This window comes from Rhipicephalus sanguineus, unplaced genomic scaffold (assembly GCF_013339695.2).
Source record: "Rhipicephalus sanguineus isolate Rsan-2018 unplaced genomic scaffold, BIME_Rsan_1.4 Seq197, whole genome shotgun sequence".
NCBI lineage: Eukaryota > Metazoa > Arthropoda > Arachnida > Ixodida > Ixodidae > Rhipicephalus > Rhipicephalus sanguineus.
This window is the reverse complement of record NW_023614741.1, coordinates 1589-73677: the sequence shown is the minus strand read 5'-3', so window position 1 is coordinate 73677 and position 72089 is coordinate 1589. Positions and strand designations below refer to the sequence as shown.

The window sequence follows — 72089 nt, the reverse complement described above, 5'->3', positions numbered from 1 at the left end:
CTCCGATACACCGCCTCGTAAGACGGCACTGGCAGACGACCCCGAAGCGCCGCCATTACCGGACGCCAGCATTGTTATCGGAGACACGCTGCGCCCGTGCCTCGGTCGGTCGTGAGAACGTGCCGACGATGCAGTTCTCAGCTGACGAGGCAAACTCGAACGGCTGCCACTCTCAACGGCAACCGGCGATGGTCAAAAGCACAGAAATATTCACGTTTTCGGCACTGCGCATGGCGAAGAAAACGGAACCACGCAACTACGAGCAGACGAGCTGTCGGTGAGACCGGAAGTGCTAATATTAATGTTTGTTCGGTGTTTTTAACGCGATAACATAATATAAACGTACATACTAACTACTTATTGAACTCAAAATTAACAACGAAAGTAATAATGAGGGTGTTATCGTGATTATAACGTCAGCCAATGATGGAACTGTCGACAATCGCGTCATATTTTGCGGACTAATACATCATTTGTCGAGAGAAGAGGGAGCGATCTTCAGCTGACTTTGAGAATTTATTGTAAATTCCAGGCCGTGCGCATCGCTATAATATTTGGCTCGCGTGTTCTCGAGAGCCTCGACTACCGATCGGCAGCGCTTTTTGAGCATGCTCGAAAAGTGTTGCAGGGCCCCTTTAAGGCACCGTAGAAGGATGCGACGTAGGAAGCTGAGCCACCGAAAATAGAACTATCCGCTGAAAAAATTGCTCAGAGACGACATCTATTCGATGTAATCGCACACTGAGATTTCATTTACCGAGTTCTCGTAAAATTTTCCGATTTTGGGTCAGTATCCCTTTAACCGTCGCGAAAACGTGTCTTGTAAACATTGCAAAGCATTGGTGATGTTTTTCGAGAAAGTTTTTTTCAATAAATTGTAGACAACATGAGTGCAGTTTTTCTAGAACGTTTTTGTATCTCGAGCATAGGCGTGCGCAGGGTTCCCCATCAGGGGGGGGGGCGAAAGTTCATCGCAGCGCCCCCCCCCCCACCCTACTATGTCAATGTATGGGGCAGATTTTGCGCCCCCCCCCCCTCGTAGGTGACTAGAACGGTCAATGTACGGGGCAGATTTTGCGCCTCCCTCTTAGGTAATTAGGGGGGGCGGCCGCCCCCCCCCCCCTGCCGCCCCTGTGCGCACGCCTATGATCTCGAGGAAGTACGCTTCTTTGTACACTATAAAGGCTTTTACAAACGTGTTGGGTTGTTCTTGATCTAGATCAGACGGCAGCTGCTAAAATTGTAGTAGTTTGTAAAAATAAAAATTACGCTGAAAACCCTCATTCGCTTAGAAACTATGCTTGGAAGTTAAGCGCAATGTAGACAACTCAAGTATTGTCACGGGGTCGTGACGTCGACGGAGGCAGCAGTCAGCAGGTCCGAGATGAAACTCTTTATTTGTCCGAACTTTAGTGGCCGGGAAACTGAAAGTCAAACTACAGCAATGCACTGATAGCGTCGAACAGAGCGTCGACCGTCGATCAACTGACAAGCGGTCTAGCGCGTCGGCTTTTATACAGGCGCTATCAAACTTTCCAGCGAGATCCCTGGTGGCGGCGTTATCTCTCGACAAAGCTGGAACATTCGCGTGCGGCGCGCAATTTTACCAAAACGATCTACTACAATCGCGAAGCTTCTCGAACACTGTTTCGCGGACAGCGTCGAGCGTTGATAACCGTCCTTGCTGGTCAAACCCGAATACATCAAAATAAAACAAGTGGGCGTGGCAATATAGACCGAACATCGATTCTTAGCCAATCAATGAAGAACACACGCGGGCCAATGCATACAGACGACCTTATGCATATACACCTAAGTATCCACCTAACTAGTACAATAAGAAAGTTGCCGCACAATTACCGCGAGCAACTGCGCGGCGGACCGCAGCGTTATGCCGTGGCAGCAGACGACGCGCCGATAGCGGCGCAAGACGGAACTGCAGCGCCGGTAGTTCTCGCGACCGCCGTTCGGACCACCCTCCTCCGCTGGCGGAGATACGGAGCTTTGAAACTGAGTTTGTTCTAGTAACGTTGGTTTACAGAACCCCTCGTCTTCTCTTCGCCGCAGCGGCCATGTGGTGTCGGGTTATAGCGAGCGAGTAAGACTTGTTGCTGGCCGAGTTCATTGATGTCAGAGGGATACATGCGCTTAGCCGTGTCTGAAGCACGGGAGACAAAAATTACCACCTTTTTCTCCTTCATGAACCACTATACAAAGAGATCCATATTAGTGCGAACAAAGAAACAAAGACTACAGAGAGAAGCGGGAGGAAGCAGAAAGGTTTCAGCGCCTGACCTGTCTGCTCCCTCCCAATTCCTTCTCGAGTGTTTGTTTTTTGCTTTGCGCTAATATGAATACCCTATAGCGAAAGAGGCACGCCCGGAGTTCGCACGACGGGAGGCCACCGTTACTCTCCTCGTGATTTACAGCCTGTGATTCGACCGGGACTCGCAAAACCATCCCTGTCTGGCGCCTTCCTATATATATATGTATATATATATATATATATATATATATATATATATATATATATATATATATATATGTATATATATGTATATATATATATATATATATATATATATATATATATATATATATATATATATATATATATATATATATATATATATAAGAAGGAGCAGAATAGAACAGCCGGCCTAGTGAACAGGCGTTATGTCTATGTCCGAATTGCCATTGTTAACATGAACGCGATGCGCATCTGTCGCTTTCATGTAAACGTGTTTTATGCACAACGATACCAACTATACTTTTTATAAACTTATCATTTTCAAAAACGCTTCTCTTCTTGTCTGGCTACTAGGCGCAAGTCCCAGTTCGGCTACGTTGGCTCGTCAGCCTTACGACTCACGCTACGAGTTTACGACCCGCTATCCTCAGACATCGCAAGTTCTCAGCACGGCAGACTTTCCAAAGACGTTGAGTTGTTAGCTCCTAACGTTTCTCCTTCAGGCGAAAGCAGCGGCAGATAAAGCACGAGCTGAGCAAAGAACACAGAGAGGAGGTGTTCGATCGCGTGTCACGAGCACAACAGCATGCACTGCGCAGATATCGAGGAATAGCTGTCGATTTCAGCCGCCAGTGCAGCAACACAAGCCTACAGGCACGCGCCTAAGATTCCCGGCCGGAGGCTATCAATCGAATGTCACAGTCTTCCGACGGCAAAGCTGTGTTGCGTGGAACGATGTCATACTTCGGGTTTCCAGCTCACCACATCAGCATTGGACGCAAATTCCCGCTACAGCAAGAATTGCTGCGTAGTCACCGATATGGTCTGCGCACAAGGATATACAGCAGCGAACGAACCGGGACCCCAAGCGTATCACGCATGCTGCCACGTTATACCTACAAACTTCTTAATCTCATCTACCCACCTAATTTTCTGTCTCCCCCTCACGCGTTTACCATCTCTTGGAATCCAGTCAATTACCCTTAACGACCACCGGTTATCCTGCCGACGTGCTACGTGCCCGGCCCATATCCATTTCCTCTTCTTGATCTCAACTATGATGTCCTTAACCCCCGTTTGTTGCCTGACCCACTCTGCTCTCTTCCTGTCTCTTAAGGTTACACCTATCATTTTCCTTTCCATCGCTCGCTGCGTCGTCCTCAATTTAAGTTGAACCCTCTTTGTAGTCTCCAGGTTTCTGCTCCATAGGTAAGTACCGGTAAGATGCAGCTGTTATATACCTTTCTCTTGAGGGATAGTGGTAGATTACTATTCATGATTTGAGAATGCTTGCCGAATGAGCCCCATCCCATCCTTATTCTTCTAGTTATTTCACTCTCATGGTTCGGCTCCGCGGTTACTACCTGTCCTAAGTAGACGTACTCCTTTACAACTTCCAGTGTCTCTCCACCTATCGCAAAGCGCTGTTCTCTGCAAGATTGTTCCACATTACTTAGTTTTATGCATATTGATTTTCAGACCTACTCTTCTACTTTCCGTATCCAGTTCAGTAATCATGAGCTGTAATTCGTCTCCCGCGTTACTCATCAATGGAATGCCATCAGCGAATCGCAGGTTACTGAGATACTCTCCATTAACTCTTATCCCTAATTCTTCCCAATCTAGGGCCCTGAAAACCTCTTGTAAACACGCGGTGAATAACATTGTTCATACGTGTGAACAATGTCGATCAAAAAGCAAGCATATCTGAGTCGCAACATCGATGCGTAAGTATAAGGTGTTGTGTTCCTTTACTAGAAAATACATAGATACGTAATTCTAAAGATGCTAGTGTTTCATAGGCTGCGCTGAAAATGCGAGGCGATGAGCCAGATGCGGCGCTTCAACATAGAGGAGGGGGACTCACGTAGTACGGTCGGCAGAAGACTATCGTCTTTCGACGATATTTTAAGTGAATCACGCAGATACGCGGCCAAATTTTTTATGTAGCGGCCGTGGTTAAACGAAGTAACGCTAGCAACTCACTTAATTAGCATGAGACGCTAGCATGAGACGCTAACGCTAGCAACTCACTTATTTAGCAAGGGAACATGGCTGCTGCAGCGAGCGAAGCGACGATCGGGTTATATGTGATTTGACAAACTTGGAGATGAGAACAGAGCACGTGTCAAGCCGTCTACCCTCAAACGATGCGCACACGCGATCGCGGGCGAACACTCCCGTCCCGACCGGTCAAAGTGCGCATTTCCTGCCGGGGCCAATCACCCCTCCGCCCCCCCCCCCCCTAGGTATGCCTCTTTCGAGCGACGGAGATTGCCGGCACGCGTCCTCTCTAAAGCCCATAGGGGCATTAGTCCTCTCTGCTTAAAGGCCAACTCCGGCGATTTTTCGTGGTCGATGGATCTCAATGAAATTCGCTGGGTACGTTCCTTGGAAAGTTTCCGTGATTTATGCCAAATTACAGGCTTGAGACACGCGCAGATTGTTTGCAAATGAGTTTTAAAGATTGTCTGCAAACGACCTCCCGGTTTCCCACAATTATTGGCAACATTGTGTCTGTGACGTCAATATTGTTAAGGCGACGGAAGTGGCGCACCGAGGGCACCGCTAACTGTCAGTAACAGACGCGACACTGTCAGTCGCAGACATTACAGCTGTGCGCGGCGTGCTCACCTCTCCACTGTGCGCCTGCTCGTCCCGGCTGTCACAATTTTCATACACTGCGCCGGCGTGACCGACATGCCTTGCACGACTTCCGGTTCGTAACAACTACTACGTCATACGTAGACAGTACATTCGGTTGGGTTTCGGTTTTGGTATTGCGCCTTTTTGCTTATTAAAAATTATTTTCAAATTTGCTGAGCATTTCTGCTATCGGGCGCGTGACAAGAGTGTCTCAGGAACATAAAAGCACCATTACCCTGACATGGTGAAAAAATCGCCGGAGTTGGCCTTGAAGCCGCCACGGTCGGCAGTCCTCGCAAGCATTCTCTCGCACATGAAGCGTACGACGCGCGGAGTGATATAATCAATTTGGACTTGATATGGAACATCACGGCGACGGCAATAATCGCTTGAAATGTGCATATAATTTCTGTCACAATAAATATCAAAATGCGGAAAATGTGCAGAACCTCCACAGAAAGTGTCATTGTATGCGCAAGAATTGACGCGCCGTTGAAGGTGGCGCCCTTAAGGCCCACATAAAACAAGGAAGGGTTTTTTTTCTTTTTTTTCTTCGAGCCTGGTGGTAGACATGTCACCGCCCCGTTATAAAGGGGACGCTCATAGCATCCATCCATCCATCCATCCACATGCATAGCTCTTGCCGGCGTTTTTCCGGCGTTTCGTACGTCGGCGTCACTCAGCGTTGGTGCTACCGGTGACGGTGGCCGAAACGTCCACCTCTGGACGTGCCAGACATAGGCAGCGTCGGCGTGGGCGTCGATGCCGGAAGTGGTTCGATAGACGGAGAACCAATCAGCGCCCGGTTGGCAGTGACGTCCGACGACGTAAGGACGTCTTCGCGGCTGCCAAAAAGGCTGCCGCCCGCCTCGCATCTATCAAGTCGTCGCCGTGAACTGTGTGGCCCGCAAGTTCGCAACTGATGCTTGTATTTGACTTAGCTTGGTCCTCAGAAGCTTCGACAGTAAAACGCTCGTGATGTCTTCGAACTGTCTCCGAGGGCCATACCCAAGTTCATCAATAGACTTAGCAGAAATTAGTGTATTGGCCGACAACACGGCGTCAAAGATGTGCGACAACTTCAAGCTCAGATGACATATGTTACGAGTTCGTGGTCCTTCTTAACTTGGTTAGCTGGCGCTACAAGTCAAATGAAGAAAAATAGCCCTTTCGGCGGCATTGTGATTGTTTCTCACACTACAAAACTGTTAATGAGACATAATACCTATAATCAGAAATATTTCTTGTTAGTTAATTGACGGTAACTGCACACTGCTTTGCGAGGTGTCAGGCTCATTCCCTTTGGTCACAACGTGCGACGCTGGGCTGGCGCTACCCTCAGCGCTTTTCATATGGTTGGCAGCCCTCTCTGGCGGCGTTCATTTGACGACGCCGAGAGACGCAACGCCAGAAAACGCCGGCAACGATGCTGCTTGTGTTCATCCCTTACACAGCCGCGTGGGCGGTGTCGTAAATGGGGCTACGTTTGACACGACCGCACGTGTGTAGCGCGCCGAATGACGGGCTCCTCTTGTTACCTCACACAAATTTTTAATCGACCGTCATTGAACTTTTGAAGTGGCCCCACTTTTCCAAATTTAACCTAGCCCACTTGTTTACACACACCCAATATTTCAGATTTATCCAAACCGTCAGTACAGTTAACCAACCACCAAGCAGGCACACGAGGCTGAGGGTTCCAGTTCCGACACACATTGTAAGTCTTAGGTTCGACAAGATATGCACTATAATATACCACGTGCCATGTGTCCTCTAATAAGCCCTGTGTAATCCTAACGGATGTGCGCTCCATTTCTTTACAGACACGAGCTTACAACCACATTTCAGCAGATGACCTGTAGATAACCAACATCCGTCGGCAAAAATAGGAGTTTGCGGTTTGGAAGAATTGCGCTGAGTTGCTTGTTTCGTCATGGACAAAAAGCTGTTGGCCCAACCAGCCAAAGACGCGTCAGCGGCTCGTGCTATAAAAATTCCTGCGATGTTACCCATTAAGCTTATATCGGCTCGATTGTAGTCTTCCGTATCTCTTGACGAGCAGCGGTTTTCGTTCTGTTTTTTTTTAATATCCGTTAATGGAGCAATTTGCGTAAATATTGGCGGTCTTGAATCCATAGCACATGCTATCCGCATAACTCTGGCTGGTTTATTGCGGGGTATATGCCCATCCAATTCCTAGATCCACGAAATGACCGTCCGACGAGATACAATATGAGTCTCAAATTTGCGTGTGGGACCCCATAAGGTTATGACCCCCGCTGAAACTGTATATCGGTTCATTGTCTTCGTCGTGTTCCCGTCATGCACGGCGACCATCTAACATCAATATCGCGATTCGGCCTCCTTTGCGCCGTGCCCGCCTTCCCTTCGTCGAGACCCCACGACGACGTGCATGGCACGCTTTGTGGTAGAAAAAAAGAAGCGGCTTGCCGGCCGTTGTTGTTGCGGCAATCGATGGCCCCGCGTGAGTCTCCCCGAGCAACCCTTCGAGCGCGCATGCCGGGAAGTGGCAGCTCGCCGTAGGACAGCCTCTCGCCACCAACCACCCTCAGTGATCGCCGTGCTCAACAGTTGTCGAGCTGTAGGACGAAACGATGAGGCGCACAGTGCAGTTGAGTGACTACCGGAGCCTTATCGACGTCGTCTCGCTGAATACCTGTGCCCAGAGTGGTGGTTGTGTGTGAGTGCGTATCGTGCCCAAGTTCCAGGCTCCCTCGTGTTACCGGCTTCTGCCTGCACTTCGACCGTTGTTCTTCATGAGTGTTCGTAACCTTACTTCCCGGAAACTCTCTCATAATTCAACGTTTTGTCTGATGGCCTGACGGCTCTTATCAAGAGTATGAGCGCCTCTTAAATGTGCTTCAATCTTACCGCAACATTTTCGTTCTACGCTCTTGTTTCTAAAAAGGATGAAAAAGGGCTGCTTCTGAAAATAAGCAAAATTTTTCTGGCCGAGGAGTTCTCGTCAGTTTTGAAGAGAAACTCAATATTCGCAGAAGGGAAAAGTCGCTTATCAGGCATCTTCAATTTTCATTTTCCGTGAGGCTGATTGCTGCGCATAGAGTACGAGATTCCCAGAGGAATTTCACGGAACAGATAAGCCCGGAATATATGCAATAGAAACGCACAGTGCCTAATTATGGCCTAGTTCTTGAAAAGAAACGCTAGTGATCTGCTCAAAGATCAAGCGTACTTCGGATCGAATGCTCCAACCTTGAAAGTACGGAAACAACATCAAATGGAAGAAATGAGCTTAGACAATTCCTTTTTTAACGCGAAATGATTTCTTCTAGCACGCAGGTACTTTGAGCATTTCTTTCAGACACAGGTGCAACAAATCTGCTTTCTTACTACTTTTTTTCCGAAGTATCAGGGAGCAATACTTCAAACTTCATAAATCAATATCAACCAATATACTAAAGTTATATAAACAGGCATTTAGGTTTCAGTGATCGCATAGCAAAATAAACAAAAGAAAACATGCACGTTACAATAACGCTATCACAACGGTACGCTGTTACCTGACGGAGTTTGTCTCAGTTACTATACCATTCAGAATTTCGTTCGCACCAAAGCGATGCTTGATTAGCTAAGGTTCGCGCATTTTTAACTTTTCTTTGAATAGCCCATTTCAGCAGAGAGCCCAGATTTAAATTGCTGTTTATATTCATTAAAGATGGCGCACCATAATGTCTTTACCATTCTTGATAACAGCACGTTGCGTTGCTATATGACATTTCTATCTTGGGGCAAGGGGCTTTCACGTCATTTCAGATTTTTCTAAAGTTTTCTGCGTTGGCCCTTTCTTCCGATGACATGTTCGGTGTTTTATTGTCATTCAGTTTTTGAACCGAAGCTAACTACTTCTTTGTGATGGAGGAAGAGCTTTTTTTATGTGAATGCATGGTGGTAGCAACCTTATCGTATTCAGTGAAATACTACGTTGTACTTACACTTGGAACGCGTCCATTATGTCCATCGCGCTGAACTATATCTAACTTCAGGAAAACCGCTCAATATTTGCTGCCGTGTGAGAAGTTTTGCTTCACCTTTTGCGTTAATACCTTCCTGAAAGGTCTCCCCATGATGGAGGAAATGGAAGATTGTTGCGTTGATGTTTGAGAAATTGTTAAAAATGGTCTTGACTTCAGCGACAGGCTCGTCTTGGTAATTAACGAAGAACAGCCTTCTAAAATTCTGTTAGTGCAGAACTCTCGCAACATGGAGTGAAAGCTCTTATTGAGTATGTGGAAGAAAAATAAAACCTTTCAGCTCTAAGTCTTTAGCATTTCTCACGCAAAGTTGTCAGAATACTAGCTCTTTCCGTCCTCTTGTTTTGAGCTGTAGATTTTATGACAGGGGAACTCAAATGTTTGTTCCTACAAGGTGCCTTCTCCCTTGCCCATTAGTTAGACATCGGTTGATCTATAAAGCATGGTTGGAGGCACATCCATGTGAGAAAATATCGTTTTTTGTTTTCTTCTAATGCTTTCGAAGCCGTCTCTCTCTATTTAAGACGCTTGCCTAAGGCACTCTCCGTTTCCTTTTGTCAAATGAGCGTAGCATGACTGTGCCTTCGATGGCTGGTAGCCTCCGGAATTCTTCACTCGTAGGTCCAACGACTTAGCGCTTCAGGATTGGTCGAATGGAAGCGTTGTCCATTTGCTTATGCGGCTCGTTTTCTGACACTCTGTGAAACGAAGTCCCATGACCGCGGCAGGCAAACTGTAGGAAAAGAATGCAAATTCTGCTCTCTTGCGGCATTGAAAATATAAAACACTTAAAGACCTCAAATCATGTTATTTGGAAACAGAATTCACATGATCTTGGTTGTTCACTGCTCAGTGTGCGCAAAAAAAAACAGAGTACTTGTTTTTCACACTGACGAAGCAAGAAGCAGGGTATAAAGCATGTCTCTTATCATCGTAAGGCTGTATGTTATAGTTTGTGAAGAATAAACATCACATCAGTGTCATCTCTTTTTGACGTCCAACCACTCAAAGATGAGGACATACTAGACTGCACTCTCCTGAACGCAACCTAATTGGATTGAGATCAGCAAACAGCCTTTTTATCACGGCTGCAGAAATCCTTTGCACACTATTGCCGCCACAGAGCGCCCGTAGTGGAAGTCAATTCAGTTATTTTATGATATCATGTTATGTTGGATGTATGTTGTCTCTAAACCCGAGAGTGTCACGATGTGACCGCTGTTTCGATGACCTTCATCGCTTGGATATTATTCTTCGCACTTTGCTGTAGAAGTAAAGGATTCCAGAAGCACCATAATATTTCGCCAGTGCGTACTCATTCAGAACAGCCCTTAGAATTTCATATGCTTAGCTTATGCATTGCTGAACGCCTGCATGATTGGTCTCTGTTCTGAGCTAATTGAAAATGCGCTCTTATTAATTAACAGAGAACTTCTACGATTAAGGCAAGTCGGCTATAAATTCTGACAAATGTCATTCTCAAGCGCATTCGGCAATCAGCAATAATTTAAACTGCATATTTATCCAGATTTATGCATTTGAAATTCTAAAAGATAGAAAACTGAACGTGGCAAATTCCGCTAACTGTTAGATTTGCCGCCTTAAGGAATACTAGGAGCAGCGCGCCTTTTACGTGCACACGGCAGATTATTGCTAGTACTCAAAACGCGTTGGTCATTAATGTAATGTAGGCGTAGAGAGCCTATTCGTTTAAGTTGTTTGAAATGCGTTTATTCTCCGATGCACTCAGTTAAACCAAGAGCGTGTGCCTGGACTCTTTAATTTAGCGGTCTCCCTGTTCACAAGCCACAACCCGTAAAAGAGAATGCTAACATGAGTATGATAGCAATGTAATTGTAGACAAGCGTGCCCTGTTTAATTATGGCTCATTTATATAACTTTTTGGTGCGCTTTCGAGACATACAGAGCATAACTTATCCAGATATTAAAAGGCAGACAATATATACTACAAACCGATTGTTTTGGAAAAAGCATATATGTATCGCGGAGGAGCTATAGTCACCAACATACGCCTGCATATGCTGTGACACCAGTCATGCGAGCGAAAAAACAGACGTTGTTTGATGGAACACAGCCTGGTCAGCGACCTCAAGCGCGCCTTCTTTAACACGCAAACGTTGTGCGGTTGACCTTCGGCGGCTACGGAGTGAGTGTTTGTGAGCTTCACTTAGTCAGTGCTGTGTGAACGCATGGCTTTCTACCTACCGAGCTGCAGTGCAACACCACACATCACAAGGCCTCGCTACAATGACGTCGAAGACTACGCCGGAATCGATGAAAGGTAAACTGCGTTCAGACCTTCCTATCCCTTCCTACTAGCTACGAAACTTCGGCGGGTTTATCACCCAACGAAGGAGAGCTGCCGCGGTGGTACAGTGGCTACGGTGCTAGGCTGCTGACCTGAAAGATGCGAGCCCGGTCGCAGTGGTCGCATTTCGACGTAGGCGAAATGATGCGTGCCTTTGTACTGTGCAATGTCGGTGCAGGCTAAGTGGTTGGAATTTTCGCAACCGTCCACTATGATGTGCCTTAATCGAGTATTTTGATACAGATACAAGATACTACCGCAATTATTGTATCCGACACGATACTTCCCAATTGTATATTAAGATACTTCTATACATTTGCAAATTTGTTATTGTTGATCTATATAATAAAGCAGCAAACGCCTACGTACAAAAAGGTTTGTTTAAAAATTTCGGAACTGCGAACAACCTTGTCTAAATTTAGTAACACATCTGCTAGTACCGTGAAAGCTCTGTCTTGCTATAAGGATATTAGTTTCGTTTCGAAACAACTTATTAGAATTGTTTTCGCTGCTTAACATGAAAGCTCTATATGCGCAACACTGTCAGTGTTATTAGCTTGTCATATTTTGTTTGTAATTGACGGGTGTCACTGCTCGCCGACCACCTAGCAGGTTGCCATCGACTTACAAGGACGTCAATGAGAAACCTTGGAACTATGGCACAAATACCGCTGGCAATCATACCTTGTCCGTAAGGGTGTATCCACACGACGGACCGAATCCGTCTTTTCCGCCGCGGACGGCGCATCACGTGACCCCGCGTCACGGATTTGCGCCATCCGTGCCACGTCCGCGGACGTCGCGGACGGAAAATGCCAAACTCTTTTTCGCATTCGGATTCGCGCGGAATAACGCAACAGATTTAGCCGAGGGTGTCATTATAAGTATGGCAACAAGCGCTACTTTTTCTTTTTCTTGTATGGTTTCGTAAATTTAGCTCATGAAGATTTGTTTTATTATTGCCAGATATCTATCTATTCAAGACCTTGCACGCGTTTTCCAACACACAACGTAATGCCTGCTCTAAAAGCGAGGCTCTCCAAGTCTGCGCGTAGGTTAAACTGAACAGTCTCGGACGCAACAAATAGGAGCAATGTTTCGAGTAGAAATGCACAGACGTGCAACACTTGCCAGAAGCAAGGTACCGTAGCGTGACCTGCGGCCTTGTTTCCGCTGATATGGCTCGCCGCATCACGGGGTCCTGTCATTCTATGCGAGGTCCCACGAGCGACAGCAAATGAACAAACTGCTCTCTTGACACTCGCAGCAGCCTCCTGTATTCTTCGGTGTCGCTAACCAAAAGCTCACCGCACAGTTGGTGTTGCATACCCAGATGCTTGTTAGCGATGTAGTCCTTTTGCCAACATGATCTTTTTGCAGGAAAGAAGAGCGCTTCACCGTCTAATTCTGATAATGCAACAGCCATTGCAGCTAATCGTCGCTTTCTTTCGAACTCCATCTTCTACTTAAAAGAAACTCTGCGCTATAGACAGAAACATAAAAACCTTCAATACTTTTGCTAGCGATGAATGTGTTTTCGACTTTCAGACTGCTCGCGCCATCTAGAGAAAAAAGGAACAAGCAAGCATTCGCACATTATTAGGACCTCTGAGATTTGGTAGCTATCGCAGATCACCGAGCTCATGTTCTGCCAATAGAGGTACTCACTAAGCCTACAGCTCTCAGAAAACGAATACGGCGCTTGGAAACAGTACAGAATTGTCATGAATGCGTTGCCGGCGAAGCTTGAGGACACAAACGTAAAGCCGACACAATCGTCCGTTTGGGACTAGCAGCCCACGCAATGCGCGCCGAAGAGCTTAAAGATTCGAAGCGGGCAGCTCTCGCTTCGGACAGTGCCGCCATGTTTTTTTGCTGCGGCGCGTCTGTCTACTCGCTTCGTCCGTCGTCTGGATGTGCTTTCCAGCCGGACGGGCAGCGGAACGATCGTCCGCGGAAGAGATTTCCGCGGAGAAGTCCGTCGTGTGGATACACGCTTGCGTGTATCCACACGCAAGCGTGTATCCACACGACGGACTTCTCCGCGGAAATCTCTTCCGCGGACGATCGTTCCGCTGCCCGTCCGGCTGGAAAGCACATCCAGACGACGGACGAAGCGAGTAGACAGACGCGCCGCAGCAAAAAAACATGGCGGCACTGTCCGAAGCGAGAGCTGCCCGCTTCGAATCTTTAAGCTCTTCGGCGCGCATTGCGTGGGCTGCTAGTCCCAAACGGACGATTGTGTCGGCTTTACGTTTGTGTCCTCAAGCTTCGCCGGCAACGCATTCATGACAATTCTGTACTGTTTCCAAGCGCCGTATTCGTTTTCTGAGAGCTGTAGGCTTAGTGAGTACCTCTATTGGCAGAACATGAGCTCGGTGATCTGCGATAGCTACCAAATCTCAGAGGTCCTAATAATGTGCGAATGCTTGCTTGTTCCTTTTTTCTCTAGATGGCGCGAGCAGTCTGAAAGTCGAAAACACATTCATCGCTAGCAAAAGTATTGAAGGTTTTTATGTTTCTGTCTATAGCGCAGAGTTTCTTTTAAGTAGAAGATGGAGTTCGAAAGAAAGCGACGATTAGCTGCAATGGCTGTTGCATTATCAGAATTAGACGGTGAAGCGCTCTTCTTTCCTGCAAAAAGATCATGTTGGCAAAAGGACTACATCGCTAACAAGCATCTGGGTATGCAACACCAACTGTGCGGTGAGCTTTTGGTTAGCGACACCGAAGAATACAGGAGGCTGCTGCGAGTGTCAAGAGAGCAGTTTGTTCATTTGCTGTCGCTCGTGGGACCTCGCATAGAATGACAGGACCCCGTGATGCGGCGAGCCATATCAGCGGAAACAAGGCCGCAGGTCACGCTACGGTACCTTGCTTCTGGCAAGTGTTGCACGTCTGTGCATTTCTACTCGAAACATTGCTCCTATTTGTTGCGTCCGAGACTGTTCAGTTTAACCTACGCGCAGACTTGGAGAGCCTCGCTTTTAGAGCAGGCATTACGTTGTGTGTTGGAAAACGCGTGCAAGGTCTTGAATAGATAGATATCTGGCAATAATAAAACAAATCTTCATGAGCTAAATTTACGAAACCATACAAGAAAAAGAAAAAGTAGCGCTTGTTGCCATACTTATAATGACACCCTCGGCTAAATCTGTTGCGTTATTCCGCGCGAATCCGAATGCGAAAAAGAGTTTGGCATTTTCCGTCCGCGACGTCCGCGGACGTGGCACGGATGGCGCAAATCCGTGACGCGGGGTCACGTGATGCGCCGTCCGCGGCGGAAAAGACGGATTCGGTCCGTCGTGTGGATACACCCTAAACGCATCACCGTTTTAGCAACACCGGATCTCCCGACACGTACACACCAGCAGAACGCACGTAGCATTATATTTTGTGACGCATCGCGCATACATAGAAGTAATAAAATTGTAGGGGAAACAGCGCAAAGACCAGGACGGGAAAGGCACATATACAACCACACGTAGCGCTTACTGGCAACTGAAGTTTATTCCGGCGAACAACGTAAATAAATACATATCCACGTATCAGCCATTGTCAAACAAATCAAGAACACACAAAAGAAAGAATAGAAGAATAACGTAAAAAGAAAACAAGTGTACTCCGATCCAAAAAGGCTTTGAGCGCATGACCAGCATGCGCTCAACATGATTCGCCAGCAGAAAGATACAAAATTTCCTTGTCAATTAATAAAACAGGAGTGCTTACACATCTATCCTTTAACATGGCACTTTTGTGGGCCTCGATTATTTCATGCATTAGTTGATTCCGGTTGGTGGCTAACACTTTACATTTGCTGAATTCGGGATTGCAGCCGCACTTTTTACAGTGGATTCCAAGATGGCCGCTGATGGCCCCTGTCACGTTATACTGGTGTTCACGGAGCCTCTAATTCAAACAGCGGCCAGTCTGGCTCACGTTCTCTTTTCCGCAAGTTAATAATATTCTATATACAACATTTGCCACACAATTAACAAACTGGGACTTCTGTGTCTTGTGGCACGGAACACCGTCATAGGAGCGGTTGTTTACTTTACTACACAGCCTGGACGGCTTGTTAGGTGCTGTTAACGCCACTCCTATATCCGCACGTTGGCCTATTCGCCTCAAATTACCGGATACTTTGTGTATATACGGTATTGCCGTGCCCTCCTGGGGCCGCTTTTGATCCTCATTCCGGGTTCTTCTTTGTGACAGAGCCATACAAGACAATCTATTTCAAGATCTTCCGAGCGACTGACACAAGCACCTTGCGGGGATAACTGGCCTTATTCAACCTTGACACCTGCCCTTGAAATCTGACACTTTTGCAATGATTACAAGACTTCTTGAGCGCATTGGACAGACACAAATTCGCGACTTCTCAATTCACCAACTTCGAATGCGCACTGGTATATGCTAAGATTGGTTTCTGAATGCGCGGTTCATACTGCCAACACACGCCATTCTGATCCCATTTTATACATAGGTCAAGAAACCTGATTGAATTATCTCTAGGATACTCGCTAGTCAACTCAAGGGGCTTCGCGCATCTACGAAACACTGCCAACACCTGTCCTGCAGATGCTTCAAAAGAAGCCGGTTCACATTTTAAACGCATAAAAAATCGTCAAAAAACCGAAAAACATTCGAGACACAAGAATTCGCTACACTTAAAACAATTTTTTTATCTACACCTGCCAGAAAAATATCGCTAAAAGATACTCATATACATGCATGGAGGAAGGAAAAATAAGGAGGGGCCCCGACGTCACATTCGTGAAGCCTCCACATCGCAAACACCCGCATCGCCTCCTAGCAAAGGAGCCTCGAAACATTACGCGATTTCCGCCGTCTCGTTTGCAAGCGCATGCGCGATTCGAGCCTTTTTTTTTTTTTTTCGCCGTGCAAGCGGCGCCGCGGCGCAGTTGATTCACGCGTGCTGCTCCTTGTGTGTGTTCTTTAGGAAAGCTACGCAATGCCCAGCTGTTGCGTATGGTTGTGTATACCCGGTGCAAATCGCGTGCACTGCGGAAAGTACCGGGTGTCACTTTTCATGTGTACGTACACGTTCGCTTCATTGCTGGTCACTAATGCATGGTATTTGCATGCGAAGCTCTCGGGTGTGCGCTCTGTTGCTTCTTACTCATTGTGTCAACTCAAAACACTCGTGAACTTTTGTTTTTGGCGTCTGACGCGCCGTACATAACATGCGCAGAAGACATCGTACATTTTTAGAGGCTGTGTCGTTCAACGAAAGGGCAATAAACTTATGTTGTTATCGGACTACGTGATGTATGTATTGTGCGGTGTGCGGTCGCTGCATGCTTGTTGTTGTGTGCGTACTGGAATTACAAACTTTACGTGCACGATCGCGTATACAATACAGCGGTGCCCTCTTTTCGACGTGGAGTTACGTCAACTATAGGTTGGCGTTGCGCCAAACAGCTACTACGCTCACTCCATATACACGAACAAAGAACCGCTAATCCGGCAACAGATCGGGAAATCGGGCTACGAGAAAGGGAAGGCCTAACGCCCAGCAGAACGCGTAAGTCACTGCTAGGTGAGTTCGAATACGATGATGCAGGGGCTGAACGTTTTTGTTCACGGCACGTAGCGGTATTCTGTACTGTTGCACAAAAACGCTCCACGAAGAATTTCAGCCCGCAGCGCTCGGGCCTGCCACGCACGAACAGCCTGGTAAACGTCTGCTTGCAACATTTTACTGCGTGCGAACCGCACAATACGCGCTAAGTTTACGCCGGGACTACAAATCTGCGCAGAAGCTAACCGCCGCGCAGAGCACGCCGCGGGGTGTCTGCTGTTTTGTTTGCCCCATACCGGTTTGTTGCCCCATAAATCTGACGTCACTTCCGCCACACTTTTCGCAATGCATTGAAATGCGATAGGGCCTCTCCTTAGTATTCCTTCCTCCATGTATACATGACCCAATACTATTTCGTTGTACGTGTGCTGTTTAATGGTTGTATGTGTTTGGTAGTAGTATTTGGTGTATGTGTACTATTTGGTGGTCGTATGTGTGCCTTTTCTGTCCTGGTCTTTGCGCTGTTTCCCCTATGATACGATCAACCAACTAGCCGATAAGTTCACCCTTTCAATAATAAAATTGCAATAACTTTTCACATTCCACTTGTCTGCTGGCGTAAAGCGTTCGTTAGCAATATGTTCAAAAACGTGCAATCTTTTAACATTTCTTCTCCGAGAGAACTTGTGCCACCCATAAACATCTGAGATGTATTGTAGTGACACAAAGCGTCGCAGGATACTACTGCTAATCACACTATTGCCACTTATAGCTGCGATTACCTCGTGATTTGTTACAGTATATAAACTTTACGGTGACCCAAACTAGGAAAAGGAATATATCTGAGTAAAATAGCAAGACGCTTCCGTATCAAACAATCAGAGGGACTAGTATACAAGATGTTTCACGTAACTAGACCGATGTATTAAAGAAGGAGTGGATCCACGGTTGAATGAAACCCATGGCATATGTTTTACCGTCATGTGGCTCTGTTATGCTAATTTTATATTGAGCTTAATTGGTTACTTAACTAAGGTCAATTATGAAAATATTTATTATTCACTTGAGGGCCAAACGCGCTTCGTCATGTCGTAGAGGGCATTCCAAAACGACCGATCCGAATTTTTGTGACGGCGTACATGCTGCGTGATGTTTGTTTCCGGCTCTTGAAGAAAACCCGCGAAATATGAAACAAAACCACGTGACTACGCTCATGCGCTACCGCACTGCAGCGCTTTCTTTACAACCCGGAAAAAAACCCCACGTGGCAAGTAATACGTTGCCACAAAAAAAATTGGATCGGTTGTTTGGAATGCCACCTACAACGTAACAAAACGCACTTGGCCCTGAAATGAATATAAACATTTTTGCTTAGTTGACCTTAGTTCCTTTACCAATTCGGAGGAATGCAAAAACGCCCTAACGAGCGCCACATGACGTCAAGCCATATGACGTCCAGATAGAACAGTCGAACAATGATACAGCACTCCAAGATTTTCCGCACACTCTTCTTTTTGTCATTTTTATGTAAGCCGCGCCCTAATGTCGGGGAACCTTCCAGATTATCTAAGCATCTTCTTATAGGCTTGAGCGCGCAAACGCGAACAGTTGAGGTTATTCTCTAACTAACACGGCCACCAGCAATTGGGCTCTAGTGTTCGATGCCGCATCTATAAAATGCAGGCGCGCCTTGCCGCAGTTCAGTTTTATCGACGGCCGACGCTCTGTTCGCGGCTGTCAGTGTACGGTGTGTATTGCTGTAGTTTTCCTTTCCGTTTCCCGGCCTCAAGCTCGGTCAAATAAAAAAAGTCACAGTTTCGCCGAAGAGCGAAGCAATGAATGCGATAGCAAGAAACTAATGCTAGTGGCTTTGTGTTTGTATAATTATGTAAGAGTGTATGTACATATATATGTGTGTTTATGTGTGATATTGTCTTACTGCCAAATACAAAGGGTTGTAGGCTAGTCAAGCTGTCCGGGGACAGCTTTTTTTCTACAATCCCCCCATCTGTATTTCACAAAGATGGCAAATAAACTTATTATTATTATTATTATTATTATTATTATTAATATTATTATTATTATTATTATTATTATTATTATTATTATTCTCTTTGTCTACGTGTTTTTGCTCTTTTTATTTCTGAAGACTGTCTGTATTGTATTGTTTATTTTTATTGATTTTTTTTTTGCGTGCGCCTGCACAAAGACTTCGCGGTTGTTCCTGGGCACGTTAAATAAATGATTGATTGATTGATTCTTATTATTACTATATTATTATTATTATTATTATTATTATTATTATTATATTATATTATATTATTATTATTATTATTATTATTATTATTATTATTATTATTGTAAAGAGGTTTATTGGGCGAGCCGAACGAACGGGTGGTAGCTCGGAAAAGTACGCAGGTAGAACAAGATGGTGGTGTTCCAACGCCGATTCGTGCCTTTCTCTCGCGATGATGATAGCTGAGCCCGTGTCTTCAACGTCTTCCTTTCTTCATTATAATTTCCCCCGTCGAGAAAGATGAAGCCACCTTGGCGATCTAACAGGTGGGAACAAGCGGGTCGAAGCACGGCTTGAGGCGTTCTACGTGAACGATATCACGTCCACGCCGACGACGGTCGCTGGGCGGCGTAAGAGGTTCAATGGCGTAGTTGACGGGTGAAGTACGCTCGACCACGCGGTAGGGACCATGATAATTTGAGAGTAGTTTGGGAGACAAACCAGGAGCGGACGGCGGTACATGCAGCCACACAAGTGCTCCAGGAGCGAACGTTGCGGCAGGAGGATGATTGTCATCGCGGGTCTCTTTCTGGCGCTGTTGGTCGGCCGTAGTAAACTGTTTGGCTAGTCTGCGGCACTCTTCAGCGTAACGGGCGGCGTCCGACACGGGTGTGCACTCGGAGGCGTCTGGTGAGTATGGCAGCAAAGTGTCGATAGTGTGTGACGGCTGGCGACCGTACAGAAGGAAGAATGGGGAAAACCCAGTTGTGACTTGCGTAGCGGTGTTATACGCGTATGTCGCAAATGGAAGAACGAGGTCCCAGTTTGTTCGATCAGATGCAACATGCGTCGCAAGCATGTCACCCAGAGTCCGATTAAACCGCTCAGTCAAGCCATTTGTCTGAGGGTGGTAGGCTGTACTCGTCCGGTGTACAATGTGGCACTGGTGGAGAAGTGCTTGGATTACATCGGAGAGAAATACCCGCCCACGGTCACTCAGGAGTTCGCGAGGAGGACCGTGACGAAGCACAAATCGATTGAGAATAAAAGATGCGACGTCCTGTGCTGTCGCTGTGGGAAGAGCAGCGGTTTCGGCGTACCGTGTAAGGTGGTCCACGGCAACGATAGCCCATCGGTTGCCTGCCATTGTCAATGGCAATGGTCCATAAAGGTCAATTCCAACGCGGTCAAATGGACGGTCTGGGCACGGAAGTGGCTGTAATGAACCTGCTGCAGGATGTGGTGGTTTTTCCGCCGCTGACACTCGTGGCAGCCGCGAACGAACTGGCGGACGAAGCTGAACATTCCGCGCCAGTAGTACCTTTTCCGTAGACGTTCGTAGGTCTTGAAGACGCCGGCGTGAGCACATTGCGGGTCGGAATGAAAGGACGCGCAGATTGTAGAGCGCAGCGTTCGGGGAATAACTAGGAGCCACTTCCTACCATCGGGTGAGTAGTTACGCCGGTACAAAAGGCCATCCCGAATGCTGAAGTGTGGTGCCTGGCGTCGCAGTGTTCGAGTGGTCCGAAGCGTGGGTGCCTCACATAAAACGTCAAGAAGCGAAGCTATCCATGGGTCTTTGCGTTGTGCAGAAGACACATGTCCACGTCAAGAGCTCACAACGAGGGGTCTATAGTGGAAATGGATGAAGACTCTGTGGACAATGGGGACCGCGACAGTGCATCAGCGTCGGCGTGCTTGCGGCCGGAACGGTATATAACGCGGATGTCATATTCTTGAAGCCGAAGAGCCCAACGGGCAAGACGACCTGATGGATCCTTTAGCGAAGACAACCAGCATAACGCGTGGTGGTCCGTAACGACATCAAACGTACGGCCATAAAGGTATGGGCGGAACTTGACAAGCGCCCAAACTATCGCCAAGCATTCTTTCTCGGTGACGCTATAGTTCGACTCAGCCTTGGTGAGAGCTCTGCTGGCGTATGCGACGACATACTCGGCGAACCCATGCTTCCGTTGTGCGAGAACCGCACCGAGGCCGACACCGCTGGCGTCAGTGTGAACCTCAGTGGCCGCTGTAGGATCGTAGTGCCGCAGTATAGGTGGTGATGTGAGGAGGCGACGGAGTGTGGAGAATGCATGGTCACACTCGGAAGACCATGACGAAATATCGGTGGCGCTGCTTAAAAGTTGGGTCAGAGGCGCAATAATAGAGGCGAAGTTGCGCACAAACCGGCGAAAGTAGGAGCATAACCCGACGAAGCTCCGTAACTGCTTCACAGTCGTCGGTTTGGGAAAGTCGGCGACAGCACGTAGTTTGGCCGGGTCTGGAAGTATACCGTCCTTTGATACGACGTGACCGAGAATCGTAAGTTCCCGTGCAGCGAAGCGGCACTTCTTGAGATTGAGTTGGAGCTGCGCATTCTTCAGACACGTCAGGACGTGTTTCAAGCGTTCGAGATGTGTTGCGAAATCTGGCGCAAAGACAACAATATCGTCGAGGTAGCAGAGACAGATCTGTCACTTCAAACCCCGTAAAACCGAGTCCATCATGCGCTCGAAGGTGGCAGGCGCATTGCAGAGGCCGAAGGGCATGACATTAAATTCATATAGACCGTCGGGTGTCACAAAGCCTGTCTTTGGACGATCAGCATCTGCTAGGGGCACCTGCCAATATCCCAGAACGCAAATCTAACGATGAAAAAACTCGGCGCCTTGTAAACTATCAAGGGCATCGTCAATCCTGGGCAAAGGGTACACGTCTTTTCGAGTGATCTTGTTTAGGCGCCGGTAATCCACGCAGAAGCGAATCGAACCATCCTTTTTTTTAACTAGAACGACAGGTGATGCCCATGGACTTTGTGATGGTCGAATAACGTCGCGTTGAAGCATATCGTCAACCTGTTCGCTAATAACTTGGCGTTCCGCCGCGGAAACACGGTAGTGGTCTTTGTCGCACAGGCGTGTGGGAGCCGGTGTCGATGTAATGAAGAATGGTAGAAGTTCGGCCAAGGGCAGGTTGAGCAACATCGAAAGAATCGCGGAATCGGTGCAGTAGCTGGAGAAGATCAGATCGTTGAGATGGCGACAGTCCATCTGCGATCGACGAATCGAATAGTTCGGAAGCTGGTACATCACAGGTGTTAAGGGCACTGATGGCGTCGAGGTCGCTCCGAGATGAATCATGCTGCACAGTAAAAATTTCTTCCTTATCAATGGGCTGCACGCATCCAAGAGATTCACCCTTAAACAGGTTGATGGGATACGGAAGGGGATTAGTGAGGCAGAGAACACTGGTTCCATTCGAAATTGAAATTGTCGAATAAGGCAGAAGAAGTGGTTTCCGACTAAGCAAGAGGCTCGATGGTTCAAAGAATGCAGCTCCATCACACACGCCGTTGCAAAACACAGGGAGCAAAACAGCTGCTGTCGGGGGAATTTCGGCGTCTTCTTGGACGACTAGCTTGTGTGCGGCTTGATCATTGTGGCCGTAGGGCTGGTCGTACAACGGGAAGAGTTCAAGTGCGGATCTGGCACAATCGATAACAGCCTGATTGCGCGATAGAAAATCCCAGCCAAGTATGATGTCGTGAGAGCAGGAGGAAAGGACGATAAACTCAACAATGTAGGGGTCCTCCGCGATGATGAGTCGGGCAGTGCAGGCGGCTATAGGCCGAACAGGTTCTCCATTCGCGGTACGTAAGGACATCGCATCAAGAGGCGTGGTCACTTTTCGAAGCTTGCGACATAGTTTAGCGTCTATAACGGAAACGGCAGCACCGGTATCGACAAGAGCATATGTATGGGCGCCTTCTACAAAAACTTCAACAATATTCGACGGCAAAGTTCGAGGACTTGAGCATTTCGACAGCGCAATTCTTGCCTCCTGAACTGCGGCGGCTAGTTTCCCTCACTTTCAGGTGCTGGTCGACGACGCATGGGCGACACGGAGCGGCGACGGGGTGAAGGTGCGCGACGAGACGTAGGTTCCAGGTATTCACGTGAAGACGTGCTTGAGTGAGCATCCGAACTGTCAAAGCAAGAGCGGGGACGATCCATGTAGTTGTTCTGTGAACGGGTGTCTGTGTATCCCGGCACTCGACGTCGGCAGTGTCGGGCGACATGGCCAGGGCCACCGCATGCAAAACAGATCGGCCGGTTATCGCGCGTTCGCCAGGGATTTGTAGCGATAGGAGCACCCCATGTGACAGGTGGAGGAGTCGAGGCTACGGCTTGTGGCACTCCATGGAATGGTGGGGGCTGTTTCTGTGGTAGATGCTGCCGCTTTACTGCCTCAGCATAAGTAAGAGGTGTGGCGACAGGGTGCTGCTGAATGGGTACCGGCAGGGCCTCCGAAATCTGTTCTTGAATGACGTGTCGGAGCACGGGAGCCAACGGGGTCGGTTGCCGCAGTTGCTGCTGCTGTGGGAACTCTTGGCGCTGAGCAAACGGCAGGAGTGAAAGCTGACGTGCCACCTCCTCACGCACAAAGTCTTTCATTTGTGCGAGAAGGTATGAGTGGTCAGGGACGACGTCCAGTGCAGCGAGCGGTTGATTAGCCTGAGATGAACGTCGGGTGAGAGCTCGTTGCCTTCTCAATTCGTCGTAGCTCTGGCACAAAGTTACCACTTCGGACACCGTACCAGGAGACTTCGCAAGGAGCATTTGAAAGACATCGTCGTCGACACCCTTCATAATGTGCTGTATCTTCGCACTTTCGCTCATTGAGGCATCGACGCGCCTGCAGAGATCGATTATGTCTTCGATGTAGGCGGTAAACGTTTCACCTGGTTCTTGTGCCCGAGTACGCAGCCGTTGTTCTGCGCGTAACTTCCGCACGGCAGGGCGACCGAAAACTGCGGATATTGCATCCTTGAAAGCGGACCAGTTCTCGAACTCGGACTCGTGGTTAGTATACCATAGCTTCGCCACGTTAGCCAGGTAAAAGTTCACGATGCCTAATTTAGCAGCGTCATCCCACCTGTTGGGTCCACTAACTTTTTCGAAGGACGACAGCCAGTCCTCGACGTCCTGATCTTCCGTTCCCGCAAATATCGGGGGGTCTCGCTGGCGAACCGAGCCGGGGCAAACGGTGGCCGCGAGAGGTGGTGCCTGTTGGGAAGCGTCGACTTGCATGGTCGGCTGCAATGTGCGGGATCGTAGTTCCAGGGTGCAGGCGATGTGGGTACCCCGCACGATCCACCAAATGTAAAGAGGTTTATTGGGCGAGCCGAACGAACGGGTGGTAGCTCGGAAAAGTACGCAGGTAGAACCAGATGGTGGTGTTCCAACGCCGATCTCGTGCCTTTCTCTCGCGATGATGATAGCTGAGCCCGTGTCTTCAACGTCTTCCTTTCTTCATTATATTATTATTATTTCTTTAAATAAAACGGTACATGTGATTAGGCCTGCCACAGCCACCACTTAGTTTAGTGACAGCCCCGCCACGGTGGTCTAGTGGTTATGGCGCTCGGCTCCTGATCCGTAGGTCGCGGGATCAAATCCCGGCCGCGGCGGCAGCATTTTCGATGGAAGCGAAAACGTTTGAGGCCCGTGTACTGAGATTTAGGTGCACGTTAAAGAACCCCAGGTGGTCGAAATTTCCGGAGCCCCTTCACGACGGCGTCTCTCATAATCATATCGTGGTTTTGGAACGTTAAACTTCAGATATTATTATTATTGGTTTTGTGACAGAGCCTGGTGGGCAGCAAAAAAAAACCGAACGCGTGACATTAGTAGTGAAATAAGGTGTAGAAAAGATGGCATGGCAAAAAAAAAAAAAAACACACACAGGCCAGATTAGCAGTGACAAGGCATACGAAAGAAAGTTATGAACATTATACAATATTTCTGAAAAATATCACTCTCCATAAAATGTGCAGAAACACAGTGACGTTTACTAAACAGATTACCACGTACTAGATGAGCGTACACCAGTAGGCTATGACATGGTTGCATATGTGCGAACATAAGACATAAGTCTTGAAGATAAGTACACCGTGCGAGTTTTTATATTATTATTTGTATCTTGTTTTTTATGCGGAACATGCTTGGAGATATTTTATTGAAGTAAGTTGAAACGTTATCGGCTCTTATTGCAAACAACTGTTTCCATTAACAGATTATTGAAATTAGTCATAGACAGTATTTTGAAACGTTCTCTATCAGCATTTAGGTTCAAACATATGAAATTTATTTTTCATGTGTTCTGTTTTTTCTTATCAACGGCCTTTTTTTTTTCGAAACACAGTGCACCATAGAGGAGCACATTCACGCGAGCGTAAACCCTTCGTCACCGTGCGCATTCCAGAATGACAGTTTAAACACTTAATTTGTATACCCCATTGAGGTGGATTGGAAATGAAAGAAAATAAACGGAAAATTGCGAAATACAATTCCTGCCTTAATAAAGCATATAGGTTACGTAATGCGTACTGGATATGCAATATTATCGGGGTGTCAGGTCACTGAAAATTTGTTTCTTTTTGATGCAGTGAAAAAAATTTTCTCAAACGCACGAGGCAGAATCCGTGTGCATGTGAAATGACTGTGTTAGCCGATCTGTTTCGCGGGCATCAAAAAGAAACGGAAATATTTAGTTGCCCGGTTTGCCGGTGCTTCAGCATACCTGGTACGCACCACGTGACCTAAATGTGTATTACGACGTGCTAACGCAATAAACCTTCAGGTTTTAGTCAGAGCTCGTGTGGTCCACTTCTTGGTTGCTCGTCCTTACTACGCCGCACATATACGCCAAACAATGCTGACTTACAAACTCGCCCAGCATCCGAGGGGCGTTCATAACGTTCGAATTATGGGCATGAAGAAAGAGAAATGAAAAGACGAGATTCTAGTTGCAGTTTATTCTTCTTCTACATAGTCTTCTCCCAAAGTCACGCACTTCTGCATACGATGCACGAGCTGCCGCATGCCATTGCAAGTTGAACTCTTCATTTCGAAAGTTAAAGGTGAGTTTTTTTTTATTTGAGTGATGAGTTCGTCATCGCCCCAAAAATGTTTCCCGCGTAGTGAGCTCTTCCTGTGAGGGAAGAGGATGAAGTTTATTTGGTGTTGATCGCTCTTTATCTTCGCGTTTTCTTTTTCTACTTTAGTAATAGGGAGGTAAAAATTAATGTAGTTATCATCTATAGGCTACAATAATTTTTCTTGGCCACATCCCCAGGGTGGGTATGTGCCAATATTGATAGGCTTCAATCAATCAATCAATCAAAGCGAGGTCAGGTGAATATGGTGGGTGAGACAAAATTTCGCACCCTATATATAAGGAGGCTGCATGTGTTACCGTCGCCTGCGTAGAGTGAGCCGGACTTTATCAATCGGTGCTGCAAATTTTGTTTCAGCGCGGTATTATATAGAGCAGAAGTTTCATATTGCGCTAAAACTAGACAGACGCACACTCATTTTGATGCCTATCGTATGCGCCTTTCATACATCTATCACACTGATAATACCAACTTTATGAACGCCATTTCGTGATGTGTTGTTTCTTAGCGGCTTCCCCTAATTACAGAGTTCTGTCGCTGTGTGGCAATGCTAGACGGGGCGTGAGGTAACAAATGACCACGTGGGTAGTTCCGAAAGGACACGATGTGGCGGGCGGCCGCTCCTTTGCGACGAACACCCACACGAGAAGACCTTGACGATGTCACGGTGAAGGTGGCTCCGAGCGAGCGATTTCGAGTGCGCACTTTCACTACACTCGCGACACCACGAGATAAACAAAAGCGTCAACTTGTCCTCCCACGGCGTTGTGCACGCCGTGCGCGTCAATGTGCTTCCGCATCGTGCGCGTGCTACCGCTGTACGGCGGGACGCCGTCTATACGACCGTTGCGATAGAGCGTCGCTGAGCCCACACGTATGCGCATCCCACCCAGCTAAGAAAGTCGGCCGCACGCGCTGAAACAGTAACCACATATTCGCAGGACCGCGCCGCGGATACACAGACGTTCCATTCGGTGGACATATAAAGGGTCAGAGATGGGAAAATTACTCCTAAAAAGGGAATATATTACGTTACTAATTACTTTTCTAAAAAAAAATAAATGTAACTAAGTCACATTACAAATCGAGCGGCGACGAAAGTAATGGCCGAATGTAATGACATTAAGTTGCAGTTGTTTTTGAAAAGGAGTGAAATGACCTTGAAATTGCTTAGAAATTGCAGGATAGCGTCGTTATGTGCGAGCATTACCATGTTGCTTCGTATATTCTAACGAGCATGCCTCGGACCACTTTTGTGACGTTACTTACTGGTTAAAGCTTGCAACATTATTTTTTTCCACTTTTTTTCCACCTGGAGCGCAGCACCGAAAGCCAGGAAACGTAGTACGTACTAAATAATATCTATAATAATCGTGAGACTCCGTTAATGGGTAAATATTATTTGCAAGAAGTACTGATGAGTGAATAGATAAATTCTCAGTTATATCGAGATTGCTAAAGTAAAGCAAGAACCGCCTTCGATGTTGTGACAGCTTCGGTGCCAAAGTTTCCTCTATGCCATCCCACGCGCATAAAAATACAGACAGGGCGTAGAAAAGAAAACCGCGCCCGCAGAACAGACTGGGTGTCATCGTTGGCTCCGGCCCCGCATCCGTCACCTCTTGGACTTCGACAGAGACGGCCGCATTTACCGTGCTATTAGAACGCCCGCCCTCCTTTCAGTCTCGGAACTCTCGTTTCTTCCTGGCGTGCGCCCTCGCACATGCACTGTATGCTTCGATAGTTCCGTGCACTATACGACCCAGCAGACGGGCGTTAAAACACCATTCGGAAATGAAACAGTGCGTTCCCCTCAAGCTTTATTTTGTGAAGCATGCATTATATACGGGAAGTGAAGTGCGTTTTCAAAATCAACCATTTGATCGGCAATAAATTGATGTCTGAGAGATAAAAAAAAAAAAAAACTCACAGGGTCCCTTGTGGATTCGTCTAAGACAACTTATTCGAAGGCGAAAGCCATCTTCTTTTTCTTCTCAGTCGTTGTATTGATCCTGCCCCGCTTTCTGCACCTAGTGTGGTTTTTCACTGCCTCCAGGATCGGAGGCACCTGGTTTTGCACTGCCTCCGTGATCGGCCCACCTTTTCCCAAGCTGCGATGTCATGTGATGGCGGCACCACGTGACGTCACGTCAGAGTTTTTGACGTCATGATGACTTAACTATTTGTCACAGATCTAAAAAAAATCGCGAAGAAAACAAAAATTAACATCGACCAATCTGTAGCACAAGGCTACAAGGAAATCCATACAGATTTCTCAGAACGAAAATATTCTTAGTAGAAAAATTCGTCCTGGTCCGAAGTTCAAACCCGCAACCAACGCCTATCCTGGGCGGTTGTTCTGCGAATTCAGCTGACCATGAGGCTAGCAGTTGGCAGAGTGAAGGTGGTTCCATGAACTCCGAAAGCTTGTGTAGAAAGAGAAATATGATATAGAAAATAAACTATATATCAAAACGAAGTTTGTTTGAAAAATAGAATACGGTGTGAGCCACGATGACGGCACAGTACCTGGGCAGTAATAAGTACAAATGACAGAGCAATGTAATCTACACGGAATAGCTTCATAGACTGCAGTAAAGTAGAAAGATGGCTGACTTGGAATCGATGCATGTATGCATGGACACTGTACCGTGTCCTTGTTTCCTCTGTGCACCATTGTTGTCGCGCTGCTTTTTTTTTCTTTCTTAGATATGCTTCACAGACTGTCCGACTTCGCACAATTTTGCCGACATGTTACTGTTGATCAACACCAAGACACAATTACCAAACGATCGAATAGTCCGATTACTTAATGAAGTGCAATGTATACAAGTATATCAACGTTAAGAAAAATGATATGGAAGAAGCAATCTGCATAATTAAGTGTGTATGTACTTGTTGCATATGGATGTACACGTACAGAAAATTATTTGCAAACATAGACGCGGCATATGTTCAAGAAATGCCTTGAAACATGTTTACAAAAAATATATTCCTAAGTAGGACTATGCTGGCATTAACGACAACTATTACGGCTAAATAACAAAATAACATTATTAGGAAGAGCTAACATATAAGTATAGCGGAGCACTTAGAAGTGGCGTGCACATTTTCACGTATATATATATATATATATATATATATATATATATATATATATATATATATATATATATATATATATATATATTGAATGAACTTGCAGGTAGCACGTTTTGAAAAGGAAAAAATGCCTTTACTAACGTTTCGGCCGTGGCACGGCCTTCGTCAGAGTTGTTTTACTCTGACGAAGGCCGTGCCACGGCCGAAACGTTAGTAAAGGCATTTTTTCCTTTTCAAAACGTGATACCTGCAAGTTCATTCAATATAGAAAATACCCGGACCTGTCGTGCCCTCCCTTGATATATATATATATATATATATATATATATATATATATATAGAAAGAGAGAGAGAGAAGTTGAATTACCCAATCGACCTTGTGGCGCAGACAGCGTATACAACTGTGTAGTGATAGCATCAGATGTGTGTACACAAGAAATAAAACTGAGAAGGCAGCACGCACACAGAGAAATCAACAGTACATGCATGTAATGTACAGTGGTGAGCGGTATGAAAGTGAACCCCGAAGTCATGTTTAAGGAATGATTACTCGCGATGCGCGCACACGAATCTGATGTATTCATTTGCAAGACGTGCGTTTCCGCTTGAACATCTAGTGTTATGGACACTTTCGCGCTTTGCAAATCTGTTTAACCACTGTGGTCTCTTAAAGCTGATTTCAGCGTTTCCTTTCATATTGTCCTCGACTGCACGTTCAATAACTACTGCTTGGCGAAGACAAGCCGAAACAAGCCGTTCACAGCCGTCGGTGACGGAGAGCAAATGACATGATTACTGCCGAATAAACTCCTCTGGAGATGAGAGGGCAGCTCAGAGGGGAGCAATTCGGACCGGGAAAACGAGGCGAGGCTACGGTATTCCTCGGCAAATATTACGCACCGGTTACGTATAAGACAAAACGCCCCGCAACAGTTTTGAAGTCGCGAGAAGCGACAACGCGAACGACGAGATACGGTAAAACGATTAACTTCTATGGTATAGACACCGGCGTGATCATTCTTCTAAGAGACTCTAGCAATTACACATGTCCGCTGCAAGACACGCTAATCAGATCCTTGAGGAGGCCTGTCAGGAAAGAGCAGTGAGTGCCTCGGGCACGAAGCTACCTAAATATAAGGTTGACATAATGTGGTCACGCTGGAAAAGATTCTCCTAATTACCTAATGCTCAAATTGTTCCTAGAAACCTCTCGTCTGAAGCCGTATGTGTGTCATACGCGCGCTAGAGACGTGTAATCGCGCAGTGAACGTTACGACCCTAGTAGGCTGCTTCCCTTTTGCAGCATTTGTGCTATCTTGTCCAAAGTCTTCTGCGTGTCATACGTGTAATTACAAAAAAAAAAAGAATACAAGCCAAGGCGACAAAAAAGATGGCGCATGTATGCATCCAAATTTTGGACGAAACAACCGTCTTTCGCTAAACAAGCGCCATTGCGTAGTGCCGAATCAAGTTCACAGTTGAAAAGGCGCAAAAAGACTACTAGACGGAAATTGTGAATCAGAACCAATTCGTCCAACTACCAATATGTGGTCGAGTGTCATTTTGTGCTCTCTACGCCTTGACAAAAAAAAATTCGGAGGCTCTCTTGAAGCTACTAATACAAGTACGGACCCACTACGCCATAAATCACAATATTTGTGAACATAGGCGTACAGAGGGTTCACCATTAGGGGGGGGGGGGGGCGAAGGTTCATCGCAGCGCCCGCCACCCTACTAAGTCCATGTATGGGGCATATTTTGCGCCCCCCCCCCTTTTAGGTGACTAGAAGGGTCAATGTACGGGGCAGATTTTGCGCCCCCCCCCTCTTAGATAATTAGGGGGGAGCGGCTGCCCCTCCCTGTGCGCACGCCTATGTTTGTGAAGTTGGGAAGCACCCACTACGCCATTATTCGTCATTTTGAGGAGAAGCGAGGTACCAGCTACACGCCTGCAAGGCATTATGTGCACTTTGTCGATGCGACAGCTGATGACGATGAAGAATTATGGCTGAATAAGAACTTGTTGTTGGGCGAGTTGGTGAGTACTTAACATCGTGGTTTAGCGCCTGTCCTGTCTCTCACATGTGTCTGTCTTTTTTTTAGCGCTAAACCACGATGTTAATTATGGCTGAGCATGTTGTTGTCGGTGGGAAGCTCTAAAGCACATACTCGTTGCGCAATGAGCATTGTGGGACGCTTGGTTGTTATTTTACTCTTCTGTCACGCTATATATATATATATATATATATATATATATATATATATATATATATATATATATATATATATATATATATTACACATGTTAACGCGGTTCTTTGCCAGACATGACGCCTGTATAGGGTCTAAGCACCAGCGTGGATGTGTGGTAGAATAATTGACTGCCACGCAGAGGGCCCAGATTCAAGTCCGCTCTCGTCCTGTATATGTTTTATTTATTTCACTTTTTTTTTTCTTATTTCGCTTGATAGCGGTTACGGACACTGGCGGCGGCGGCAACGGCGGCGGCAACGGCGGCGTCGGTAGCAGCGGTGGATAACTACGGCACTGATGTGATCTCATAAGAGCTTTCGCTGTAAAACAATTTAATTCCCTCCATGTCTGCGACAATATCTGGGATCCCTCCAACATTCGTTAGTCAACAAGCCGAGCTGCTTCCAAGCGTGCAATTAAGAAAGCCTGCACATCTGATTGATTGATTGATTGATTGATTGATTGATTGATTGATTGATTGATTGATTGATTGATTGATTGATTGATTGATTGATTGATTGATTGATTGATTGATTGATTGCGGATTGTCATTCAGGAGAACAAATGGGTTATTTCACGATGGAAGGGCTGTGTTTTTTCGTTTTCGAGACGTGTGCTCTTCTAGCCTACTTCTGTACTTTCTTAGCACAAGCTGTGCTGCATACAACTGACGAGACTGAAAGCGAAGCTTCGGATTTGTTTCTTGCTCGCTGCTGGCAAAAAGCAGCATGTGACGCGCTCTGACAGCCGCCACCGAGGGTAGAATTAATGTGCAGAGAGAAGTCTGAGAGAGGAGCGCAGAATAAATAAGGGAGACCAAAGGAAAAGAAGAAAAATCAAAATAACAAAACGGGTGGAATTAAAACGGGGGAGGAGGGGGAGCGAAAACTGTCGCGCGCAAGTAACCGGCGCGAGACGCGCTAAATATACACACACCCGCTTCACAGCCACCGCTGCAGCAGCAGAGGATCAACTCGAGGCGCACAACCGATCAGAGTGCCAGCGCGTGCCATTAACGAAAGCGCTTGCATGATGATCATAGTTTCGCGATCAGGTGCTTACCGCACAAGGCCAGCGCTGGTCCTCAATTTACGCAGGTTGCACGCCGGAGGAGCGCACACAAGGCACGAAGACCCCCGCAGGACCGAGCTATGGCGTGGAGTCGACGCCCACGTGCAAGAGGGCAGCGTGAAACACGGCGTCTTCTCGAAACTTAGGCAGTAGTTGCGTGACAGCCCCAAGAACGCAACGCTCCGGTGAAAGGACCTAGTCCAAGTTGCCATGCATTTTCGATTAGTCGATCAATGGATAAGCAGAGGCTCACCATCGCATTGTACCACGTTGTAGCAGGGTCAGGTGTCCTCATCTAGCTGCGTAGCATTTCTCGACAGCTAGCCCTGTCCCAATTACATCAGCTGACAACCACCTACTTCGTGCCAAAGTTTTATCACCTTTATCTTCATCAATACGCCAAAAGAGCTTCATGTCGCATGGGGGAATTCGCTTAAGAACTTCCCATTCATTTACTGATGTTTATTTACCTTACTTCGACACCGCTTGGAACAATGTTCACTTCAAACATTTCAGTCATGATTATTCTGCAAGCTATCGTGTGCTTCGTCCAATAACACGCACAACATCTCTTATTTCATAAAACGCCGCTTCATATGGCAAGCAGCTTGAGTACTCCTCATCCTTGTGAATTTTCTCTTTTGGGAAGAGTACCGAAATGATACTTTCGGGTTCTTTTTTCTTTTTTTCTTCTCTACGTTAAATGAAGCTATGAACCCTCGAAAACGTGGAAGATATCATAATTTGTGGCTTTTTAGCTTCATGGCGACTTTGTGGAGGTTTGTTTTCCGTATAGCACTTCACATCATGAATAGATGTAGGCACTGAAGTGACCATATCGAACAAAACAGACCATAAGTTCTTGCCCCTTTTGCCGTCTTTGTCATTAGCCGGTGCAATCGCAGATCATACACCACTGATTTTTCCGGCAACCACAACTGATGGGCACTGCCACACCGCCCAAGTCATTATTCAGCACCCGAAAAAAAGATGGCTGACAAAATTCGGCGACTGGTCCCATCATACCTCAAGCTCCTCTCAAACCTACAGGAAGCAAATCCATTATCCCTGATATAAGGCGGCTGATTATTCGCTTCGTGGTTTCAAATGCGGCCTCGTGGTTCTATCCCAGTTCGGCCATGCACACATACATGATTTCGCCCAAAACTTCGGCTGTAACTAACAGTGAACAAAAGTCCCATTATGGGCGTAATTCGATTACTCGAGCGCTCCCTCGATCAATCATTCAGACGAAATTCACATACGTAGCACACAACACCAAAAAGGTCCAACGCTCTTTTGGCGAGCTCCGTCTTGTATACAGGTGGCACTGTGCGCTGGATGGGCCTCCTGCAGGCGACTGGAGACTCCTGAGCAGCGTCTCTTCTCTCGGCTTCCCTCGCCTTGCAGTTGTGCAATCGACCTCGGCCTAGGTCGCGTCGGCAACTGCGTGGAAATGCACCATGCAAGACGCCGAGGGCCGCCTTAACTGTGAGTCACTGCGCGAGAATAAGCACCGTGCCGACCTTCTTCCTCGTCTCGACACTTCGGCCGGCGTTGCCAGAGACCTCAAGACTGCGACGGTTGACTGATGGGGACGCGGATCCCCGACGACATGTTCTTGCGATCAACACGACGCAACAGGGACTGGAACCCGCGAGCTTTCAGCCTTTTGTTCTTATCACTGACACCATTGTCGTAATGGTCACCTTCGTTGTAGTTGTCAGCATAGTCATGAGCATTTTTCATGACGTTTGAAAACTGATGTTAGTAGGGGACAGTAATTCTGCGCCAGCCCGCAAGATGGGAGAAGATTCATGAGTGGAAAAGTTGTGGTCCACCTAACCTAGCAACGAAGATGCTAAGATTCTTGGAGGTTTCTTAGGAAGAAAACTTGAGAACATCATAAAGTTTTCTTTGTTGCTTCTAAGACCGGATGAAAACCCGCTTTCATCAAAACTATCTTTACATACATTTCATTCATTACTCCAAGTCACCATGAGCACAACACTTGTACTTGCACAATTTTTGTGTTCATAGCAAGCCTAAAATCAGCGAATGAACCAGAAAGGGTAGATAAATATATCTGTACCATAAATTAGTTATAAAATTTTATCGCAGACTCATGGAATGTGCAGACCAGCGAACGCTCAGCTGGCAACATGCTGGGGTCCGGAAGATAGGTGTCAGTACAGAGAAAACAGGGTAGCGTAATCACTACCATCGAAGTAAAAGAGCCCTGCGGCTGTGGCGAGTGCCCCACGCCTCCCATGAAGGCTCAGACACGACCGACAACATCAATATACAGGGCAAAGCCCTGCAGGAACTGTAGGGCAGCCCTGATCCAAGCCACAAGAGGAAGGATGCCATCCGCTATAGTTCTTCCACTGCAACTGTGAATTTTACGGGAATATTAGAGGCTTTTAGAGTCATGTGAGATTAGTGGGGGTGAGTTCGCATTCACACGTTGTGCACATGGCCCTGGGCACTTGCAGTCACGTCATGTTGTGCCTTAAGTGCCGGATGCCTCACACGGACCGCCACTTCTTGAACATTTCTTCAATGAACATGAAGCCATCCCACACTTTGCAAGCGAGCACTTGTGGCAGCACTCTGGAAGCCTCAGATGCACTTGATTTTAGCCTATAGTTGCTGTTTACTACGAGCCGCAGTCGTTCGTGTTGGCATGTTTATGCTTATTCCTCTTGTGCTTTGTGTGCTCCTCTTTAGCAACAACTAAGTCTCTCTGGGGGCATTTCGCTATCGTGTTTCATTTCTCTGGTGCTCTTTCGTGGAGCCTCGTGCGCTTAGAAGCAAGAGAGAGAGAGCAAAAAAAGCAAGGGATTAGAGTGCAGTTATTATGACGCATGTCCGGCTTTCTCCCCTGCAGTAGGGGAAAGGAGTGAGAAGAGATAATGGAAACAGAGAGGGCACACTTGGAGGAGCATGGCAAGTCTAGAAGCGGTGGCAGACACTGGTCGACCTTAAGTACACTAGCAATGCCTTTGCTGGCTTCACGACATCGATCTACTCGACCATGGTCCATGAAACTTGGCATCTGCAAGCGCTCTTATGTACAGTTGGTGTAGTGATATTCGGAGTGGATATCGATGGGTGTAATAAAAGTGACACGGTCCCTTGTGCACTCTCCTAAGGCGAGTCGAAGGCGAAAGCCATATTCTCCTCATTTTTCTGCTGAGTCGATTGTCTTGATCGTCCCCTCCCCGAAAGCCTTCCGCACCCAACGTGGTTTAGCACGGCCTCCTAGATCAGACGCGTTCTAAGCTCTCTGCACCTCACGTGGTTTCGCACTGCCTCCGGTATCAGCCCACCTTTGACCAAGCGATGACGTCATATTATAACGTCATCAAGTTGTGTGACGTCGTAGTGACGTCGCAAATTTGGGCAATATAGCACGTCACCATAACGTCATCACACCATGATGATTTCCTTGCATCACTTCGTGCTGGCGCCGACGGCCACTTTTCGCGTTTGATGAGGCATCTAAGGCGTTCGCCCTAATAACGAGAGCAAACTCGCAGTACGTGCTCAGTGGTCTCTCTGGTGTCGCAAGGCTCGCAAATACCTCACTCCGCTTGCGGTATGGGTCATACCAACTGCAGCAGTAGGCTACCATGCTTTGGGCAAAATTATGTGTCGTAAAATTCACATTAGAGATGAGGAGAGTCTGTTCAAGTTGAGCTGCGTGCTTGTACTTACATTCAAAATGTAACGAGGAGAACTGCTCACTTGCGTTGTAGCACAACAGACAAAAATACAGTAAGATATGTTAATTAAATTAGGCTATTATTCGTACGTTACGCTTCCGCAATAGCTAAACGAATCTCCTTACTATATCGGACGATTGGCAGGTCATACAACACGCGAGAGCAAAGGCCTTATGGCGACTCTGACCTGACTGTTCGAGAGTGATTTACTCCGACGTCATACAATTTTAGCCAAAACTCAGGTGATTGTTTATTGGCAAAATCGCTATATGTTGCATTCTTTAAAAACTACGTGCTAGCAAGGATGCCGACAAGTGTCAGAAAACTTTCCAGCGACAAAATGACGTTTAGTAAGCCGACGAACACCGATATTATTTACGCAACGACGAAGTCAAAAGCTTTTCGTACTTAACTCGAAATCAAAATGATGTGCACGCAACAACCACCGTATGATTTTGGCGCATGCCTTATTGAGGGACTTCTGATTAATTCTGTAAATCAGGGTTACTTACGGCGTGCACCAAAGTAGACATTCACAGGCCCTTACGCTTCGCATTTTGCCATCGTCTAAATACAATTACCGTGATTGTAAATGGAACCCACACGTGTGTGCTTAGCAACGAATTCAAAGTGATCTTCATTTCCTGAGGCTCTAGTAACGAACCATTTTTCGATCATAAGATTTAACAGGCTAATTTGTTGTTCTTAAATAAGAACAACAAACTAAATTAAACAAACTAAACGGATACTAAATAGTACCCGTTTAGTACTGACGCAGTGGTTACCTGAGTACTCAAAACAGTTGGCAACACGTTAGTTCGTCAGCCACGGTCGAGGTCAAGGAGAGACAGGTAGAAAACAACTGTCACGGGTGGGACGAGCATCTTCACAGCTGTTTGCTCCAAGAACACAATCTCGCCAAGCTGGGAGAAAGCCAAGAACAAAGGGACAGACACCAACACAGAACAGACGGTTACAAAGCAAGATTCGGGCCCTCACTGTTACATAGTCTATTGCGTAATCTGCCAGTCTCGGGCCCACCTTAATGTACTTTTGTTTTTCATTTTGACACCGGGTACAACACCATAAGAAAGCGACTATACCGAACAAACATCGTTCTAGCGTTCCTGGCTGACGCGTTTGTCAAGCTGCAATGTCATCACTCAAGAACTGTCCACTTGACGTTAGCCGAAATTGCTCTTATCTTGTTTGCTGACTGCTATACGGAAGCCAAGACAAGTCTAGTACGCGCGAGTAGCACCCGTAGATTCTGCTGGATACATCTAGCGATAACATCATATGAGTAACCGGTTAGGCGTGAGCACGAGTGACTACATTTACTAAATGTCTTTCCTTCCCTCTCCGCATTGGTCGCCTAATACTCTAGCAACTGCTTTGGTCGTCGTCAGCGGCCTCATCCTGACAACTGTCGAAGTCTCTGTCGTGTGGTACCATAGAGACAACCTAAACACGTCCATGCGTCTGAATCGTGTCAAATCCATCTGTTTGCATCCAATGAATTCGTGAAGACGCCTGTTACATCTCAGCCTCCATCACGTTGCGAATATGGTGACTCGAAGCGCGCGTTCTCGCCTTTAGGGTGAGGCCACCTGCAGCGTCTGCTACAGCGCAGCTGCCATGTTCAGGCTCACCGCTCTCCGACGGCACCGCTTAGAGACGCTGGATGGTGGTAAGAAAATGGCGGCGCGGCGGCATCAGCCGCTTCAAAGAGTGGCCATACCCTAGAGGGGGAAAAGGTGAGGGTGGTGTCTCAATGAGGCACCCTACACTTCAATGCTTTAAATACACCACTGCTCTCCAGGTGGCGCTGGGGTTTTTGGTCTACGCATGCAGCGATTTCCTAGAAATGCGAACATACTAAAACGTCCTCTGTTTAGCAAACCGTGTGTGAATACGTGGCGATGAAAAGATCTTGAGAAAAGAAAGAGTGAATTTTATCGTTATATAAGGTGACACACTGCTAAGCGCAACCAGTACTCTTACTTGGGCCTACCCATACCGTGGTCTGCTGATACCACTGTGCGCGAGTCGACTTCATAAGAAAAGTTTTGCCTGTAGCTACGCTTTCTGACTTCAAACAGTGGATTGCTGCCATTCTTTTCATCAGACATTCAACGCAAATCTCTCTTTATGTTTACCTTCTACAGACTCTAAACTCCTTGGACGCATGCAAGAGACCTTCATTTGCCTTAGGAATCAAAGTGATCGAACGCAGAGCACCTAGCCGATCTGAGAGATTGACGAAATGGCAGAGCAAGTTGCAAGGGACTCAAACCAAGAGAGTTTTTGATTGGCAAACCTGCGCAAGAGAAACGTAAAAGTGTGGAAACGATGTGCTCAAACGACGGTTGGTGACGAACACTTAAGTGATAGGTAGGATGTTAGAAGCAGTGTGATGTTTGATGTTGCCGGCGTGACCTTATTAATCTGGAAGCACATTTTTGGTTTTAGTTACCCGTTTTCATGGTACATATGGGCAGTACAGACATGCAGAAACTATAAACCAAGTGAGTTCACGTTTTCTTTTTGTTGTTTTTTTAGTACGGCGCACTTTAGGGCTGTCGTATGCTATCGTCGTCTCATTTACTTGTCGAAACTCTGGCAAAACCACGTATAGCATAGCCATTTGTCGCATATTCAGCGCGCGCTCGCGCCAAGAAGGAGTCTTCTTCCTCTTGTTCTTCGAGCGCCTTCATGATGATATCAAGTCCGGAGTACTTTAGGGGCCCGGGCGGTCGTATGCTATCGTCTCTTGGCGTAACGCAGGCAAAAACATGTAAAAAAATAGAAAAAAGAGGACGCAAGCGAGAAATAGAAAGACAGAGAGAAAGAAAGAGAAAAAGTAGAAGAAAATACAAATAAATAAAAATAAAAAGAGAAAAAAGACAAAAAAAATGGAAAAGAGAAAAAGAAAGAAAGAGAAAACCGGAGAGAAACAAAGAAGGCTGCCCAGATCCACACTTTCTTCAGTCTTGGCACAATTAGTGCGAAGCTACCTTACTTTTCTTTCTTTCTTTATCATCTACGATATATAATATGTGCCGTTCTATCGTATTTTTCTGGTGCACTGACGTATCCAAGAGCCGGAAGTTACCTACTCGAAAAATCGAGAACTCGACGCAAGCAATCGTTAATTGAACTCTAATTAAGTGTTCAATGTTCGCATTACGGCACGATAAGTTCCGATTGCAGAATTGAAGCCGAGCAGATGTTAAATGGACACTAAAGAGCAAAACAATTCTTCTCGCATTAGCAAAGTAGTCTTCCACGATACGAAAAACACCACGCTTTCTGCGCGAAGACGCTTAATAAGCGAGAAAACGCGCAAAAAGAAAATACAGGTGGCGACGCCACCTTGGAATTCCCGCACCATTTGCCGCGACGTCACATATCTTTGACGGCGCCTGCTTGGGCCTACGTAGTTCCTAATCGGTTAAATCGAAGTACATTGTACTCTAAAGGGGCCAGAGACTTGACATAACGAGTTTGTGGAAATTTCGTCGAGCCAGTGGCGCCAAAATACGTTAAATGCTCTTTGAAGTCTTTTACGTCACGAATTACAAAATTCGCCGCGAAATTTAAAAATGAAACTTTGAACTTGGTTTTCTCCTTTAATAATAAACCTATGGTGGCGAAATAAACTACACAAGAGTTCTCCGAGCACACTTTATCAATCTAAACCAATTCATTGTTTCTCTTTAGTGTCCCTTTAAGTCGTGTTTGCTTTGCAGAAGTTGTAAAGGCTAGATATCAGTTCCCCGATATCCAGCCTTACTCGAAATACACAGGCTAGCAGCCTCCCAAAAGTGCAAGTCGTGTAGCACGCGCGATCTGTAGCGCCAATGAAATTTTTTAGCCCATTTCGGGAAGCTCATTACGAGGATATCACTACCCTTATGACTATTGTTCAGCAGTCGCCGCATCACTACTGTCTGGCCTGAAATTCGTGATTGAAAAATATGTTCTGGGGCGAACAAGCAAATGTTGATAAGAAAGGTTTGCTATTTGATCCCCTGAGCATTGCCTTTTTGGCGCAACAACCGTAGACCGTTTAGAGTAATACACAAGAATAGACTCCTTGCAATATACTCTTTTCCTCATCTTTAAAGCAAAACTTTGTGTGCGAGTTCATTTTAACACACACACACACACACACAAGCAACGCAGTAATAAAGTAATAGTACGTTTAGCGATCTCTTGTACGACCAAATGGCTTAAATGGAAGAATGGGAATAATAAGCGAAAGAAAAATCGACGTTCTTTACAATACATTTCGCGACTGCAGCCAAATATTACATCGCTTAATACAAGAAATAAAGAAATGTGGAAAACAAAAGCACCCAAACAAATTAGTCCAGAGATATGTTATCTTACATAGTGCCTGCACTACTTAATAATAATGTGAAAGTTGGTATACGTTTTCCGCACAGTACACTGACCAAATTGCGAGAAATACAATATGTCGGGTTTATAAATCACATTTCATAACTACATTATTGTTCTGTAGGCTTTTGTTTTAGATTAAGGTTGGCTGGATGGAAAAATAATAAATTTATCCAAGTCCTGTACAGGGTGTTGCCACTTGCCTGACTGGTCCCATGTTGGGACCGGGAGACTCCGCTTCCTGCTTTTGTACGTCATTGAAATTGCCACTGCTGACTGTTTTGTACAAAGGTAGCTGTGGGCCTTCGTCAAGAACGCCTCTGCAAAGAGCAGCGTTTATATGGAGCTTTCCTTCGTCAGTGTACTGATGAAACCAAACTATTATTATTATTATTATTATTATTATTATTATTATTATTATTATTATTATTATTATTATTATTATTATTATTATTATTATTATTATTATTATTATTATTATTATTGAGCTGGCCGCTCAACTGTCACTAATCTTGCCAGTTTCATGACGCAAGTCTCCACGCCTATTCCGCAGAGAGGACATGTTGACGCTATTTACTGTGACCTTAGCAAAGCGTTTGATGTTGTCAGCCATTCGCTGCTTGTGGATAAACTTGGACACTTTGATGTTGATTCTTCAATTCTGAATCTCCTCCATAGCTATCTTCTTGATAGATCATGTTATGATGACGTTAATGGCCAAACGTTCTCTTTGTATAAAGCTACTAGTGGGGTTCCTCAAGGGTCGGTACTGGGCCCACTCCTCTTTTTAATTTATGTTAATGATGTTTCTTCTGTCATTCGGAATTCTTCTTTCCTTTTGTATGCCAATGACTTAAAGATATTTAAGGAAATTCATTCAGTTATCGATTGTCACTTGCTGCAATCTGATTTGTGTTCTTTTTCTGAATGGTGCAGGAGCAATCACCTCTCCCTAAATATTTCAAAAACCAAGGTAATGAGTTTCACTCGAAAAACATCTAGTGTGCCATTTTTATATTCTGTCAATTCTGTGTCGTTGTGAAAGGTATGTGAGATCAATGATCTAGGTGTTCTTTTTGATAGCACCTTACACTTTTCTGCTCACGCTAAGCGTGTTGCTTTGCGGGGTCTTCGCACCCTAGGCTGTGTTTGCAGAATGTCTAGAGAATTCCGTTCTCCTGTGCCCTTCCTAAAATTGTACACCGCGCTATGTCTTCCTCAACTAGAGTATGCATCTGTGATCTGGAATGGCATTCCTAATTCCAGCAGCAACGCCACTGAGCGAGTCCAGAAAAAATTCCTAAGCATTTACAACCATCGTTTCGCTAGAAATGACTCTGGATCTCGTTCTAACGCTGCTGGATTAATATCATTGTCATCACTTTGCTGCCGACGAAATCGCGCTGATCTGTTATTTCTTTACAAGCTTGAGCATGGTATCATATCCTGCCCTGTACTGCTCAACTGTCTTAATTTACGAATTCCACGTAAGCTGACCAGAGAGAATAGACATTTTCATGTAACCGCCTGCCTCTGTGAACATTCGACCATTGGCAGGATACAACGTCTTTGGAGCTCGATGTTTTTCACAGCTCCCAGTCGTTGTTCTGCTCCGAGCTTTGCACTGTACTTACATAGCCTCGTACACTGTTGACATTTTTCTTTTTCTGCCTGCGCATAGTTGTATATGTGCAATTTTATAACGTTTTTTATCCCTGATATTTCATTATAAATGTTTGCCTTTCTTTTTGTTTTTTTCCGTGCGTCAGTACAAAGACCTTACGGTTGTTCCTGGGCACATTATATAAACGTTTGATTGATTGATTATTATTAAGATCGTTCGTGACGTTAAACCGGTGTTCTGGCGTTCATATTTTCAGTGGCATTTCGTAATGAAAATTCCGTTCCTCTTTTTTTTCAGCAATGAACCTTTTCTAGCTAATAGACAACAAATACTTTTCAAGCAATATTTTACCCGCATAAAGAGATACAATGTTGCTATGACTGGGAATAAGAGCCGTGGCCGCTATCATAATAATATCTGGGGTTTCGCGTCCCAAAACCCCGATATCATTATGACGGACGCCGTAGTGGAGGGCTGCGGAAATTTTGAACATCTGGCGTTCTTTAACGTACACCGAGATGGCATAGTACACGGGCCTCTAGCACTTCGCCTCCATCGAAATGCGACCGCCACGGCCGGGACCGAATCAGCGACCTTCGGGTCAGCAGCCGAGCACCGTATAACCGTTATACCACCGCGGACGGATACCGTAGCCGTTATCAGGAGGCTAAAGCTGTAACTAAACGACTGGAGTGACTTGACAAATGGGCCCCACTTGACGTCAGGAGTGGCCAAATTGGGCGTGCTTCTACTGCATTAGATGCATTATACCGGGAAAACCAAAGTCACATAGTATATTTAACCTCTTATTTCGGTCTTGAGGCGTCTGCGAGGCCCAAACGAAACGAAGACCCACGGAAGGGGTGAATGGACGAGCACAAAGCGATGAGCAATACGAGTGGGAGAGGGGGAAGATGGTTGAAGCGAGAAGATGCCCAGAAATAGACGCAAGACGCCAGCGAAGGAGGATGCGTGTTTGAGGAACTATCTCACCTGCTGGGCATAGCTATGTTTATAGCGAGCGGCTCGGAAGCTCTCACAAGAGGGAGGCTTTCACCGGCGCACGAAACAGAGCGGACTCTTATGCTTGCGTCGGTTTGTTTAGGTAGCCCCAGCATCCTGTTGCCCGCGCCTCAAAGATAAAAGAATAATAATAATAAAGAGCCGCTTGCGAAAACTGCTGGCTCGCTTGGAAAACGTGAGTCTTCAAGTAAAGCGCGAAAAAGAAAACGAGAACGAAGAAGACAGTTCTTTCACGCTTTACTTTAACACGCACGTTTATCAACTCGCCCGATTGTCCCTGTTAGTTTAACTTGGAAAAGATGAGTGAAGACATTGGAGGGAAAAAGCGCAGAAGAGGAACTGAGAACCATACGTTACGGCATCGGAGTGCGTTGGTATTGACGACCGATGCCGAGAAGTTTGCGAACGGAAACAATCGGCTCTTGCTGTAGAGTCCCGTCCTTGGCTGAAAGCGCGTACGAATTCTGGAGAGTGCGCGGTGTGACCAACCGCTGGTCCTACAACAAGTCCTGTCTAAAACACATGTGTGCGATGTGTTTCCGGTTCCGAATTTGCTTTCTCCATAGGATAAGAGTGTTGAGGGTAGGGGAGACCACGCAGTGTTTTCATTCGCGTGAAGAGCTTGCTTTCTTCTACCACAAGCCAGCCAAGGACGAGCAGTAGCGAGCAGTAATAATGAACTCCAGGTTTGTGTAACTATATCCAGAGGGTAGAAACGTGAACTGTTTGGCTTGTTCGTGTGAGATTTCTAGGATGAAGAGCGGAAAAATTGTCAATCTAAAACTACGCCGAAGAAAGGGGCACAAGACTGACAGGAAAGACGCTTCTTTCTTGTCAGTTCTCTGTCCCTTTCTTGTGTTTTAGTCATCGACATTTCTTTCAGCGCTTCATCCTAGAATTACTGTCGCGTAAATGTCGATGCAGATTTTTTTTTTTCAGACGGTTAGTTTCTTTCCACGTTGTAGTACTGGCCAAGAAGAGGGTTCATGGCGGTGTCTTTTAAGTTCGCCGGCTGTGTCGTGTGGCAATGCTATCTTTCTTCCCACGAAATGTTTTTTCCTATTTGGGGGGACACAGAGGGCTCTACGGATGTCCTGACCCACCCCGCTTAATTTTTGAATGCATAAGGTTAGTTCGGGTGTTGACGCACGCCCCAACTCAGCTTTAGATATCAGGCTTCATATAAGCTGATCGCTCCCTCGGAAATATCCTGTACCCTCCCCTGGCTACGGGGCTCCCGCACCTTTCTGCCTGTCCTTTCGCTGGTTCCGCCAAGACCGGAGCTTCTTTTCCCGCCTCTCGACGGACCTTATCTTCATTATACAACATTCAGGGTTGTCTGAGCCCTCGAGCTGAGAAGATGTCTCCCTTTCGTCCGTCGGAATAAACTGTTGACAACTTCTTTTCGCCTATCCCAAGCATTCTTCCGTCGACTAGGCTCTGAAATCTCGATCCTACACGAACGCAGCGGCAACGCAGATATTGAGGTGCCATGGTGAATGTGCATCGCGTCCCTCCAAATTTCCTTCCGCCGCCCCCGAGTCGGAATTCTGGCGCTGCAGTCAACTGTAGAAAGCTGCCACGCAAGAGTGACCGACTGTTTCTATGTGTGCTATGCTACCACGCAAGAGTGACCGACTGATTCTGTGTGTGCTGTGTCGTGCTATCTTTTTATCTTTCTCTCTCTCTCTCTCTCTTTCCTCCCCATCTTTAAATCTCCCCCACCCTGTCCCCATGTGTAGGGTAGCAAACCGGTTGTCCTATACTGGTTAACCTCCCTGCCTTTCCTTCTCTACTATTTCTTCTCTCTCTCTCTCTCAAGCGCAAGATATTTGTATAGAGCGTACGAGTGCGGACATTTTCTTACGGTTTATAGACGATTTTACGTAAGGCATACGGGCGCCGCCCCCGGCTGTTAAACGAGTCTTTTCTTGTATTTGTATATCGAGACGTGAGTCAATACGGTCACCAAACGTCGAATTCGCCAACCTAACCGTTTTCATGCGTATGCGCGCCTACCGCAGCACTGTTCGTTCAGTTGTTAAGAATGCCAAACGGCAAGCTTAACAACGCAGTATGGCGGCGCCGAAACCAATACGTAATATAGTATATAGAGGGTCGACAAACTCCCGTACGTTTGTTCCTGCTGCTTCGTTACTTGAAGACTTGTAGTCATCAAGGTGTGAGCCTTAGATGCCTCATGATACGCGAGAGGCGACCGTCATCGTCAGCACGAACTGTCCAAAAAGTATCCCACATCACGTCATCATGACGACATCGTGGTTTCATTGGTGAAGTGAAGCTTTGGGCTAGTTGGATTCGCATAATGAAATAGGAACAGCGCGAATTCGCGCTGTTCCTATTTTGTCATTTGTGACATGTAACTTCATCATGACGTTACACATCGTCAAAGTTTGTGACGTCGTTATGAAGTCACATGATGAAGTCATCGCATGATATCGTCGCTTGTTCAAAGGTGGGCCACTCCCGGGAGAAGTGCAGAGCCAATACAAGCCACTAAGAAGAAAAGGAATGCGGAGAACGAGAAAAAGAACATGGCTTTCGCCTTCGAGTCGTCTTAGGCGCATGTACAAGAGACCCTGCCACTTTTCCCTGTTATATACAGAGGCTTTTAAATATACACGTTGGCATCGGAAATTTCCTGCTTTGGCTTCTATATACCGCGCTGCGCTTGCGAAGTGAGGGTTGCGAAGTGTGTTGGATGCGAACCAATACGGCGCGACTTACAGAAAAGTACCAAGGAAATTCATAAGTAATAACGGCGAAGCTCTTTAGCCGGCCGTAATCTGTCGAACGCAAAAAAAAAAAAGCTCGGCGCCGCGATGACGTCACCGCGCGTTGCCTAGCAACCGGTTGCACAGCTGTGTGCCCACTTCGCTAGCTCATGCACCGCTCCGCCACCAGCCCACCTGCCTAGACACTGCGCGCAACCGCTCGATCGTGCCAGATGTGACGTCACAGTCAAGTGCACATGCGCTCCTTCGTTCTGTACAAAGCCGGCGCGTGGCGGCGGCCCGCGGCGCAAGACGCAGACATGGGGAGACAGATGAAGGTTCGCATTGCCGATGAGGAAGCCGCTTACCGGAAATCGAGGCGCGCTGCCATGAGAGACTGCTGGACGCGACTCTTTAGAGTAGTCCACGACGTAGTACGGCTGAAACGGCTACAGGTGACTGCGCTGGACTCGAATGGCACTTGACATCCCTTGGCATTACTTCGTATAGCTCAGCATCCCTCGGCATCACTTCGTATGGCCAGGACCAGCTAGGAACCGATCAGATCGCACGCCGGCGCGCCCGTTGTTTATCGTCCATTTCATTACGTATCGCGAGCGCGCCAACAGTTCAAAGCACCGCGTGGCGGAGTCGCCGCGGAAAGCATCCACTTTCCGTAGAGGCGCGGTGCTATAGCTGCGTTGAAATTATATTGAGGTGGTTTATCTGCCGCGACCACGTTAATGTAAATCGTGGTCTGTAATATCGTGAAGCCACACTTTTGAAGAACTTGCGGGGAAAACATTCAATTAAAAGGCTCCTGTTGCTGGTGAAAAGATCGGCAAGGGAAGCTTTGCGGACTTCAGTGCGCAGACATTACGAGAGTATATGTCACAAGATCGCGAAGCTTGCTTGAGTAATGACTGTCGCTGTTGGTCACAAGAAACACCATTATTTTGATGTTATTCTGGTCTGTTCTGGGCTATTTTGTCTGTCAGTCGAAATAGAGACAGCTGTTTAGAGTTTTCCCGAATGGTTCTTGCGCATGTTAAACATATTTCAATGACCATGCTGTTGCGCCTTGTCCTGGTGCGCTTTCGCTTTTAACTGAGCATCGCAACAACGAAACACCATTGATTACCTTAATCGTATCACTTTTAAGGCGAAAACCTTGGATGCTTCATCAAACGCGAAAAATCGACCGTCGGCGTCAACAACAGTGACGCAAAACAAATCATCACCTGATGACGTCATCATATGGCATCGCCGCTTGGCCAAAGGTGGGCCGATCACTGTGGCAGTGCAAAATTATGTTAGGCAGGTGAAAAAGCTTTCGGAAGGTTGGGGGGGGGGGGTTCAAACATTTACTGTGATATCCAGGGTCGACGGCAACCCATCTGGTCGAAAAAATTCATGGCGGCAAATAACAAGCGCCGACCAATAGTTGCCCCGCCACGGGGTCCTTGTTCACAAAGAATGAATGTTTTGAGTCGCGTTGGTTATATGGCTTTCATGATGTAACGTAAGCCTAGTGTGTACATAGGAGTAGACTCAACTGTGAAGAAAAAGACAGTTTTCGCCTTCGAGTCTTCTGAGGCGAATGGATAAGGAACTCTGAGAAGGAAGGTGCAGGAGAGAAAGGAAGGGCAGGAATGTTAACCAGTTTTGCAATAACCGGTATGCTACCCTACACTGGGGAAAGAGATGGGGCCGTATGAATGGCGCCTGCCATTCATGCGTTCAATTGAGTCGTGCTAGGTGGTTTCCGTTCTAACCTACATACGTTTTCGCTGCTAGTGTGAATACTACGCTTATTAACAATTGAAAGCTCGGCGTTCGTACTTAATATATTAGGTTCGGCTGAGCATTGACGTCGCAATCTTTGCTGAATTTCGGCAGGAAGTCCAAGTTTCCGACCGAAAACCAGTGACACGAACCTGTGCCTGCGTCAGAAAGTGACCTTTGACGTCACGTGAGTGAGCAAATGTAATTCGACGGGGCATGTACGCAAGTTTTCACTGGGTGAGACTGCGATGGCTGTGGGCGGAGCCTATTGCTAGGCTGTAACAGACTATAGGCCATGCAGCTGACAGAGGCAGCCGCCAGGTTTCAAAAGCTTCTGGACGCATAACCACAAGTGGATCCGCCGTCAATTGACAGTTCAATTCCTTTTTATTTCGGTTCGAATAAATTTCTCGCGTACGACGCCGCCACTGAAATGTTTAACTCATAACAAGCTTTGTTCGAAAAGAACAGCTAGCCGTATAGTCTCTCTTCTCCCCAGCGACAAAGCTGTTGCACCGTCATCCTAAGTATCGCCCTTCTTGTGTGTGCAAGCCAGGGTATCTACACGTTCAAAAGAACTAGCACACTGCCAAGCCCCGCAGGGTACGGCGCACAAGCCACACGCACCGCGGCCAACTGTCAAGAGACGCGACCTGAATTCCGTGACGTCACGACCTAGACATCTAACTTTCTGGAAACAGCCCAAGTCTCGGTGCAGGGAAAAAAGAAAGGAAACGCCGATCTTTGTCGGGTGACGATGACGCCTATACATAACATGCGAGAAGGTTGTTGAGGCTCAACCCCGATTCCAGAGCAAGACCCAAGACCCAAGACACGACCGCGACCCTCCGAAGGCTGCAGGTGGTCCTATGACCTTCTTTTCCACGACGTCACGTCCTGCGAATGGACGGTTTAAGAATAATGCATTTTCAACTGCGTTTCACTGATGGTTTGTATTTGTATTTCTTAGTCGTGTGTGTGTGTGTGTGTGTGTGTGTGTGTGTGTGTGTGTGTGTGTGTGTGTGTGTGTGTGTGTGTGTGTGTGTGTGTGTGTGTGTGCGCGCGCGCGCGCGTTTGCACGCGCTATAGGGGAATTGCGGGCGAAACCACCTAACTCCCACGTCATCGCTGTGTGCATATCGTTCAACGCAGCCCCTGCTATCGCCACCACCTCCTTACCCAGTAAATAAAGTTCAGCACCACTTCGTAATAATCTGAAGAACATCTCAGGCTACCAATTTTCAAGACTCCTCAATACTGTCGCTGTCAGGGGCGTGGCCAGAATTTTTTTTTTTTTTGCCGGAAGGGGGCGGAGGAGGAGGGAGGGGTGTTCAAAGAACCTCTATGTACTTTCATGCGTGCGTTTCTATGTGCGCATGTATATATACACAACACGCAAAATTGAAATTTTTCGAGTCATCGGAACAACTCGACCGTCGTTCGTAAGAAGGATTGGCTTCGACAACGCTTCGCGCTATCTGACGATATTGCGCGATTGTCTGATCGCTGCTTTCCCTGCAGGTGCCGTTTCCAATCTAGCTCCCCTGCGCAGTGTATACCGCCCTGCCCCCGTCTCTCTGGTTAACCTCCTTACATTTGCCTCCCTTTCACGAAACGAAACGCGTTAACTTGCAACAGGATAACGCACTAAAAGAACACGTGAACAACTCGAACTATGTACAACCATAACGCAATAGCCTTAGCAGCAACACGACGGGCAAAGGCTTGTGTCCGTCGTGCTATGACGTATTTTGAGACGCTGTAATCGGCATCGTCAGCCTATTTTATGTCCACTGCGTCAGCATACCTTACGCCCACTGCAGCACAATGGCCTCTCCCAATAATTGCAACCCATCCAGGACAAACGCTTGTGACCGTCGCGTTACGACTTAATGTACGTAGTATCGTTTCACGTACGAAATAATATTTCTTGGAGTTTAACGTCCCAACACCATGATATGATTACGAGGTACGCCGCAGTGGAGCGTTCCGGAAATTTGGGCCACCTGGGGTTCTTTAACGTGCACCTAAATCTAAGCACACGGGCCTCAAGCATTTTCGTCTCCATCGAAAATGTGGCCGCCGTAGCAGGCATTCGATCCCGCAACCTTCGAGTCAGCGATCGAGCACCATAACCACTAGTCCACCGTGGCTGGTAACTCATGCACAAAACCGACTAACTCGAAAACACGTTCTGACAAGTGTAGACATATCCAACCAACTATACCAGCAACCTCAGCCTCCTTTTTCATCTCTACCTCTCTTTCTCTCTCTCTGCGTGTGACGTCACACTCCCACGGGTGTGTCGCTGAAAGCCCACGACCTCAATAATGCGACGTCACCTCAGGTACACGCAAGCTTCCACGTGCACAGTCATCGAGACGGTGCTTTCCGTCCCATCGTTCGGACTCAGGTGGTCTCGTGTGCTCAACGAGGCGGCTGGTGCGGGGGTTCCGAATTCTTGGCGAAGCCCCTGCGGTCTGTAGACGAGGCCTCGCGATGAGCAAGAAGACGGGTGGAAGGGGGGTGGGGGGAGGAGGGAGGGGGAGCGCAAGCGACAGCTAAACCAAATAGACAAGAAAAAATATAAGGAACGGAAAACGTTGGGGACCACGTTGGAAAGCAGAGGATACGTATGACGCGTCTCCAGCGGGGGCGCGCGAAAAGGGCTGCGGGCGAGGCCAAATTTGGAGCCCGCGTCTTGGGCGAGGGGTCAAGAATATTTACGCCGCCAGCGCCAAGCGGCGTCCGCCACTGCCAAACAGCAACCGCACCCCCCTCTCGCCCCCGGCCCAACCCGCACCACCAGCGCGTCATCCCGGACTTCTTTTTCCTAAGCCGCCAGCAGTCGCGACGCGTTGGTAGGCAGTGCGCGTAACGACTCGGCACGCGACTGACAGGAGGAGATACCGCTTCGCAAGAACCTGTGAGTACATCCCATACCATGATGGACGCGCACTCGCTAGCAGGTTAGCACACCTGTGAGTGCTGTCACACGTGCAGACAGTGCAGGTTATAGTTATACAGCAAGACATTCTACGGGGTCGCTTCGAATCCACGCTACAGGCAACGTCATACCATAACGGCGGATCCGACGCCGTAGCCCCGTGGCGGATACATCGCGTTTCACCGCCGAGCACAATGTCGCGGGTTCGACTCCCGGATGCTGGAGCCGCGCTTCGGAGAGGGCCGCGGATGCGAGATACACGGTTGATCGGTGGACATGACACCTCGAAAGGTCGCGGGTTTGATTCCCTGCAGTTATATTCCGATTTTGGGACAAAACGCGATAAAACTCGTACAATTATAGGTGCACGTTAAAAGAGTCCCGGGAATTCGGCATTAATATGAATCGAACCCCCGCCACCTTCCCCTTTCTTCTAGTAAAACGGGTACATCTCTCACAGTTCTTGAGTTACGCAAGGGCAACAAAGCATTTCATTTAAATTTAATTACAAATGTTAGAAGATTTTTGCAAATTTGCAACATTATAAGCTAAAAAATGTAGTACGAATTTCATTCACACCTTAGTGCTCCAAACAGGTGGACAATCTTTTTATTCCTTTCCTGGACCTCTTCTACTTGCGAGCTTGCGAAAAATTGATTTTCCATATTTAGTGTCTCTGTATTTTGGAATTTTCGAATAATTTGCAATCGCTCTGTGGTGTGTTAGCCTCCTGGCCAGCTCACATGGTACAGCGACCGCACGGAAGAGCATTGGTCCCGGGTTCGTACCATGACCAAGGCGGATTTCTCGTCAATTTGTCAACTTTCTTTCTGAGACAGCAGTACGAGAATTGTCCGCGTACCTTCCTGCTGACAACGGTTGGACGACAATTTTTCGTGGCCTACATTACAACGCTGATGCAACACCACACCTTGACAATTCATTTATCTCTCCGTGACAAGGACACCAAGCGCGCATCCGACGCGTCCAGCCGAAGCTATGCGACACCTAGTACGGTGAAATCTAGTCGACACGATATTCGCGGAAGCAGTCAAACAAAACGCATCATCCGAAAATCATATCACGGGAAGCAAGCTCCAAAAAGATCTGAAATAAGCGTGCTCGGTGACCAACTCAGTAGCAAAGGTTTATAATTATAATAATAATTGTTGGGGTTTTACGTACCGAAACGGCGATATGATTATGAGAGACGCCGTAGTGGAGGGATCCGGTAATTTAGACAACCTGAGTTCTTTAACATGCACTTAAACCTAAGCACACGGGCCTCTAGCACTTGGCCTCCATTTAAGCGCGGCCCCTGCGGCCGGGAATGAATAGCAAAGGTTTGTGTAGCGTCGAGTGATACTGCTTAGCATAACACGTTATGAGGAGCAACATCATTCGACGGTACACGAACCTCAGCTATCGCACTTTTATCCAACGCTATTGTACAGACATCAAGTTCACACAGATTTAACTTCATCATGAACGCTTATCACCACGAACATCAGAACGAGCCCTTCGATACTTCAGTTTCAAGATTTCTCTTACTAAACGCCTACGAATAACGGATATTTACCGCAGTGAACGAAATGAAGGCGACATTGCAGAGGCCGCTCTTGAGATCTAGTTTTGGTCCAGACAATGGGAAAGAAGGCTAAACAACTGGAACCGAATTCACTAGGCTTCTCTTTTGTAAGTGAGTTTGCCCATTGGTCAGCCTGCTTCACTTATGCTGTGTCCCACATCGTGATTGACTGAAATATTCTCACACGAAAATTTTTTGCGTGAGACGTTTTTGTGAATACGGACCCTCACGGAGAAAATTTGAAGGACACCTCCTAGTCTCTTTTTTTTTGTACTAGTAAAGTCAAAGCCATACAAACCCAACTCGTAAAAAAAAAAGAAACGGGAATTAGTTGGATATATCGTATATTTTCATATAAATAAAAAAAAAAACGTACCGTATTTTCAGTGCGCAAGTTGGCTTCATGGAACATCTTTACGATAATGCAAGGAAAGCAGATTCACAGCAATACAAGGGATTTTATTGTATTTTGTTTATTTTTCCGACGATTGTAGTTGGAGGTGCGTGTTACATGCAGGGGCGGGTTATACACGAGAAAACACAGTAGTGATCTAAACAGCGTTCGTCGCAAAAAAAAAAAAAACTGTTTTAAATGCGAAGCATTTCTTAGCGAACTTCTGCGACTTTGAGCGTATCTTTCTATCTATCTAGCCGCCTACTACTTTGTGCTCTCGTGCTCGTTTTGTTAATCGAATGTACACCCAAATCGGTATAGCGTAACATGACTGTATGACGAACATAAATGACAAGTCATAACATGAAAATCATGACATGCATGTCATGAACGACATGATATACATGCCACAGTCTTGGTGCTCTTACGGCCGTTTCGTTAACTTGATATATACCAAAATTGGTACAGCGTGACAAGAATGTATGACGATAATAATTGGCAGGTCCTAACGTGCAAATCATGACACGCATGTCATGTACAGCATGATTTACATGTCACGCTCATGGTGCGCTTGCGGCCGTTTCGCTAGCTTGATATACACCAAAATTGGTATTGCGCGACGTTGCTGTGTAACGAACATAAATAACACGAGTTAACGTGAAAATCATGACACGCATGTCATGTACAGCATAACTAACGTGCCACGCTCATGGTGCGCTGGCGGCCGTTTCGCTAGCTTGATCTGCCCCGAAATTGGCATTGCGCGACGTTACTGTGTAACGAACATAAAACATGAGTGGCACGCATTTTCCTCAATGACAGACAAGACGATGTATGCAGCTCTTTGCTGGCTGCTTCGCATTACATCGATTCCCGCAATGCGTGGGATCTGGCGCCTTATCTGGCGCCTTTTTTTTTTCTAAACACATGCACTGCGAACAGCGGAAAAGTGTGTCCGATCGTCCGTTTCTTCTTTCTTTCTTTCTTTTTTTTTTTTTTGCAAATCGAACAGTGACCGCGCACGACGGGCCTACTGGCGCGATGACGGGGAATCACGGGAGAAAGCACGTGATGGCAAGCTGTAACTTCTACTCGCTCCGATTCCACTCGCTGCCCCAAATGCCCGCGGTAACGTCCCCTTCCGTGAGGAAAGGCCAACGTGTTGTGAGGCAAAGTCAACTTCTTGGGGCGTTTCACGCTGCTCGATGTTCGATGTGTGAAGTGTTCCGGCCATTTATGTTCGATGTAGCCGTCGATTTTGCTATGAATTGATGTGAAAGCATTACCGTGTTCGAAAATATTTCTATATAACGGATAATTATATTTATCCGAGTTCGATCTAATTGCGTTTGACGGCATTACTATATTTTTTTTTGTCGACGTTTTGGAAACGGTCCGGCGGAGGCGGGGGGGGGGGGGGGGGTATTCACCTTCGTCACAAAGACAAATGTGATCAATAATATCTATTTTGTTTACTATTACTGTTTAGATTGCTATTTAGTACGCAGTTTACTTCTGTACACCCATTATCCATGTAGGCTGTTTGCAGCCTGTGCACAAAGTTAACCGACGAAAAACGCAATGTAGCCATTTCACGGGCAGCGCAGATGTAGCCTGAAAGCTTCGAAAGAATAACCCTTGCACCAGTAAAGCCCATAAATGAATCAGTCGGAACTTCACGAAAATCTTTACAGCCTTACTACACATTTCGAAAAAGTAATTGTCTTTTTGTAATACATACACATTCCGAGTAGCCTTTCGACAATTTCAATTGCGTAAAAATTATTGCTTTATCGGCGGCATGTATTAATTATTTTTTCGAAGTTTGCTTAAGAAATGCGCACTTTCGCCTATTTAAACAACCCCTTGTTGAGACATCGCAGTCGATTCAAGTGAGCGCTGGCCCAAAACACATCAAATGGTCCATTATAGTTTTTTAATATAAAGTATTAGCCTACCGCTATTGCTTCACCATTAACACTAACATCTCTGTCACCTGCCAGCTTCGCTGAGGCTGTTGGCAGGTAACATACGCAGGAACGGTAATGACAGTATCGGGATGCTAAAATTCTCTGATATGAATTGTAACGCCGAAAAGCTCCGAAACACTCGCGAAGACCCACGGTAGAACTGTACAATAAGTCCGACGAAAGCAAGGAGCCCGAACCACTTGAACACAAAAGTACATGGTCCTCTTAATTATAATGTGCACAATTATAATGTCATTTCGCATACGACAACGTTGCTGACGAGTCAGGAAAAGGGCGGCTGCGAAGGCTGTGCTGCAGGCAGTTCCCACGTTGCAAGATATATATATATATATATATATACGGCCCATCCACTCCGTGAGGATGGTCGTACAGCGATGCAATCTATGCGCGATGATCCTTCTTGCGACATTCCTTTCAGTGGTCCTTGCAGGCCTCAGTAATGGCGGCAACCCTTCGTTGCCGTGTGGCCTCGGGTTCGCGACTTTGCATTTCGGAGTCTTCGGCACTCCGCTGGCACGTCGCATCGGCTTCGCCAGCTCTCAGCGCTGCGTCTTCGGCACGGCGGCGTGAACGATCGGCTGGCAAGGTCACGTGATGTGGTGAATAAGCCGCTATAGATTTGAAATGCGCGCGCTTACACCTGACTGGTCAATGCGAGATCACGTGACCTCCCGTCTCAGCCAATGTGGGTTTTTGTGCGGACGCCGACTGCCACTACTATACTACGGCACAGGCTATAACCTTAGACGGCTTCGATGTAGAAGGCCCCGTCTGTCGGTCCAAAGTAACGCTGCCAGGGTACCGCTATTATTACGCCACAAATTTAGCCCCTTGGCGTCTGGTTGAAGCTTTGGCACTGTTAGCCAAGCGGGAGAGTCTAATTACGCCAGCTGCGGTGAAGCGTCCTAATTGCTTTTGTCTTATCACACGCGCTTAAGTGAAAACGCTGTCAGGTCTCGTTTCCCAACGACTCCTTTTGTTTCCCTACAAGCGCGTCTGTTTGGCAAAGCGCTTCGCGTGCTTGCACTGGAGGCGGTTTGCCAGGGCTCGCCTGCACACCTCTTATAGCGCCTGAATCTATTTAAAAGTGTTTGTTACTAAACACAGCGCAAGCGTCCATACCACTCTCGGAGCTTAAGGTAGCGTCCTGATTTATTTATACTGTTGACGCGGAGGAAATCATTCCGGGGAGCAGACATGCCAGAATTTTGTAGTGGGCACGCCTCAGTCACGTCTATATACCACGGCGTTATATAACTTGGAAAGGTGCCGAATTCTTGTCACCCCGTCGAATGTTTCGCCACGGAACGCTTTAGAGAGTTTTTGCTCAACGTTTCTATTAAGCCCAAGCGCTGCAATTCCTGCCCCTTCCCAGTCGACCGTTTCGTAGCCATAACCAGGCACCATTCATTGACCATATGGCGCTGCGTATACAGCTTTTGTATAAAGGCCCAGTGTCGGCGATATCGCCCGCTAGCGGTACGGTGAAAATGACACGCGCGGGCGCGTCCCCCGCCTCTAGTCCAGCCCACAGCCAGTGTGGAGCGCGCGTCTAGCTGAAGATGAAGTCGCAGAGGATCCCTACGCATGTATGCTTATGAGAGGAGAACACGAAAGCGTTTGTTTTGGCTAAATGTTGCCGTTACAGAGAGGTGCTGCAAACTGGTGTTCTTGCTGAAAAACCAAAAAGACGCGTACCATCAAGGAAAAAAAGTAAGACAGGACAGAAAGGGCGTCACTCGCAACTAACTTTATTCCCAGAACATCAGCATCATATATAACCACAGCGACCCTGCGCGCGCACATCGCCTCACAAGCTCGTCAAAAACCCGCTGTGTTAGTGGCACATCTGTTGCTCTGCGTGTGGGTGAATTTAGTGTCATCGATTCATTTTTCGATTAGTTAATCTTGTTATCGCGGGTTTTTGACGAGCTTGTGAGGCGATGTGCGCGCGCAGGGTCGCTGTGGTTATATATGATGCTGATGTTCTGGGAATAAAGTTAGTTGCGAGTGACGCCCTTTCTGTCCTGTCTTACTTTTTTTCCTTGATGGTACGCGTCTTTTTGGTTTTTCAGTAAGCATGTACCAACTAGCCCAACAAAAAGTTCTATTAAGGTGTTCTTGAGTTGTGTTGCAGGTGTAGCGAAGCCTTGGAGATGAGTAATGGGTTGTGCTCTGTAGTGCCCTCTAGTGGGTCGTCCTCTTTGGCTCTTCCCACTCGCGCTGCGAGTCCGTGTTTTGCCTTGACTGTCGCCATTGCGCATCGTCGCCGAGTGCCATCAAATAAACACCTCAACAAATTCGTGGAGGTGCGGAGTAACGGGCTTGGAAGTAACGGGCCCCTAAATTCGTGGTCGTCCGAGTGCGACGACGCGTTCGCAAAGCTCCGTCGTTTGCTGACGTCTCCTCCCATGCTACGCCACTACGACCCTAGGGCCCCAACGGAGGTACACACGGACGCCAGCGGTGTAGGCCTCGGTGCTGTCCTTGCGCAGCGTAAACCAGGCTTCCCCGAATACTTCGTGGGATACGCAAGCCGTACGCTTACTAGAGCCGAGACGAATTACACCGTCACGGAAAAAGAGTGCCTGGCGATCATCTGGGCCCTTACAAAGTTCCAAACTTATCTGTATGGTCGCCCATTTGATGTCGTCACCGACCATCATGCACTATGCTGGCTGTCGTCATTGAAGGACCCCTCAGGCCGTCTCGCCCGCTAGGCACTTCGCCTCCAAGACTACGACATCTGCGTGCTGTACCGCAACGGACGCCAGCATGCTGACGCCGATGCCCTCTCGCGCTCCCCCTTGCCTGGCGACAACGTCCCCTGCTCAGTATCTCACATTGCTGTTTGTTCCATCGACGTTCACACCATCGCTACCGAACAGCGCAAGGATATATATGGATCGCCTCGCTGATCGACTTGCTCACTGATCCGTCCGCAACGCCACCCACTCGCACGTTGCGTCGTCAAGCCCAATTTCGCCATTCGCGACGACCTACTGCACCGACGCAATTACAACGCCGACGGCCGCCAGTGGTCACTAGTGATACCCCGCAGTCTGCGTTCTGAAATATGCGAGTGCTTCCACTATGATCCGCAATGCGCGCACTCTGGGGTAGCCAAAACTTACCACCACATTCGACAACGATACTTCTGGCGAGGGATGTACCGCTACGTGCAGAAGTTCGTTCGCTCCTGCCTCGATTGCCAACGCCGAAAACCTTCAACGCACGTGTCGCCAGCCGTTCTACAACCATTACCTTGTCGTAACCGTCCGTTTGGGCGCGTGGGCATCGATTTGTATGGACCATTTCGTCTGAAGTCGGCTGGTAACCGCAGGGCCATCGTCGCTTTTGACCATCTAACGCGATACGCCGAAACCGCCGCCCTCCCAGCGGTTACAGCGCGCGATGTTGCCTCCTTCCTGCTACACCGATACATACTGCGTCACGGTCTACCGCAGGAGCTTTTCAGCGATCGAGGCCGTGTATTCTTGTCGGAAGCCGTCGAAGCCATTCTGAAAGAGTGTCATGCTGTTCACCGCAAAACTACTGCTTACCCCCCGCATACTAATAGCCTCACCGAACGCTTTAACCGCACGCTCGGCGACATGCTCTCAATGTACGTCGCCGCCGATCACACAAATTGGGATGCCATTCTGCCCTTCGTCACCTACGCCTATAACACCGCCCCTCAGAGCACTACTGGTTTTTCGCCCTTCCTCTTACTGTACGGTAGGCACCCGTCGCACACCACCGACACGATACTTCCGTACAAGCCGGATCCATCTGAGTGTGCGCCTATTTCTGACACAGCCAGGTTTGCGGAAGAGTGTCGCGAGCTTGCCAAGACCTTTACGACGCATGAACAAGAGCGGCAGAAGAGCATTCGTGATGGCACCACCACTTCTGAGCCCACGGTCCTCCCTGGAGCTCTCGTATGTCTCTCCGTCCCTATCACTGCAACTGGCCTCTCTTCAAAACTACTGCCGAAATACGAAGGCCCCTACCGTGTCGTTGAACGCACATCCCCGGTCAACTATGTGATCGAACCCATCGAACCATCCTCGGACATGCGCCGTCGAGGGCGCGACATTGTCCACGTGGAGCGCCTCAAGGCGTACTATGACCCGCTCATAGTGACAAGTTGTTAGGTCGCCGGGAGGCTCCCTTTTCGTACCCGGGGTAATTGTAGCGAAGCCTTGGAGATGAGTAATGGGTTGTGCTCCCTAGCGCCTTCTAGTGGGTCGTCCTCTTTGGCTCTTCCCGCTCGCGCTGTGAGTCCGCGTTTTCCCTTGACTGTCGCCATTGCGCATCGTCGCCGAGTGCCGTCAAATAAACACAACACAGGCTAATTTAGTTGATACGGCGGTCAAAAGCGCGCTCCCTTCGTAGATGCTACGTCGGTCGCCACGTGCCGCGCCTCCTCTAAGGAGGCGTTGCCACGTGCTGCAGGCGTCGGCGCGCTTACGCAGTGCACCGACTATTCCTATGCGCTTTCCTGCTCACCGTCGAATCGGTACTTCCCCCTCCTGCTGCGGCGATTTCCCTATTCTATGTCGCGGCTGTAAGTCGTTGCTGCATGCAGCATAGTGGAGCCAGCGCCGAGTGACGCTGCGGCGACGCCAGCTGGGCGTCAGTTCAGGTTGGACACGTCACGTGCTTTCCGAGAACGGCTTTTGCGGACATCTTTTGTGTGCACGCTTTCGCCAATCCAGCAAGACGTGAGACGCGCGCTCAAGGGCGGCCGCGTTCGGCGTGCTGTTGCTTTCGGGCGGACAAGCGTTGGGTGAAGCACGCGTTGTGTTTGCCTCTAGCTCGGTGACGGTGCTATTTTGACATATGCGACACCTAAAGATTTCGCCTCAATAAGGCGAAAGCCTTATATGCCTCATGCGAAGGTGATTTTAAACGAAATCACTGCCTGAGCGCGAAAGGGTACAACAAAATATCACGTGACTTCTCAAGCGTGCACGCTCGAAGCACTCGAGATGCGCGTTCACTTCGTCATCGCGGCGTTCGCTCCACTCGGCCTATAAAAGTCTAGAACAGGTGTTGTCTATACTAACGACTAGGGAGTAATAAGGGCGCGCTATGGAATAAGGTCCAGTGGACTGCGTGGTAGGCCGAAGATCTCAAGGTGCGTCACGCCATAGGAGGATCGACAAACACGAAATGAGGCTTGCAGGATTCCGACGTGACGTTTCGGTCTTCAATGCACCGCCACTAATGCTTTCGCCTTCGAGTCTTTGCGATAGTATGAGACCATCAAAAAAATTAAAGCTAGATCTTCCAGTAACTCTTGCGGAGATTTCCAAATGACCGCGTGTAACAGGCCAGTTTCCCATTAACAGTGTTTCGGGAAGTTCAATACGTGGAGGTTTTGTGCGCTTCGCCGAATACACCATGGTCGTAATGCGGCCGCCCGCAACCACGTGTTCTGAGCCGGCAGCATAACGACTCTAGGCTTGCCTGCAGTGTAGTGCCGCTGGGAGATTTGACTTGTGCGTAGTTGAGCAATAAAGATTCGCAGCGTGCACGTTAAAAGCGGAGTGCGGGTCTCTGTGTCTAACCTTTCTTCTGCATGTCTCTCATTGCCCATTAGCAGTGATTTTGCTGTAGGAAACACCGGCGCACACTGCATGCTTCGCCCCTCCACAGGTTTCACGTTAGTGGAGCTGAAACACCCTTCCCTACATGCTTCGCGCCTCCCCAAATTTTTTCACTACCTCCGTGATTAGCCCACCTCTGAGCAAGCGACGATGTCGTATGATGACGTCATCATGTGACGACACGCTATGTGGCGTGATAGTGACGTCATTGTAAAAGTACAGATATTCGCTCTTTGACGTCATATGGTTACGTCATCACGTGATCATGATTTTTGCACCACTCGTGTTTGCGACGACGACGTGGCACGCCGACCCCGACGGTCAATGTTTGCGTTTGATAAGGCATCTTAATAACATAAGCCACAAAAAGGCTGAAAAACACAATTACGATATGCGCTCTTCCACTGTTCTTCAGATCGTAATGCAGTGTGTGTCTATGCCAAGTGCTCTTGCGCCGCTAAAGCCAACGTAACTATACCAGGCGTGCGCAGAGTTCACCATTAGGGGGTCAGGGGGGGCGGGGGTGTTGGAGGCGAAGTCTTACCGCAGCGCCTCCTCCCCCCCCCCCTTTCGTCGCGTTCGAAAGAAAAGGAGCTTGCAGGCTTCGCAGTGGATGCAAAGATGAAAATGAAGCGATGACGCGCTTCGTATGACGGCCTGCCTTTGGTCCCCGGCTTTCCAGGGATGAAAATGGGAGGTAAACAGCCCTTGCACTTCAAGCAATGACTGGGCAGTTACGACTGAGTAAAGGTATGGGGCGGACTTTCCCCCACCCCCCTCAGATTATTAGGGGCGGGCGCTCCACCCTCGCCACCCCCCTTATTCCCCTCGTGCACACGCCTATGCTATACCGAGTGTCGTCGATCGTCCTGTGTTCAGTGTGCCTTAAATGTAGTTCGTTCTTTGCGAGTACGTCGCTGTGGCCAGTACGAAATTAAACGGCAAACATTGCACTCTTTCCTCTGCGCAGTGTAAGCCGAACCAACGACCACAGGAGACATGACGTCCTCGTACCGGGTGCGCACCGTCCCTACGCGCACGGTGACCACCGTGCGCCGTCAGGTGATCGACGATGATGGCGACTTCTTCGACTTCCCCAAGGCCCGCTCGGGCGGCGCCGAGTTCACCACGGTGCGCCACAGGGTCACGCCAGGCGGCGGCATCGTCACCACAACCACCACGACGACCACGACCCCAAGGCGCATCATCCGCGACGTCAGCCTCGACGGCATGGATGCCGACCCCTTCTTCGCGCGCGACGTCTCCAGGCCCTCCCGGACCAAGGATCTCGAAGAGTTCAAGGTGCGCGACATGAGCGCCAGGGAGCGCCGTCGAGCTCGAGTATTTTAGGAGGGCGTCAGAGTGTTAACGGATGGCTTAGACATCATAACACATGTAGCTTTGTAAGTTTTCGCGCGTCCTTTGCCGAGTGTGGCACGGAAGTACAAAGACTGACTTTGCTACGTCGACAATGCGTTTGTTTTTTTGGTGTTCAGGCCTACTTGCCGCAACCCAGGGGGGTCATGGCGGCGCCCAAGGAGCCTTCTACGAAAATGTGTATAGATCCACCGTGCACGGAAGCGTCAGAGTCAATGCTCCTTGTCACTGTTGTTTGCCGCATTTAATACCCCTCACACAGTATTCTCGAAACACTGACGACTGACCATAGAAACCGTGAATCTACAGAATAAGGTACATTCAAATCTGAGTAGCATATTCATAAGCAGGCCAGCGTTCCACAGAATCACCGCCGACAATCTGTTGTAACTACATACAGGTCTTTCATGTTCAATTATGCTTAAGGCTTGAGTGGCTCGTGACAACCACGTATACAACCCACGTTTCTGTGAGAAGTTCAACCCCACATGTAACATCACCAGTAAAACGAGTAGTGGTACATTTAGTTCCGTTCCTCTCTTTCCGATCGCCAGGTTCCTTAGTCCTGGGCTGTACCATGCTTGGATTTTTTTTCTCTTTTTTCTTTTTGCATAATACGTTATTTCAAGAGCGCGGTTATCGCTGTGCAGGTGTCCTTCGACATCGGCCTGCACTTCAAGCCGGACGACCTGTCGGTGAAGACGCGCGCCGGCATGGTCTTCATCACGGCCAAGCGCACCGACGGCAACATCACCCGCGAGTTCGACCGCAAGGTGCCGTTGCCCGACGGCGTCGACCCGCTCACCGTGCGCGCCCTGCTCAGCCCCACGGGTGTGCTCACCATCAGGTCTCCGCGAAACCTGTCGTCGCGATACACCTCGAACATCTACGAGCGTCACGTGCCCGTCCGCATGAGCCTGTACTAAATGGACGAACACAGAACAACAGAGCTTGCGCCGGCATTGCTCAAGTTTAAAAATTATATACTTCGCTTATGCAGAATAAGCAAGCGTCAGTCAGCTTTCGAAAAATACGAGAAACCTGAATCATGTTAGAGGGGCTTGTAATTGACCTTTACGTAGGTCTCTGTTCTCTTCCCTCTATGACTGTTCTTCCGCCGCCAAAACGAAGGAGGAAACCTATACTACATGGGTAATTGTGCTTGATGACTTTGAGCAACAGAAGTTATGAAAAAAAGAGGAGGGTCGCAACAATCTTCGTTGTTTGTGTCGTTTATTTTTCTGCGAGCTGTTTTCGCACTGAAGGTTGCAAGTTTACTAAACACGCACAAAGTTATGTCCTTGCCTGCAATAAGCGCGGACGAGTACTAGCGGCCGCAGGAGTGACGAGACTGACGTCATCAGTAACGTGACCTGCTAGGGAAACCGACGTTTTTGGCTGCCATGCGCACGCATGTGCTTGGGGTTTCACGAATGCACAGTACGGCTGCCCCAACATCTTGCGTGCGCTAGCCGCTTGGGTACCCATCACTAAAACTCTAATATTCTGGCTGCTGTAGGGGGCAGTTGGCAGGGACCTCTCGTAAAACACGGGCCTATCGTAAAATACGCTATCTAGGCATTGTTTGCGAGGTCTTGGATCATGACTAGCGTCCACAGTTACACGCCCTGTCGGAATCACGTTACAGTCTAGCCTTATAGCTTCAGTCATAACTATGCCAGAACATTTTTCCTGGCGTGGGACTGGCAAGACAGAAGGAATATGGGCGAAGCCCGAGTGCAAATTATGTATCGATACATTCGATAACGTCCCAAGCAGAGTTAGTAAAAGGCTGACAAAACTATCTGAAAAGGTAGAAATCAGTACTGTTAACATACGTAAAGATGCAACAGATATTTATATTTTACTGACAAATCACGATATTGTTATTCTCAAGTAGTCGACGCTGCCAATGCTATTTCCGAATTAATAAAAAAGCCACGCTAAAGCCCTTTCTTTTTTTACATTCAGCCTGTCTTTGCGAAAGGACAGTTATATCTGCACAAAGAAAGCATGGATGACTGAGATGTTAAGCGAAGATTGCAAATCATTTTAAAGCATGTGCACAAGGCATCCTTATGGAATGTTCCGTGAACTCGGTGATGTCTCAGAAGCGCTATTTTTGTTCTTATGACGGCTAAAGTAAAACAAATTCTGGTTATTCATGTTGTCTGAGTGCTCGATCCTTGCAACATGACATAGGGTGAAGAACAACACAAGGTGCCTCCAACATCCACTCTAAGGAAGGTAAATGTATTGCAGCCTACATAAACTGACACTAGTAACTACCCTTACAAAAATGAATTTAGAGTCTATAGGTTGTCTAAAAATGGGTGTACACAGTCTATAGACCGTCTAAATACATTTTTGATTGGCAAATTCTTTGTGCAATATACCCTTACAATGTGCTTGTTTTCTGACTGTGTGCTTTACAAAAACAGGCAGAATATTTACGGAGAGAATGACGACCGCACTTTTCCAACTTTAATTTGTGTCCGTCCAAAGACGGGTAGGTACACAAAACCAGCCTGCCATCATTGCGATCAAAACTTTGGGGGTCCTGAAAAAAACACATAAAGCGGAAAGAAGACGCCGCTGTGAAGAGCTCAGCCAAATCTTGCAGTCGTATGTGGCAAGGAGGGTTCACAAGCGGAGCGCAAATTTGCCACTTTCTCAAGCGCTCTCTCTTCAGTTATGTGGGACGCCAGCTGTATGTCGTCACAGAGCAGAATGCTGCTATTGGCCAATAGCTAACATAAACCAAGAGCGCCGTTCGGATCAAGTGCGCTTCTTTCCACGGGATGCCCTCACGTGATTGCGCTGCGCTCTGTAGTGTGCTTAAATTTCACAGCAGTAACACTAGAGCGGACCGGAATCACACATGAACAGAGCGGCCCGCGTTCATGACGCGCTCGACGTAGCTTCTTTTCCTTGTGGCATCCCCCCAAGAATAGCTTCCAGCGCACTCGTCGGGACGAGAGAAAAAATTACACCATCTCCCGCTAAAAGGGACCATGAGGCGATGCGAAGTGGGAGCACTTGCACGATCGCGTTCCGTTGGCGTTCATTGGGCATGCTACCGACCTCGCGTCGTGGAACGCGAAGAGGGACGCTACGCGCGTCGTATCGTCCATCTAGCCTGGCCGTTAATTCTCACAGGGCGAGCGGGGAGCGCAGTCGACAGGCGGGCGAGAGGGGGGCAGCGTAGAAGAGGAGAGAGAAGGGGAGGGGACGCGCATGCGCTCGAGCTCATCGCGGCGTTGCGCAGGAGAGAATTCGGCATGTCTCGCCGCGTTTCAGAGGAAGAGTAGAAAGGGGAGGGGAGAGGGGAAGTGGAGAGGGGCTATGGGAGAGGGGAGGGGAAAGGGTATGGAGAGGGGAAGGGGAGAGGGGAGTGGATAGGGGGAGCGGAGAGGAGGTGTGTGGAGAGGGTATGCGCATGCGCAGTAAGGGTGGTCACGCCGCACGCCACCACCACCACCACCACCCGATTGAGCTCCGCCTTAAAGGGACACTAAAGGCAAATATTAAGTCGACGTTGATTGTTGAAATAGCGGTCCAGAAACCTCGTAGTGCTGCTTTTGTGCCAAGGAAGTGCTTATTTTGAAATAAAATCACGTTTTTAGTGGTCCGCATCGCGTTAGCGCGCTTCAAATCTCCCGCCTGAAAATACGACTTTCATACGTCACTGCTGCCGTGCCCAACGTTGCCCGCTTTTACTGCGCGGCCGCCGACACTAGTAGCAGCCGAGCGGAAGTAGCGGGACCCACAGTAGCAACAACGGCGCTGCGGCAAAGACTTGCTCGGATGGGCACATTCAAAGCCTTCACCAAGTTGCGGTTGGTCTCGTAATCCTCAGTACGAAAGTGCAGCGAGCACACACGCAGAGGTTTTTTGACTGTTTAGCACACTGGCGCAATGGCATGACACTATGCCACTTCGAGCGTAAGGGTCATTCCGCGACACCCAGTGAAAAGACACACCGGTTTCCTTGCTGCAGCACTGGCGTTGTGCAACCATTCGGGCATCCGGCCAATATTCACCCGCCTGCGGCATTTTGGTCGAACTTTCTGTCAGAAGCGCCTTTCACCGAGCGCGCAAAACACGCAACGGCAGTACGCGATCCCGAAACTACCACTGAGACGTGGCGAGGCGCAGTTCGGCGGAAACCGGAACCTTTGAACCACGCGCGCCGTCTTCCCCATGGCAGCGCCACGGCGGTTTCGTTTTTCCATGAATCACCGGAACGTAACAAACAGCATTTTATTACGTCTTTTGATGCTCGGAATGTTCTTTTTTTACTGCTGCCTTAATTTGATTACTAGTGATTTTATTGTATGGCCGACTTCCATACGTCATCGGGATCCCTTCGAAATGTCCTCTCGTGGCGCTCATCATGTGATACATTTAGCTTAATTTCTCGGTAAGTAGGGCACTGCTGTTGATAATATTGCGTTTTAGAAGTTGTCATACATTGGGCTTTCACTCTGACATAAATTGTTATTTGCCTTTAGTGTCCTTTAAGATACTTCGCATCTAAAAAGCGCTTAAAGTGTGCCACAGATCCCGTAACTCCGCTCGTTCTTGACGGATTTGAAAAATATTTTGCGGTGATCGATTCGTGAGGCAGTGAATTCCGATACTGAGGTTATTCGATGATTACTTGGAAAAATGGCTCAGGACCCCTTTAAAGGTTTGTTCACGCAGGGCTCTTAGCATTATACAGATGCCTTGAACAGAATGCAGTCACTAATTAAGCACGCTAAGGTACGCGGCTTGAGGGGCGCGGAGGCCGAAGTTCCCAAGTTCGAGGAAGACCCTCCCTCCACAAACACACATCCACTGTAAATGACGCCTCATCGGGGAACACATACTCTACGTCCCTAGAGAGTGGCCCCTTTCTATTCCCTTGGTGTACTTCACTGCAAAACGCTGGTGGTTTCTTGGCCCGCGTCAGCGAGTTGGCGGGCGTGACGGTGCAAGTTGTAGCGAGCGCGCGCCAAGAAACCACCGCCAACTTATATGGCACAAGTTAGCTGGGACACCCGGTACACAAGCACACCTGCAAACACACACAAAACAATTTCGGGCTATGCCCCTGCATCACAGTGTCTGTAACAGCTAGACTGCCTTCAAACAGAGAAATAAGACAAAGAGCCACAAAAACTTCGATGTTTCACCGTATCAAAATAGACATAAATGCTTTTATTAGTCGTAAGTTTCGCAACAAAGTTTGACTATGTGACCACATGAGTTTCATATTGCGCAGGCACTGCCATAAGCTACCAAGGCATAGTAATTATTGTACAGTACTCACGGATTGAAATGCGAAACTTTAGGGCTAAGTAACGCACGCAGTCTCGTTTCGAGCGTAACAGTTCGTGTCATATCAGCGCAATTTTGACTCATACACTTAGATCACAGCAAACGCTATTGTTACCGGCCAATTCGCAGTGACATGGCGCGGTTTAGCGCGAGAAATTGCTCGTAGGAGCTGTTATACTTTAAAAAAAGAAACAATGTCGCAGTTCAATTCGCGAGTACTGTACCCCATTTCTGAGCTTGTCTTCGGACAGCCTAAAAGTTCGGTGATGAATCACAATGCCCACAATGTAGCTGCCCACTGACGCTTCGCCCCGCAAAACAGTTGTTTTAGGAACGCAAAAAAAAAAATGTTCAGACAAATCATCTCCACTGTGACACCATGAAAATAAGCAAGCCTAATCATGCAGATTTACACAAATTCTGCATTAGTTGAACAGTAGTACATAAGACACCTGGGTTCATAATAAAACGATGCAGTGCAAGTGAATAAAGTGGAATAGACACAAACAAACAAACACACATACATACACAAACACAATCCGGGTTGTACCTTGGTTGTGACCAAGTGCACAAGCCTTCATAATCAAATGCATTCGTGTTTTGTAGCGTTCCTAATTAAAAGCAGAAACTTCGGCTACCCTCAATTCGAAAACATTCATTAAGTGCAATGGGTCACAAGCACAATATAGCATTTTCAATTCTAGGTGCTGCTACCTATGTCACATGTATACCGACAAATATAATATTGAAAGAGCTGCTGGATCAACATATTGGCGTTGACACATATTAACTATACGACATTAGCATAATGGTGATGATAAGTACAGTTCGGACTTGACACTTGTGAATGTGAATAAAACGGCACGAAGTCTTGGTTGCCATGTTGAGTTAAGTACAACTGTAGTGCACATTCACACATGGATCCACCGAAATAACACATAGAGCAGAAGCCGACGTACAAAAAAAAAGAAAAAAAGGAAGAAGACAAAGATTTATAAGAATGCAGTTCTTAACCTTTCCTGGTACAGATGAAAACTTTTTATTGGGCGAACTTGTGCCCAGGAAACAAAAGACAAACTACAAGCGATATACGCTGTACACTGATAGTGGCGATCACAATCGTCGGCCGTCGGTCATCTCATCTGCGGTAAGGCGGGTCCGCATTTATACATGTGGCAGTGAAGATTCCAGCGTTATCGCTGCAGTGACCGCGTTGGTTACAGAATAAACTATATTGCTCGCGCTGTGCGCACAATCATATAGGAAGATTCTAAAATAATCGGGAACATTCCCAGACATTCCGGCGCAGCCTGTGCAAGGCAGTGGTTGACATGCAACGGGCCAGTTACACAGACATAGAAAAAGAAGCGAGTGTGGCAATACTTACTGCCACGCAGATTGCCTGGGTTTCATTCTGGCTCTAATCCCCCCCCCCCCTCATTTTTTTTTTCTCACTGTGCGCTATAGCTGACACGGACACCGGCAGTGGCAATGGACGACTTCGCCATCAAAATGGGCTGTTGTCGTGAGCTAACAACAGCTTACGCAGTAAAAGAAAACACCACCTCTGGATGCTACCCCAGTGGACAGCATGCATAGACAACGACACAAAAGAACTGAAGTTATGCAAATCACCTTTTAAATGCATACGCATTTGTAGGCCTTCTCTACGAGAAAATTGTCCGTCTGTCTCTCAGTCACGTAAGAAAACCGCGAAATCTGTCGCGGTTTTCATGAACTATGGCTCTTTCACTTGGAATGTTTGGTGTTCAGGTTCCTGAGCACCACTATGCGGCCCTTTACAAGCCAAAAACATTCAAGCGAAAGCTGGATGCTTGCACAGATACAGCAGCTACACTGAAAAGGAAGCTGAATTCTCAGCCTTGAACGAGAACGTCTGCTAAGGAGGAAGGTCAACACAATTATTGAAATAATCAATGACCTTAAACAGAAGCAGCACGTTTCAGAAAATGCCTCTGCAATGCTTGAAAGAGCCTCGCGGGGTTTCCCTTGGAAGTTATGCAACGTTTGCTCAAGCAAACAGCCAGTGAAAGTGACAAGTCATCTACTGAGCTAAGCCAAGATGAATATTTGCCTGCGCTGGGTATGTTTTCACTCATGTTGTAGGAGTACTCAAGAAAGTGTATAGTTATGTAAGAAGACATTTGAATGTGCTTTTCCACATCCATCAACTATAACTAAATGGTATAGCACTATTAAAGGAGAACCTGGATTAAAAAGTCAAGCAATGAATGCTGTCTGAGCAAAATCCAATAAGATGAACAACCAACTTCGCTGCGACCTTGTAGTTGAAATGGCCATTACAAAGCACCTGAAGTAGGATGGCAAAAATATTTCGACATTACCCTGACATTGGCAGCAAGAACAGCGTGGCTAATCTGTGATCAATGGTCTTTCAGGAAAATAACGCGCTTACATAGTGAACTGTGTCTGAGGAGGTTGAGTGAAACAGGAGTTGGCATGACATCCCTGACGTGTGATGACCTGACTTGTAACTTCATAATGCTCAAAAGACCTGGGGATTCCGTTGAAGGTCCTTGAGCAGCGAGTGAAAGAACTTAATTTTGTGCGATTTCCACAGAGAAGAGGCATGGCACAGGTGGTTATCAAAGAAGGAAAGTTACAGTGCTGCACATCCGCTATCCCAAACTCTAAAACAAAACTGCATCCTTTGGCTAGTCTGATACAACGTGCATTATCAGTTCTAAACACTAGGCAACTACGTCACAAGGGTGTAGCAGGAGCAGATGCTTACTTGAGTGGAGCTGAGTGCAGCGGCTGGTCACATGCCACTGCCTTTCTACAGCAAGAACTATGTAACCAAACTATGTGACTGAACTGTGTAACTGAAAAAGTGAATTATTCGACAATTGTAAGTGCTTTACGAAATTAAGTAAGAGTATCACTGCAAAGGTTCAGTCGTTATCGGCCAGGATGGAAAGTGTGCTTGGACTTTGACAGGCGCTGACTACAAGGCCTGGACAGTAAAGAGACAAGACTTTAACGCTTCGGAAGCCACCGCGCAAAAGGCAAGACTTCTATGCTTTAAATCCCGTGGCACGCTTGTGGACGTCAACAGAACCTACTGGACGCCTACACATTGCACAACAGCTGAAGAATTTGTTACCACACAGGACATTTCACTTCTTGTCCACTATAATCACATTTAGCACGCAGATGTTCACTAATGCCAAACTGCTCAGCAAGGTGGCAAGCTGTCAGCGAACAGTCTGGCCTCAAGTGATGCTCTTAACGAGCTGACTGGAATAATGAAGTTCCTCTTCTGAAGGGGCCTCCTGTTAACGAGGCTAACTAAACTTGATGACCATACAGATAACTTTCCAGCATGGAAATTATCATTCGGAGCCACAACGCGTTGCCTTGATTTTTCTGCTCAGGGAGAGCTTGATATACTCATTGCCTATTGTTAAGCCTAGAGTCATCGATTCAAGCTACCAGGCTGTAGTTAGTGTATGTACATGACTTCGAAGCAGGACTGTCTGGAAGAGACTGGACGACACCTTCATTAGTCCTAAAGTCGTTGAAGGTACTCTGATGAAATGCTTAGATTTCCCAAAGTTATGGAGCAGAGGCAATATGAAGCTTCGAAAACTTGGAGACCAGATACTTGAACTGGAGGTAGCGAAAGCAGACCCGCACTTGGAAGGGGTCAGATACTTTGACACTGCACGAGGCGTTAACAGCATCATCACACTGCTTCCAAGAGAAGTTGATGATATCAGGTTCGATGTACAAGAGAGCAACACTGCATTCCCGCCATTTTTTTCTTCTCACAGTTCGTGAGAGACGAGGCCGAGGTGGGGACCAACCCTTGCTTCTTTCTCCGCACGAATCATACTTTCCTGGGTCTCCACCCGAAAGCGGTAAAGCAGGCTCCCAGGAGCTCGTATCGCAGAACGGCGGTATCAGAGAGGAAAACCGAAGCAGATTTCATTCAAGAAAACAATGATACAGTGATGTCAAGCGTGAACAGTCCTAATAAATCAAGGGACTCATGTAGAAGTTATCTGCCGGAAGGTGAAAAGCATTTCCTTATTATTTCAGGCCGACACCACACTGCCACGCTTTTCATACGTCACTACTACGACCAAGTACAACATCAGGGCAGACATTTCCCAGAAGGAGCAGTGAGATCAGCCGAGTTGGGGATTACTGCCAATAAGGGAAACATATTTCCTTCCTAGGAAAATGCATCTTGTGAAAGATGCTGAAAGACGGACCACCAGAACGAAGAAAGTGGGAAATCAACCAACCGAACCACAAGGTTGGCAATTCAGTGAACACAAGCAAGCCGTTCGTTGTGAGTGGCGAGTCGGCGTGATCATTCAATGCGTACTTCGCGCTGACAGCTGACAGCAACCTTTGGAAGGTTGAAGTGAAGAGAGTAAAAATAGATCTCTTAAGTCATTTACTCATCCCTTATTGGACCAGGTGCACCTGATGACATGAAATGATGGTGGTGCCCACAAAGTGAAGCACCAGGCGGGAAGTGTGCTGTGCACCCGCTGCCCCATATTCTAAAACAATTCTTCCGCGTCATCTGCAGGGATGCAACAGCCATTGGAGCATTTTTTCTCTCTTTTGGAGCAGGAAAATCCAAATTTGGAGCAGGAGCAGTGAGATCAGCCGAGTTGGGGATTATTGCCAATAAGGGAAACATATTTCCTTCCTATTCCGCCCTGCTAAAAATGCATCTTGTGAAAGATGCTGAAAGACAGGACCACCAGAACGAAGAAAGTGGGAAATCAACAACCGAACCACAAGGTTGGCAATTCAGTGAAAACAAGCAAGCCGTTCGTTGTGAGTGGCGAGTCGGCGGGTGATCATTCAATGCGTACTTCGCACTGACAGCTGACAGCAACCTTTGGAAGGTTGAAGT

At 47.4% G+C, this 72089-nt stretch overlaps 1 protein-coding gene across 1 annotated transcript; it reads left to right on the top strand.

The window, feature by feature from the left end:
• Positions 1–50673: 50673 nt before the first annotated feature.
• On the top strand, positions 50674–64004 carry LOC119376696 (heat shock protein beta-1). The gene is made up of 3 exons (XM_037646448.1): positions 50674–50857; positions 61437–61768; positions 62494–64004. Exons 2-3 carry the CDS (start codon positions 61466–61468, stop codon positions 62767–62769), a joined length of 579 nt encoding a protein of 192 aa, XP_037502376.1. The 5' UTR covers positions 50674–50857; positions 61437–61465; the 3' UTR covers positions 62770–64004.
• The last annotated feature ends 8085 nt before the right edge of the window (positions 64005–72089 follow it).

What these genes read in the sequence shown, in the direction of transcription:
- LOC119376696 (XM_037646448.1), top strand. Translation starts at nt 61,466, where the DNA reads ATGACGTCCTCGTACCGGGTGCGCACCGTCCCTACGCGCACGGTGACC. An exon ending in AGGATCTCGAAGAGTTCAAG is followed by an intron (nt 61,769 to 62,493) that starts GTGCGCGACATG and finishes ATCGCTGTGCAG; the next exon opens with GTGTCCTTCGACATCGGCCT.